This window comes from Helianthus annuus, chromosome 12 (genome assembly GCF_002127325.2).
Source record: "Helianthus annuus cultivar XRQ/B chromosome 12, HanXRQr2.0-SUNRISE, whole genome shotgun sequence".
Classification (NCBI taxonomy): Eukaryota; Viridiplantae; Streptophyta; class Magnoliopsida; order Asterales; family Asteraceae; genus Helianthus; species Helianthus annuus.
Genome location: NC_035444.2, coordinates 36,345,018 through 36,417,106, shown reverse-complemented (window position 1 = coordinate 36,417,106; position 72,089 = coordinate 36,345,018). Strand labels below are relative to the sequence as shown.

Sequence of the window (72,089 nt, the reverse complement as noted above, 5' to 3'; positions counted from 1 at the left end):
ACAACTCCTTCTCCGTGGTGGTGTAATTCTCCTGGGCATCATTCAGCGTTTTACTCGCGTAGTAAATCGGGTGAAAATGCTTCTCCCGTCGCTGCCCTAACACCGCACCAACTGCGTAGTCACTCGCATCGCACATCAGCTCGAATGGTAAGCTCCAATCAGGCGATACGAGGATCGGTGCACTCACTAACCTCTCCTTCAGAAACTCAAACGCTCGAAGGCACTCCTCGTCAAAGACGAAAGGAACGTCCTTCTCCAACAGTCGTGTCATGGGGCGAGTGATTTTGGAAAAATCCCTAATGAAGCGCCTATAAAATCCCGCATGACCGAGAAAACTACGAACCGACTTGACACTAGTCGGCGGAGGAAGCTGGCTAATCGTATCTATCTTCGCTCTATCAACCTCAATACCTGCTCGCGAAATCTTGTGCCCTAGCACAATCCCCTCGGTCACCATGAAGTGACACTTCTCCCAGTTCAGCATCAACTTCGTCTCTACACATCTCTTCAACATCCTCTCAAGATTCACTAGACACTGATCGAAAGAATTACCATACACTGAGAAATCATCCATAAACACCTCCATCGAACTCTCGACCATATCCTGAAAGATCGCGATCATACAACGCTGAAATGTAGCAGGAGCGTTACATAATCCAAACGGCATGCGTCGGTACGCATAGGTGCCATATGGACATGTAAAAGTGGTTTTCTCCTGATCCTCTGGTGCAATAGGAATCTGGAAATAACCCGAAAACCCGTCGAGAAAGCAATAGAACTGCTGACCCGCGAGACGCTCAAGCATCTGATCAATGAATGGGAGCGGAAAATGATCTTTACGAGTGGCGTCATTTAACTTTCGATAGTCAATGCATACACGCCAACCCGTAACAGTGCGAGACGGAATAAGCTCATTTTTCGAATTCAGAACAACCGTCATCCCCCCTTTCTTCGGGACAACCTGCGTAGGACTCACCCAAGCTGAGTCAGAAATGGGGTAGATCAACCCAGACGCTAACAACTTCATCACCTCCTTCTTCACTACCTCCTGCATATTCGGATTCAACCGACGCTGTGGCTGCACTACAGGCTTGAAGACGTCCTCCATCAGAATGCGATGCGTGCAAAAGGTAGGGCTGATGCCCTTGATGTCGGATAGCCTCCATGCAATCGCATCACTGTGCTCTCTAAGCACCTCAATCAGCCTCGACTTCTCCTCCTCTGTCAACTTCGACGAAATGATGACAGGCATATCCGGCTTCTCTCCTAAGAACGCGTACTCGAGATGGGATGGAAGAACCTTAAGTTCTAAGGGCGGTGGAATCTCTACCGGAGTACTCTCATCACTAATCGCATCTAGCCCTAATGGCTCAGCACTAACCTCATCGCTCTCATCTAAACACTCCTCCTCTACCTCGTCTACCTCATCCTTAGAATGCTCGTCAACACCTCCCTCACCTACCAGATCGGCTCCACTAATGTAGTCGAAGCACGTGTCGACACAAGACATGAATGAATTAAGAAAATAGACAGAATGACACGGCCCACTAACATCATCTCCACAACTAGGATGCTGCATCGCTCTATCGATCTCAAATGTGACAACCTCGTCACCCGCACGAAGAGAAATCTTACCGTCAAAGACGTCAATGATCGCCTTTGCGGTTCGAAGGAATGGACGGCCAAGAATAATAGGAACTCTCTCATCGGCCTCCATATCAAGCACAACGAAGTCTACTGGGAACACAAACCTATCGACCTTCACCAACAAATTCTCTACTACCCCCCGAGGATACTTGACTGATCGGTCAGCCAAGGACAATGACATGCGCGTGGGGGTAAGCTCTCCTAAACCAAGACGCTCATACAACGAGAATGGCATCAGATTGATGCTGGCTCCTAAATCGGCTAAGGCGTGAGAAGGGGTAGCGGCTCCCCCGAAGAAACATGGAATCGTGAATGTGCCTGGGTCGGTCAACTTCTCTGGTAGCTTATTCAAGACTACCGCGGAACAACCCCCTGTCAGTGGAATATTCGAAAGCTCACCGATTCTCTCCTTACGCTTCAAAAGATCCTTAAGAAATTTCGCGTATTTAGGCATAGACTGAAGCGCCTCGATGAACGGAAGATTTATCTTCAACTGAGTAAACATCTCAAGGAATTTCCCGTATTCCTGAGCATATTTCTGCTGCCTGGCACGGGCGGGAAATGGAAGGCGGGAATGATCAATCACGGGTGCCGGCCGACCTCTCGTCGGCTGTCTCTCCACTCTCTGCTCTACTGGCGACTCCTCGGCGTGTGCTGTACTTGCTGGGGCTAGCCTCGTGTGCACCTTGCCTGGAGCCTCCATCTCAATCTCCTCATCAACCTCTTCCTCTACCTCTTCGACCTCTCTCTCTCTAGCTACCTCTCCTACACTCCTCCCACTACGGGTCGTAATCGCCTTCGCTGACTGATTCGCTGGATTCGGGAAAGTGTTTCCCGAAAACTGACCCGGTGGGTGCTCCTGTAACTGCTGAGCAATTCCGCCTACTGTCCTCTGAAGGTCGAGGAGGGCGGCCTGCTGGTTTTTGAACTGAAGGTCATTATTCTTATTGATTTGCTCCTGATTTTTCATGAATGCATCGCTACGCGTCATCATCTGAGCAAACATCTCCTCTAACCTACTCGTGCTAACCTCAGGGGCTTTCGCACCACCCTGACTCTCCTGAGGCGGTCCCCTATTCGAAAACTGACCACTAGACCCCGACCCACTAAACTGCCCTGAACTAGACTGCGTGTAAATACCGGGCCCTCTACTCTGATACTGACCAGAAAACCCAGGAGGGTTTCCAGACGAACGATACCCACTCGAATTACCACTACCTCGCCAGTTGGAACTAGAATTATTGAACGGATTCGTGGGACCCCTAGGCTGACCAGCTATATACTCTACTTGCTCAAGAGTGAGCGTGGGGCAATCTATGGTGTCGTGACCTCCTCGACAAACTTCACACCTATCGACTTTCTTCTTTATCTCAATCAACTCCTGCCTCATCTCCTGCCTAATCTCCTCTTTCGCCCTCTCGACCGCAGCAGCTACCGATGAATCCAAGCTAACTTGGTTTACCCCTCGACCGGCCGAGGTGGTACGCACAGGAATGGAAGTCCTGCTGGTAGTGCTGTAGTCCATATCGGAGTGGGCAAAACTCTCAAACAAATCGTTGCACTCTGCAACTGTCTTCTTCCCCATAAGCTGACCTCCTGCTGAGGTGTCGAAACGAGCCCTAATCTCTGGAGTAAGTCCATTGTAGAACTTCTCCACTAACGCCCAATCAGATAGACCATGCTGAGAACAACGGGTGATCAGGGTCTGAAAACGCTCCCAAGCCAGATGATACGGCTCATCTGGCTCCATACGAAATGAGTGGATCTGGTCACGAAGGCGAGATGCCTTGGCTGGCGGGAAATACTTGGCTAAGAATGCATCGCGAAGGCCTGCCCAAGTACGGAAAGTGCCAGCAGGCTGGGAATCGAACCAGACGGCTGCGCGTCCAGCAAGTGAGAACGGAAAAACCTGAAGATACCTAGCATCAAGATTGACACCCTCAATGGAGAAGGTGCTGCAGAGACGAGTGATGCGATTGATGTGGGCAGGGGCATCCTCGTCGTCACGACCATGGAACTGGCAGGAATTTGTGATGGCGGTCATAATGTAGGAAGGTATCTGCCAAGACCGATCGTTCGGGATCTCAGGAAGGGTGATGGGGGAATTACCACCGGCGAAGCCGGTGGTAGCCTGGTCGTAAACTGTCCTACGGGCCATGTGAGCTACGGGTGGTGGACTAGGTGGGCGGGTGGGTGGTGGGGAATTGTGGGGTGAAGATTTTGGTGTAAGATCGAAAAATGGGGTGGACTGAGAAAATGAAGTAGAGCTAGAAGCACGTACCTCAGACGTAGATGACGAGAAGGAAGACCTGAGTGCAAGCGGCAACGGCGGCGGTCCCTGCGAGCGCGTATGGGGCATCCACTGCAAAAACCGAAAACAAACAAGTAAGAAGACTCTACTAAACGACTCGACTAACTATAAAAAGACACTAAAAATACTTAGACACCTACGACTCAAACAAAGAAACAAAATAGCACGTAATATGTCAAGTAAGTCCAAACAAAGTAATCAGCGCAATCGCCAAGAGTCCCCGACAACGGCGCCAAAAACTTGATGTGCTAAATGTGGGTTAATTAAAAACAACTAAAATTACCCTAATTCTAGACTCTCTAAGCTTTAAATTTATAAACTAAGACTCGACCTAAACCCTAAACACACAATCGGCAAGTGAACCGATCGAATGTAGTAAAGCTAAAGTAAGTCCGAGTATCGAACCCACAGGACTCTACTGACTACGCTAAGACTCTATCTAGACTCGGACTGACACGACATACTAAATTGTTTATTAATTTGGGGGGGTTTCTAAAAATCCTAAATAAAATAATAAAATACTACTAGCAAGCAAGACACGAACACAAGCAAAGGGTCTGATCAGTGAGAATGAAGACTACCTAGGCTAGACGCAGGCTAAACTCGGATTGGATTCCTAAATGATAATGATGTGGTGTGAAACCGGGATCTTGAAATTCTCACCCCTAGGGAGATCTAAGGACCCCTAATCCCTCTCAAGAGCACACTAAGATTCCCTAGAGGTTGTTAAACTACCGGTTTTCTAGATTTCTTGTCCGTCCTCTAGTTTCTTGAAAGTGCTTATGTAAGACGCTCTACTTTGCCGCGCGAACGTCTAAAGCAACTATGGGTTTAAACTTGGCTTGATAGACAATGGGCAATTAATTCCTTTTAACTACTCCTAGACCTACCAATATCCTCGAGCCTTTCCGCGACGAGTCTAGCAGCACACTTGATTTTAATTAATTACCGAATATTGTTCCTAAGGTTACTAGTGCACTTTTCACCCTAGAGAATTAATGACCTATTATGTGATATAGACACTCACCTAAGTCAAAAACCCTAATTCAACTCTATTACGTGATAAAGACCGTCACCAAGAATTGAATGGAACAAATAAACGATTAACTAAGAAATCACAAGCATACAAACGCACCAAGACAAACTACCATAGTGTTTACAATGCAAGAAAAATCACAACCACATCAATAATCATATAAAAATCCAATCTTCGTTATGCCATAATCATCGCCTAGGTAGTTTATGAGTTTTAGCCGGAAAACATAATCAAAAACAAAGTCAAAACCAAAGTATCAACTGAATTCATCGTTAACAAAGTATAAACAAACAAAGAATGCAAGAAATAGGTGTATAAAACCCGAATCTTCACTCCCGAATGCTCAAGAATGCTTTCCCGATGATTCCTAGCTTCCGGTATGCCTCCGACACGTTCACAGCCTTCAATCAGCAGCTAAAACAGCCCCAAAGATGCCCTAGTTCGTCAATAATCGGCTGCTGATGCGAACATATGTTTTTATAACCGAAAACCCTAACTTGCCATGCAATCCTCGCAACTTTGCCGACAGAACAGCTTTAGGCGGCCCGCGTGGAATATTAACTTGATCTTATGCGGGTCGCCTAAAGTTAAAACTCCTGAATTGTTTTACACGACACTCGCGGCCCGCCTCATATTTCTGTTCAAGTTTACGCGGGGCGCGAGAGAGTATGTTTCTTCTGTTCCTTCTTTAAGTCAAGGCGGCCCGCTTGGAAATGCTCGTTTAGTCAACGCGGGTCGCCTGGAAGCTCCAGAATTGCCAATTTTCTTCGTTTCAGCTCCCGACTTCCTCGGTTTCCGTGCCAGCCTTCCGCCATTCCAGATTCTGCTCGTTTTCACTCCTTTTGGCTGTAAAGACCTGGAAACACAACTTAGATCAATAGTATGTACATTCTAAACTAAAACGACACTAAAACTAACTAACTAACGACTAAAACCGACGCGAATACCGATGTATTTTGCAATACATCATTGTCATTAGTGCATAAATTTTACTTATGAAAATCCGTTTTGTTTGAGCATTCTTGAAAAAATTATGGGAACATATTTTGAGAATATCTTGATAAGTATCCTAAGAGATATCCCGGTCAGGATATTGTCATATAACTTAGAAAACTTAAGTCATTCGAAAAAAGAAGAGATCATACCAAAGACTCTTAGAGAGTCAATTCCAATCTTCCACCTTAGGAATGTCCCCAGTGCAAATTTTAAGTCATCCTTTGAATCGTATGTCCCCTGTGTTTATCATATGGTCATACTTTAGCTTTCTTGTGGATAAATCCTTAACATTTTGGGGATAAACCCTTAATATCCTCGGGATAAACCCTGATTTTCATGTGCTACAGGCGGGAGTGTATAAACTCCAAGACTTAGAAAGGTGAAAACCTTTAAACCTTAGAGAGTATGAAAATACTCTTTCGTGAGAGAGGGTGATCAATCCTCATATACCTTGAGGATCCAGGATATAGCCAACAATAACGAAATTGTCAGCCACTTTTACATGGACTGGTCCCGCTATCTTGAACTATCCCTGGATAACTTGCTCCAGGCGATGTGTTTAAACCCAATTCGAGAGAAATGTGAATACCTTTAAACCTGTGAAGGGATCAGGATCCCTTAAACGTGAGAGAGGGGGCCAATCCTCTAATCTTCCAGATTATCCTGAGTGTATATCCTGGAGGTATATCCTGGAGCATATTCTGCAAAACAGCTTTAAACTAAGGTGGGTGTTAGCCTGGCTAACACCCCTCCGATGCTTAAGTCAGTATTGGATTCAAAAGAATAGAGTCAAACATATTTAAAAGAGATAGAATTCATACCATCCTGAGTTAGAAATTAAATTCTAAACTCACTTGAAATAGAGCTTTAGGTGTATAGCATTCCAGGATCTTGGTAGCATATCCCCTTCCATATTCTTGAGTCGATATGCTCCTTTTCCTGCTTCTGATTCAATCTCATAGGGTCCTTCCCATTTTGGAGCTAATTTTCCATCGACAGGATTAGTAGTATTCTGAAAAGCTTTTCTTAACACCCAATCCCCAACTTGAAACCTCCTATTCCTTATATTCTTGTTGTATGCTCTGGATATCCTCTGCTGATATGCTGCCATTCTTAGCTTTGTTGCATCTCTTGTCTCATCCACAGTGTCTAGTTCTTGGCACATAGCTTCCGGATTCTGCTCAGGATCCCGGAGACTGGATCTTGCCGTAGGTATCACCATTTCTGTTGGGATCACCGCTTCTGCCCCAAATACTAAAGAGAACGGAGTTTGGCCAGTTGCATTCTTTATTGTTGTTCTATCAGCCCATAAAACAAAGGGTAGTTCTTCTGCACATCTTCCTTTCTTAGCTCCTAACCTCTTCTTCAAGTTGTTGACAATTATATTATTCGAGGATTCAGCCTGTCCATTTGCTTGAGGATGTACTGGAGTAGACGTGATCATTTTGATTCCCCAACTTTTGCAAAAGTCAGTAGTCCTCTTACTTATGAACTGAGAACCATTGTCACAGATTATCTCGGCAGGTACTCCAAACCTGGTCAGGATATTTCTCTTTATGAAGGATACTACTTCTTGGTCTCTAACTTGGACAAATGCTTCAGCTTCAACCCATTTAGAAAAATAGTCAGTCATTGCTAGCATAAAGACTTTTCCTCCTGGAGCTTTTGGCAATTTTCCTACTATGTCCATCCCCCACTTCATGAATGGCCAAGGGGAAGCTATAGGATATAATGGTTCAGCTGGTTGATGCAATATGTTACTATGCCTTTGACATGCATCACATCTTCGAGCGTATTCTGCAACATCTTTCTTCATTGTCGGACAATAGTATCCTGTCCTCAATATTTTTGAAAATAACGACCTGCCCCCAGTGTGGTTACCACAATCCCCTTCATGTATATCCTGAAGTACTTCTTTGGCTTCAGGATCTTCCAAGCATCTCAAATATGGTCCTGCGAGAGATTTCTTATACAAAACATTATTTATAATAGTGAATCGTGATACCTTCATTCTAAAGGCCTTAGGATTCTCATTGTTCGGGATGTGTCCTTCCTTGAGATATCTTATGATTGGAGCCGTCTAGGATTTAGGATCCTCTTCAGGATATTCAGCTCTAGGATCCTGAATACTTACTACTTCCTTATCCTAAGAATTTATCGCAGGATACAAGATATGCAATATTGGTATTTGGGTCCCTTCTGGTATCCTGACCGATGATCCCAGATTTGCCAAGGCATCTGCTTCAGCATTATCTTCTCTTGGTACCTGTTCAAGTGTAAAAACATCGAAATATCTTGCTAATATTTTGAGAATATCGAGATATTCAATTAACTTCTCACCTTTAACTGCATAGGATCCATTAAAATGATTAGTAATTAACAAGGAATCAACATATACTTGCAGACTTTTAATATTCATGTCTTTAGCCAATTCTAATCCTGCAATCAAAGCCTCATATCCTGCTTCATTATTAGTGGCAGGAAATTCACATCTAATAGCCTGGGGTATTATGTCCCCCTGTGGCGATTTTAGTAGTATACCCAATCCTACTCCTCTAACATTTGATGCACCATCAATGTCTAGGATTATGAGGTTTCTCCTAGTTGTTGAACTTCTAGGTCTACTTCATTTTGAATATCACTACTGAAATCAGCCACAAAGTCAGCTAAAGCCTGAGACTTTATGGCATTTCTAGGTTCATATACTAGATCATAGGCACTTAACTTTACCGACCACTTAGCCATTCTTCCTGACATCTCAGGTTTTCTAAGCACATTTTTAACATGATAGTTGGTTTTAACATGAATCCTATGTGTTTCAAAGTAATGTCTAAGCTTTGTTGATGCCATAACTAGGGCTAAAATTAGTTTTTCTAGATGAGGATATCTAGTTTCAGCATCTAACAAACTTTTGCTAACATAATAGACAGGATACTGCTGACCTTCATGATCCTTTACCAGGACAGCACTTACTGCATTACCTGATACTGCAAGATATAGGGATAATGGTGCACCATCCTCAGGCTTCATTAGTAGAGGTGCGGTTGAGAGATACTGCTTCAAATCCTGCAAGGCTGCTTCATGCTTCTCCCTCCATTCAAACTTCTTATTTTTCTTCAGGATATCATAAAACTCCTTGCATTTTTTCAAGGATCTTGAGATAAACCTGTTTAATGCTGCTACTCGTCCTGTCAGTCTTTAAACATCCTTCACGTTAGAAGGTGATTTGATATCCAGGATGGCTCTGATCTGTTCTGGGCTTGCTTCTATCCCTCTTTTAGTCACCATATATCCTAGAAACTTTCCTGCCCCCACTCCAAAATGGCACTTAGCAGGATTCAACTTCATGTTATACTGATCTAGGATATCAAATGCTGCTTTAATATCCTAGAGGTGATCCTCAGCCTTCTTAGATTTTACTACCATGTGATCGATGTACACTTCCATAGTGTCCCCCAGTTTGTCTTTGAACATCATGTTTACCAATCTTTGATATGTTGCACCTGCATTTTTCAAACCAAAAGGCATAGCAGTGTAACAATAAATACCTGTTGGTGTCATGAAGGCAGTATCCCCCTGGTCTGAAGGTTCCATCTGGATCTGCTGAAATCCTGAGGATGCATCCATGAAGGTTAACATTTCATGGCCGGCAATAGCATCCACCATTGAGTCAATATGAGGAAGAGGGAATGGGTCTTTTGGACAAGCTTTGTTTAGATCTGTGTAGTCTACACAAACTCTCCATTTCCCATTTTTCTTCTGTACCACAACTACATTTGCTAGCCACCTCGGAAACTTAACTTCTCTGATCATTTTGGACTTCAACAATCTGTCTACTTCTTCCTAAATGATTATATTTCGTTCTGGAGCGAATTTCCTTCTTTTTATGTTGGACAGGCTTGAATGACCTGTCAATACCAAGCTTGTGTGTTATAATATCCTTGGAAATACCTGCCATATCCTCGTGCTTCCATGCGAATGTTGATATCCTGTATTTCAAAAAATTAGTTAATTGGTCCTCAATATCATGAGGGATATTGGTTCCCACGAGCACCGAGATATCCGGATTATCCTGATCCAGGATAATTTTCTTTACATCCTGCTCGGAAGCCTACGCAATATCCTGGGCTCGTATCTTGAATTGCTATGCTGCATTCGGCTTAGTTGAGGATTTCATGGAGGATGAGTAACATTCCTTTGCTTCCTGCTGGTCACTGTCCACTTTGACAACTCCCCAAGGCATGGGGATCTTGATGCACTGGTGATAGGTTGATGGTAAAGCTTTCATATCATGGATCCATGGCCTGCCCAATATGATATTGTAGCAGGATAGGGAGTCCATCACACAGAAGCGCTGTATCGAATTGACCCCTTCAACACATACTGGCAATTTTATCTCTCCCACTGTGTTCCTAGCTTCTCCACTGAGGCCAACGAGTACAGTGGATTTCGAAGTGATATCCATTGGAGATAACATTCATCCTTTTCAATGTCTCTAATTGGATTATGTTGACGGAGCTGCCATTATCCACCAATATCATGTGTACAAAATGGTTAGCCACATATAATGTTATTACCAGAGCATCATGGTGAGGATCCTGGACAGTATCCGTGTCATCACTGTCAAAAGTGATCACTTTGTCAGTTGTGAGGGTTGTCATCCTGGTTGGTCTTTCCCCTCTTTCGGCTTTAGCCTCCTTTGCATGTCTCTTGGCCGCAAAATATGAAGTCCCGCAAATGTTAGATCCTCCTGAAATAAAGTTAATTATCTTGGCATCCGCAGGAGGTGATGCTGCTCGTTCAGGATCCTTCTCAGTATCCTGACCCTTGTTTTTCTTTCTTCCCAGGAGATCTTTTAGATATCCCTTGCTCAAGAGATAACTTATTTCTTTCCTCAGAGCAATGCAATCCTCAGTAACATGTTTGAAATCCTCATGAAAGGCACACCACTTGGACTTATCCTTCCAATCAGCTTTTTGTTGATTCTTCCGAGGCCACCTGGCTTTGTCTCCTAAACCCTGCATAGCATACATCAGTTCAGGTATATTAACAGAAAAACAGTATTCAGATAACTCAGGATACTCCTCAGGATCCTAGTCTTCAACAACATTCACTCTCTTGTTATCATTTCTACCATACGGCTTGGAGCGATATGGTTTATACGAGGATTCTGATTTCTTGTTAGTTGGCTCATAGGTTGTGGATGAGTTCATCCTTTCTTGCATCTTTTTATCATCTTCCAGCCGAATATATCTTAAAGCCCTGTTTCGAGCTTCATCTAGGTTCCTGCATGGGTTCATTACAAGATCTTGGTAAAATTGAGAATCTTTTTGCAAACCCATCTTGAAGGCCTGCACAGCTGTTGCAACATCAAGATGTGGAATGTCTAAGGATTCCCGGCTAAACTTGTTCACATAATCTCTTAAAGATTCCTGAGGTCCTTGAGTTATCCTGTAGAGATCGCTTGTTAGTTTTTCAAAACTTCGACTGCAAGAAAATTGACTATTAAATAAATTAACTAAATGAGCAAAAGAGGTAATTGAGTGAGGAGGAACGTTTAACAACCATTTTAAGGTTGATCCTGTTAAGGTAGAACCGAAACCCTTGCACAAACATGCTTCTTTGAGGTCTGGAGGGATAGGGTTGATCTCCATCCCTTCCCTATACTGGGCAATATGCTCCTCAGGATCCGTGGTTCCATCATAAAGCTTCATGTTGGGGGTTTGAAATCTTTTTGGGATTTCAGCATCACAAATAGGATGCACAAACCGTAATATCCTGTGGCTATCCTGGGATACTTCAGGAATCGGCTGAACTACCCCAGGTACACTGGATATCATGTCTTTCAGCTTCTGAAGCTCCCTAGATAATGCTGATGTTATACCTGCATCTTGCAAAGATCCAACACTGTTAGTAACAAGAGTATCATTGTTAGATACATTACCGGTCTGAGGATTCTGGCCATATCCTGAAGCATATCCTGAGCTTCTCACAGTTGATACTCTAACCGAAGAGGGTATCTCAGGAGTATGATTCTGGGAATGGCTAGGCACAATATTTCCCTGGTTATCCTCGGTAAAAACTGTAGAACTGAAGTTCAAAGTCCTGGGTTGCAAGGGAGTGACAGTATCCTCAGCGGGCCTGCTTAAGCTGGATTTCAAGAGTTGTATTTCTCTTAAAATCATTCGGTTGGTCTCCTGCTGCTGCCTCATCTATTCCTGTACACTACCAAATAAGGTTAGAATTTCATCTTTAGAGGCCAGAACAGGGGCTGATTCCTGAACACTCTGAGTAGGTATAATATCCTGAGGGTGCGAGGAGGCTTGCATCCTTGGAGGGGGTGGAGGAAGCACCGAACCAATCGTTGCAGAGGTTGTAGCGGACATGGTGGAGGAACTCATGTTTGATCTCGAGGCCATTGCAAACAATGCAGTAAAAAGTTTTGAAAACAGAAAACCGAGTAACGATTTTGCAAAAGTTTTTAGCAAAAATAGCACCACTTGCCCCACGGTGGGCGCCAAATTGTTTTGGTCAAAAATTACCTAAGCAATTTAGTGATCAAATTAGTTAAGTGAGGTAGTGTGCTAAGAAAGTGTATCGGAAATATGTTTGTTAACTTGTTTGTAAAAACAGTTTCAGGATATAGCTCAGGATATCGAGCTATATCTATGATCAAACAATGAGCAAAAAAGTAAAAGGAGTGACACGAGATATACGAGGAAAGCCCTTGATCAATCTAGATCGTCGGCGCAAAACCTCGGGAGCTGACAATCGCAGCTGCCTAGTTCTTCTTATTACTTCAAACGTCAGGATACAGTGCAGGATATTGATCAGATCGCTAAGTGTTACAATGCTTGTTGTGAAAGTGAAAGTTGCGAGAAAGTTAAAGTGTTAGAGAGCAGTGAGTGTTGTTGTGTCCTATTTGATCTGATTTATCCATCTATTTATAGCTCAGCAATACAAACAAAAATTCCTATAAACGGGGGATGCTTCCGAATATTCCATAGTTAACGTTATGGACCAAGTAAACGGCTTCAACGCCTTCTTTTGAACGACTTAGACCGAGTCTTCTGGAGAAAAGGTCCTCATGAACGTTGCAAGCTTGGGCACGAGCTCCTGCACATAATCCGTTAGTAATCCTCAGGATACCATCCAGGATGTTACCAATATCCTGAATGAGCATCCCGGGCATGAGCATATATCATACAACCAAGATATGACTTAAGATATTACCCAGGATATGGGCTCAGAATTTCAACCATAACACCAGTACCATAACGAACCGAACATATACCAATCGAATTCCCATCGCGAAGCGCGGTGGAAATCACTAGTAATCTAATCTAAATATTAATAAAAGACTCCATTTAATGCCACGTGGCATTCTCTCCTTCAACCTCACATATTTAATTTTTTTTCTTTATACAAACAATTTATCTTTTTTTTAAATTGTAACTCCTATAAAATCTCAACAAATCTAAAAAGATAAATACAAATCTAAAACAAAATTGATGTAAATAAAAATAGATAGAGCTTATATTAGCTATATAATTGTTTTACTCTTTCAATATCAATATCATGGAGCGGGTTTGATTTTTTTCCTTTTTCAGTAAAAAAATTATAATCATAATAAGAACTATGTAATAATATAAATACAAAAAATAATTACAACTAAACCTGAAAATGCTTTCTTATTTTTAGTTACTTTATATATATATTTCCCAAATTGTTTGTTACATTATTTTATTAATCGTTTTATAACTAATAATATTAAAATAATAATTTCTTTATAATAATATTTTTATTGTTCATGCTTTAAAATAATATTAAATAATAATATTTTTTATACATATTATTAAAATAGTAAAAGAAAGAAGAATAACCAGAGTAAAAAAATATCAACAATTTGATTCAAGCATACCAACTTAATAACATAGAATATATTATTTGGATAAAATAAATATATAACAACTAATAAATTATCATATAACATGTACAAAAACTTATAGTTTTATTGATAGTATAACTTAAGATACTAAAATTACTAGCACATTATATAAATAAAGTATCAAATTATATTTGTAATATTATTTAATACTCACATTGGTGTAATAACCATGTGTATTCAACTCGAACAATATATGGGTTTGCTAAAATCATAACATTTTTTTGTTATTAAGTACTGAACATTACATTTACTTAAGCTGTGTAGTGTAATACACGAGATACTAACATTGAGTGTTTATATACATATAATTCATTCAAATTAAAAAAAATATATATCAACAATTTGATTCAAGCATACCAACTTAATAACATAGAATATATTATTTTGATAAGAACAATATATAACAACTAATAAATTATCATATAACATGTACAAAAACTTATAGTTTTATTGATAGTATAACTTAAGATAATAAAATTACTAGCAGATTATATAAATAAAGTATCAAATTATATTTGTAATATTATTTAATACTCACATTGGTGTAATAACCATGTGTATTCAACTCGAACAATATACGGGTTTGCTAAAATCATAACATTTTTTTGTTATTAAGTACTGAACATTACATTTACTTAAACTGTGTAGTGTAAAACACGAGATACTAACATTGTGTGTATATACATATAATTCATTCAAATTAAAAAAAATACAAACAATGGTTGTTGACGGCTAAAACTTATGAGAAAGTTGATGAGGAAGTTTCTTTAATCAATGAATTAAATACTTTCATATTTATAAACTTGATACACATTACACATATTGATGACACACATCACGTATTGATCATACACGATACAAAATTTATTTTGGCATTTGAAAAACGTCTAAAATTATCGTCTTATAATTTAAATATTCATTACTAACTTTTTGATTCTTTTATTCAACCGTGTAAAACATGGTGTTATAATCTAGTTATATTAATAATATAATAACACATAATAATTATAATAATATGATGATGATAAAAAAAATAATAGTAAAAGTAATTTTTATTTCGTTATTATAAAATAATAATAACAAGAAAATAATACTAACACCGTTTTTCCTTTTTAACTCCACTAGGGGCATTCGACCGGTCGCGTGTTGCGCGACATTCGATGTTGGTCTCACTTTGGCGAGAATTTGTTATGCTAAGTGAGAACCATTAAGTTGTCATGGTGTTTTAACATACGTAACCATCAAGAAATGGTATGTCTAAGCATACATATTAGTGTCATTAACATTCAACCATTAATTACATGTTTTACATGGCTGATGTGTTGCGCTGCTTGTAATTAGTAGGCGGTCAGCATCATTTGAACAAAAAGAATAAGTTGATTGTTCCTTGCTCTTGACTGCCATACCACCCGTGTTTGTTGTTTTGGGTGGAAAAAACGAACGACTTCTATTAACCAACTTTCGTCTATAAGGGTGCCTTTTTCCAGGCCTCTTAGATGGTTGATCTGAGTCTCGCAAATCAAAAACAACCACCAACATGTTAAATGTGCATTTTTTAGACTTAATTAGCAAATAAGCTTACATAACAAAAAGAATTAGCTGATTTTTTGAGCTGGCGTGGTTAGAATTCAACCTTCTTGCAGGCGTAACGTCTTAAAATATTGATTGACATCAGACAAACAATCACATTTCAAGAAAAGTAATATAATCTAACATATTAGAGCGAAGAAGCTAATGAAAAGAAAACCCAAGAAATCAACCAAGATTGGTGATGTTTCAATTTGAAATCAAAGATATAACCGCTAAAATAATCAACAAAAAAATGTTTACATTTACGGAAGCTCTTTCTTACAAGTCAAGTACTACATTGTATCTTATCCTATAGCCCGGTGCGGCAGGTGTAACACCCTAACATATTTTAACCAAAAGAGACGCAGCGGAAAATACCGACTCAAAAATTCTTTCTTTCTTATCGATATTACATACTTGGAGGTTCATTTCTAAAATGTCAAACACTTTCTTGAAAAGATTTACAACCTTCATTCTTAATTAACGCATCAAATGTACTATATAAATACAAGTCATGTGACTGCTCTTCCCGTACAATCCTTGCTCTTTGACTCGGTCTTCAACCTCTTAGACTCCATAATGATGTTAATTTCGTGCAACCTGCAATCACCACATACATGCGCATCATTAATATTTGGTGATGTCATTTATAATCTAAACATACATAAATTAAATGACCATGCCACATTTTTCTTTTCTATTCATGCTAATCCTTTCGATTATCATTCCAAGTACAATCTTGCATCCCAATCATTAAATCTTCATAAGGACAACAATAGTATACCTGCATTTTCATTTCATTCTCAAAGCACTTGATTAGTAACGTTAATACTCAAACGTATTGTAGCCATGAATACATGTATACAAGCTATATTCCTTCATGTACAATCAATCCTACTTCGTGCATACATATATACGTATATTTATACACACACACATACATACATACAAGCTCTTACATACCACTTTATAATTTTACTAACATATCCTAGTCACAAAATCCATATAAATAAGTCTCATACGTACAAACTTACGTGCATGTTCATTTCTATTCATGCTTACCTATGGATTCAGTCACTAACATGTAGGTAGATCTATACACATACATATCTCCAAACTTATTTCTTTCCCACACATACTTTGAGTGAACGTTCTTGCTCATGAGTGAACATTTCAACTGTTGAGTGAACATTCTTACTGATGAGTGAACGTTCCAACTGTTGAATGAACATTCTTGCTGACGAGTGAACGTTCCAACTGTTGAGTAAACATTCTTGCTGATGAGTGAACGTTCCAACTGTTGAGTGAACATTCTTGTTGACGAGTGAACCGTTCCAACTGTTGAGTGAACATTCTTACTGACGAGCGAACGTTCCAACTGTTGAGTGAACATTCTTGTTCAGTGAACATTTCAACTCTTGAGTGAACATTAGCTGTAGATTACTGCAGCTTGTTGTTGTTTCCCCTTGTCTGCTTGTCCGTAAGCTACGGCTGACCTGCCGTAGCTTACGATGGGTTCTTTTACTCTAACCCTTCTTCCTTTTTAATTTTCACAAGACAACCGTTAGATATATGAACTTCCTTCTTCCACATTTTTCATGCTTCCAAGACGTAACATGACCATAATTCAAGCCCCCATATCCTTTTGCTACTTAACCCTAAGATCAAACCATCTAACGCATCACGCTATGTTTCTTTCTACATTTTGACCCGTTCACTTCTACCGCGTAATTCCAAACATTGATGACCACCAACGACTTACCACCTTAACTTCATTTATATGTAAGAAGTGATTCAGGAAATCACTTACTTTAAGCATCCTTGTCCGTGCTTGCTTCCTCGCCTCCTTTTGACCCGTTAGCCTTCCATGCTTGAGTCTAGGGCTGTAAACGAACCGAACGTTCAGCGAACAGTTCGTGAACCGTTCGGTGGGAAGTTCATTTATGTTCGTTCGCTTAATAAACGAACGAACATGGACAAGAAATTTTGTTTGATTAGTTAAATGAACGAACATGAACAGAGGTCTCGTTCGTTCGATTGTGTTCGTGAACGTTCGGTAAGGTGTTCGTGAACGTGTTCGTGAACATTCATTGATTTCCATTCGTTTATGTTCGTATGTTTGTGTTTTGATTAAAGATCTTTGTACTTTCTTATATTTTATTTGTCCTTTTGTATATTATTAAACTTTTATTTATTTTATTACCCTAACAATTAAACTAGAAAACCCACTTTCACCTTATTTATGCATCATTTCCCTTTCATTTCTAATTATTTACATCGGCGAATACGATCGACCTCCGTTCCACAATAAGGGATTCAAGTTCGAGTGCTACTCTCTGGGCCATCTATATTTATCCTTCGTCGCGTTCGCCAAATTTATTTGTATTCGTGAATCATTCGCGAACACACTCATTTCCTTAATGAACGAACACAAACATAAAATCTCGTTCGGTAAGTGTTCATGAACCATTCATGAACACATTTATTTCCTTAACGAACGAACACGAACAAGGCCTTGTTCGTGTTCGTTCGGTTCGTTTACAGCCCTACTTGAGTCTGTGCCAATGTGCTTCCTATCCTTTCATGTCACCACATCTATATTCTTCGTTAACATACAAACCCATACTTATCGTCAATCATCTCCAATTCATACTTTACATTAGACTTTCATTAATCATTTTTTAACAACATAAGGTATAGATCAACAATCACATCTTTTCAAGCTCGTATAATTCTACATGCATCATACACAGCACATAATGATATAACATGTACCGTATGAGTTCTCGAGTCTTACATTTATGTTAGGAAGCCTACCATACTATTCTCACCTTCGTTGACTCTCCAGAAAGTCAACTATCAAACATACAAGTTTTCATCCTTATAACCATATGTTTACGTTGATAAAGTTAACCATACTAATAACACTACATGCATTTCACACTCATGTTCTAGGACACACATACAGGCATATAATTTTTTACACGCACACATATATGTAATACATCTCATTCATACTATCATTTTCATGTGTCTGCAACTAACACTATAACACATATTAGCTAAACCAATATCATTCCAATATTACTCCTTTCTACAAATCTCATATGCTTCACATTTATTGTACATTTAATACATAATTTCAATTAAGAAATCAGTCAAACATATGGTGAACATTATACCACTCTAACATAGAGTACAACCTTCTAATGCACACTTTTTACCAAATCATATAATCAACCTAAAATCATACATGTATTCCATCTAAAATACATTTCTCATGTTCCATTACCACTAAATACATGACATTCTCATGTTATACATTTTCATCCTTTACTTGCATTCGATCTCTTCTAGCAATTTCACCTATACATTTCATCGAACACTTGGTGTGCATACCACTATTCAAGCATAATGTACAAGTCTATCATGCTTCACTTCCTACTTCATGATTTCATTCATCAACACCACTAAACATCAAGTAAACTCATATCATGTTCAATTTATCTAACAAGAATTCATCATACACCACATTATACATCAAAATTACACAAGAATTGAACATAGATAATTCATTCGTATCACCATCCTTACCACTACAAGTGGGTTTTATAACAAAACATCAAATTACTTAAATTCTTGCATAACCCATGCCCTATATGGTCATTCTAACATATATTCATGCTTAATTTCATACAAATTCATGGATTGATCATAACCCACTTCATGCAAAACCACCAAATTGAATTCTACAACTTACCACATGTCTATTAAAGCTAGATGGTGAAGGATCTTCATTCATGCATTGATTTTAGCTTCAAATCCTTCTTCAATTGCCTTGATTTAGAGAGTTGTGGGGAAAACTTCTTTTTCTTCTTTCTGTGCATATGTATATGTCGACATATACATATTCCCCACTTAAAACCTGAATTTTTATAAAGTTTGTCCCAAATGCCACTTTTAGTCCCTCTAACGAGGTTTTTGGTTATTTGAACCCAATACTCCCATTTCCAACCATCCAACCTTTATGTTAATAACTAAGTTACATAACTTAGTTATTTTATCTCGTAACGTAAAGTAAGAAAAATTTTTATTAATTTCAATTTCGGTTTTTGGGGCGTTACAAGTCTACCCCCCTTAAAGGAGGTTTCGTCCCCGAAACCTTTTTCACCCTTTTTAATCAAATTATAACTACCTTTACTTATCGAATGCTCATTCCTTCATTTCATCCACTATGTATACTATGGCACGAATTCACTCGTGTCTTATTCGAATAAGCTTTATTTATGAATCAACGTTATCATATGTTTTGTCTCTATCTCTTTCATTAAGAAAAATGCTTTCATACATTTATTAATCATGATTAACCGATCGCTCCTACTTTTACTCATAAATCATTCTTGATATGTTATCCTTAACATGTCTTATAATTACTTTCACAATCATACAAAAATTAGAATATGGTCATGTCTTTATCATAAATATTAAGTTATAGTATCGCTATCACAACGAGACGACTAATTCATACTCACTTATTCATACTTAACTCGAGTGTTGAGTATCATTCCATGTTTGCTGCCGTTACTTTTGTTGTGCACGCCTTCCGATTAAACCTTGAATCACTTCATTCATGCCACTTTATTATTTGTTCTCTTTTCATGCACTACTTATATTATTTAAGTAAATATGTTGCAAAAGTTTCATCATACGAGTATTCAGCTAATACTCCAAAACTTTCACTCAAGGTCCTAATGGCAAAATTTTAAGATGAAATTTCTTCTTACGTTGACTAGAAAAAGTCAAACATTCCATTCTATACCATACTTATCCTACCATTCGTTAGTTTGTAGGTCGTATTCAATCTACCAACTCATACTTATCAATCATGAGTTAAAAATTTTACTAACCTCGATTTTATTGCATAATCAATGATCCGCGACCCGGATCGGACCACTCCTTCATGAATCCATTCTATAATTGGGTTGACCTTTTTCTTCATGTGATGAGCTTCTGCTCATGAACACCCTTCCGCCAACTCTACCAGTTTCATCACTTCAAGCTTTTTACCATCTCATTTATAAAACTAAATGGTTAGCGCAAGTCGTTCAAGCATTCATTCTATTCGTTGTTTATTCAACTGTAATACTTTCACAAATTTCTCACCTACATGTTATACTTCATTACACATCTCGTTTCTTACGTACTTTTCTTTTAATTCTTTAATTATTTGCCAGCTTTTGCACTTTGACTTTTCAAAGTCAAACTGCAACTTATTATTTATTTTGTATCCATATTGAAGCACGCGTTCATACTTGCCTTCAGTTTGACATACTCATAAAACATCAGTCCATAGTTTTAGCATTTGTTGCAAAAATTTTCCTTTCCATTAATGCTTAAGCCATTCGCTCGGGTCTTAACCCGTCATTCGCCCCACTTCTCATGAGTCAAGTTACAATGTGTCTATCACGTAACTTCATTCAATACTCTTCTCAACTAATATATTACCATTACTTGCTTTCTAGTTAACAACCTGATCTTCGTTTGGCTTTTCAGAAATCCAAACTATTAATGCATTCTTATTTACATTTTATCAATCAGCTATAACTTATCCTTCACATGTTCATTCATGCATTTACACATACATATGCATTCCGTTAGTCAAGCGATATGATTAACCCGGCAGTTCTATTATCACCGCTTACTCACTATGTTTATGCTTACCTTAGTTGGGGAGAGAGGTGCAATTCCTCCTTTATCCTTACTCGACTCTTAGTCGTTGATGAATCTGATCCTTCATTCTCACGTGTCTTGTACATACCTACTTAAGGATTTCAGTCTTTTCATTCTTACATATTACTCTTATGTATTAGATATGTATTTGCCTACAGATATTACCTTTCATTCATACTTTGCATTCTTTTATGTTTGAATCCGTCAATAGATTCAAACCTTTCATTCTTTATGTTTGAATCCGTCAATAGATTCAAACCTTTCATTCTTTATGTTTGAATCTATCAGTGGATTCAAACCTTTCATTCTTTATGTTTGAATCCGTCAGTGGATTCAAACCTTTCATTCTTACTATGTTGGTCCATACTTGCTTATGGATTCAAACATTTTCATTCTTACCATTCATTCTTACTTATTTAATCCGTATTTACTTACAAATTCAAACATATTCATTCTTAGAATTTACCCTCATTATCTTGAGAGTCTTACAATTTCTTACACCTACACATCCACCTGCTACCCAATTCTACCGGACATACCTGCGATGATTATCATGGTCTCACGAATGTCACATGTTTCTTGCGTACTGGCCAGGCGCGCAATCCACATACTAGTTTCGTGCCTTCATGAAATCATCACCTTATGTCCAAAGAAGTGGGTTTCAGATCGTGCAACATCTTTAAAACCTTACCAAGACAATATCATTATCCTTCGTTTAATATTTACCCTCCCCAAGGATATTTTCTTTTTTTTCTAACACCGGTACCCATATATATTAATATTGTGTACCTGGGGTCCATTTTTCTAGTTACATGCTTTCGTATTCATCCTTGTGACAACACGCAATTCGAACCTATTTTATGTAACGATACATGCTTATGTGAATTATTATAATTATTGATTGTTATGATTTTGTGTTGTGTGTAATGAAATGTATGTATGTGTATAATGGCCCAACCGCACAACATGAACCAACCGCACAACACACACACTCGAACACACAAGGCCATTGGGCCGTATTGCTTGCACTCGGATCAAAAGGGCAGCCCAAGTGTGGGTTCGGCCCATCCCCCTAAACCGATTAACACATGAGATGTTGTAACCATCTCACATTTTACCAAAACACACAAGTCACACAAACCCTAGCTCTCCCTCTTTCTCTCCCTCTCACGAACCGAAGGCAGCCAAACACCCTCCTCATCGAAGTCCATAGGATTCGGATCATTCCCTGAAATGGTTAGTGTCCTATGTTTTGTTACTTGGTATTATGATTCATGTTTTGATATTATGGTTAGTGTGTTGACATGATTATCGATGAGGAACCGTATGTGATGTTCTTGTTGATCGGCTCACATATAGATTGAATGATAGTGATCATGAAATCGGCTTGTTATGAATGTTAGAAAGTGGTAGACATTAATCGGATTTGCATGATATTAACCAAGAACCGAACACTCAGAAATCGGCCGTGATGTATTATAAACCGGATGATTATTGTTCATGTTGGTAGATCTTTAGGGTTCATAAGAATCTGGATAATATGTTTAAGAATATTGTTCATGTTGAATCGGATTAGGGTTCTTATGGGTTAGTCTATAATTGCCTCGTTTGATCGATAATTGATTGGTTTTGAAACTGTTAGATGTTAATTGATAGTATGTTAAATTGGAAACTGATAAATTGTTGTAACCGAATTGCTTGATTTTTGGAATGATTGAACTGGTCGCACAAGACCTCTTGATCGTACAAGAGGTCCACTCGCACAAGGCATCTCGGTAGCACAAGATGCCTACTCGCACAACTAGATCAGTCGCACAAGCTGATCTGATCGCACAAGGGGCCCTGATCGCACAAGGGGTCTCCAGTCGCACAAGGATGTTTGTTTGATTATTGTTTGGGCCGTATGATAATTGTTGGGCCAGGTACGACCGCACAACCCAATAGGATCGCACAAGGCCTAAGGTTATTTACTGGGCCGTAGACTTGGGCTGGGTAATAAAGCTGATCGCACAAGTTGTTGTTCGGTTTAATTGTTGGGCTTACTTAATGTTTGGACCGGGCTGTTACGGATCGCACAACATGTTGCGGATCGCACAACATGTTGGGCCGATTACTTTTGGGCCTAGTTTACTCGCACTAGTTGAATGCATTGTTTAACTGTTACGTGTTTACCATGATCTTCACATGTCCGTACTGTGTTAACTTATGTGAAACCAACGTGCATTACTTAAGTCAAAACCTGACTTGTATGGTAACCCTGTTAGGACGTGATTGATCACTCTTAATTCAAGAACCTTTTGTGTACCTTACCGAGCAAACCAAGGTGAGTTCACTGCATTTCTCAAGCATGCGTCCCGGTGGTTTGGGACAACTAGTAAACATTGGAAGGGAACATTGGGTAAACATTTAAATTGGGCTTTGATTATTGAATCTTGGGGTCTGGACACTTCCAGGTTGTTAAGGGGCACACTCCCCGGATACATATGGGCACACTCCCTAGGGTATCTAGCATGATATGAGCAACATCGTATTGCAAAGTTGAATCGCATTAACATACATCTGGTAACAAAACACGTTAACAAAACTTTGAACTCACCAGCGTCGTCTGACACACTTGTCTGCATGCTTGTAGGTCATTAACATTTGGAACATGGACTTGCTATCTGGGAGTGCTGGAGTGGTCATGGATCGAGGCTCTTGGATTAACTTACATTTGATACATTGATTTTAAGTATTATTATGAAACAATTGCTAAACGATTTATTACATGCTTCCGCTACACAACATCTTGAGAATTGATATCATGTTTGACATTTTCTATTGTTAATTAATGGCATGTTTTATTAAGTATTTACCATTGGTTCAATGTGATTGGTGGCTCGTACTCTGATGCGTAACACGCCTCGCGGGGTTTCCGCAGGTGGAATTTTGGGGGTGTTACAGTTTGGTATCAGAGCCACTGGTTATAGTGAACTAGGTTTTAAAACGTTTTGTAAAACCAGACTATAACCGAACACCTTCGAAAATCGATCATGACACTCAACTCCAGATTGCAAGGTTCGTCTCTCTCACTTTATACATTACTTGCCTAGCAGTCACACACTCACAACATATATGAAATGAAACATTAAACACCATAGTGACTTGATAGTGTGACACTACTCTTCGACTCATGTGAATCATAGACCTGTGATACCATCTGTTATGTTGTTTGAACGGGGGAAACTTCGAGCGCAAGCTAAGAGGCACTGAGATAAGCATGCAAATTGCCTTATTATTATGGGTGCACACTTAATAATAACGTGGGGTGCATGCAAATCCCAGTGAGGCTTATCAAGCGTGAGAAGGGTTCTGCCTTGTTGTGTGTGAACTTGGTAGTATGTAGATCTCAACGTGATACATGATTTCCATCTCGTTTCGATTTCCTGAATCGGTTCATTTCCAACTTTAGAATCATGAGTGGACGGGAACACGGACGTGGCAACATCAACATGACTCAGGCTGAGTTGACTGACCTAATCAACACCCGTGTGGCTGAGGCTTTAGCAGCCTATCAAGCTGGTACGGAATGTACCAAGTACTTTTCCTCTTATACCGCGTACACGTCTTTTCACTGCTATAATGTGTTCCCTTTCGTCCATTAGGTCAGCAAGTGCAACCTCAACCTAACCAGCCTGCGTGTATGTTCAAAATGTTTATGGACTGTAAGCCACAGACCTTCACCGGGACTGAAGGGGCTGTGGGACTTCTGAGATGGTTTGAGAAAGCAGAGTCCGTGTGTCACACCCCCAAAATCCCACACGCGGAGTACCACCGCTTGGAGGCGTGACGTGACCAGGATCAAGCCATCAATCATATCAAACATAGCATTTAATAACGAAAGTAGATAAAGTAATTCATCACGACATGATTGATGTTTCAAAAACCAAACTTTGTTTAAGTAGCGGAAGCATAATAATGAAAACCCAAATAAGTTATAAGTTCAAATATCGTTCACGATCCGTATCCCACAACGACCTGCTCCTCCCTGTGCAAGCTCCATAATGTACCTAAGGTCCTGCAAGGCATGCAGCAGATAATCAACAACTAGTTGAGCGAGTTCACAGTTAACAGTTCAGTAATAGTATAGTGTGAGTAGCGTTTTGTTCGTTCGTTAAGTCGTATATCGTTTAGTTCGTATCGCGGCCTCCTAGGCAGGTGTGCGAAGATATTAGGGGATGTTCCTCCCGAGTATTCTAGACTAGGTTTGTTTGTATCGCGGCCTACCAGGCAGGTGTGCGAAGATTAGCAGATTATAGTTCGCGGCCTTCCAAAGGCAGGTGTGCGAAGTCAGTCATAATATCGCGGCCAACTCTTGGCAGGTGTGCGAAGATCGTTCAATGAGTGTTACTAGTCTAGCAGTAGGTTCTATCATCTATGTACGAACAGTAAATCATCAAATCCCCATTCCCACCCTGGGAACCCCATGCCTTGGCTTGTGTGAACTCACCTTGGGTTGCTCGGCAGATACACAGAAAGTACAGGTAAGCTAGTAAGTGGTCAACCACGTCCTATCATGGTTATTATACAAGTTAGGTGTGGTTCAAGTAATCATAGCAAACACGTATAGCATGCAAACAATCAAAGTATAGCAATTCACCACATGTGCGATTCGGATGTCTAAGCCCAAACTATACCCGGCCCAGCTAGCATAGACAGTCCAATTAGCAGTCAAGTACGTAAGTCCAATTACTTGGCCCAATCGATTGGGCCCGTGATAGGGTAGGGTCCAAAACAGTGTGTGCGAAATAACTGGTCTCGAGTCGCAACCAGCGATCTCGAGTCGCAACAGGAGTGTCTCGAGTCGCAAGAGGGCTGGTCTCGGCTCGTCATGGTCCGGTTTCGAGTCGCAACGGGACTCGCAACCTCGGTCTCGGCTTGTCATGGTCCGGTTTCGAGTCGCAACGGGACTCGCAACCTCGGTCTCGACTGGTGCGGTTTGTGCCGGAAGTGTGTGGTCTCGAGTCGCAACCGTGTGGCTATCAAATTGTAACAGATTTCCATGTTTCATGCAATCAGTTTCGTGGTTTCCAAACTTGCACAAAATCAATCAACAACTAACAGTTTCACAATATGTAATTTCTCGATCAAACAAGGCAACTTATTCTTAAATCCATATGAACCCTAGTATCATACATATGAACAAGCTTGAACAATAATTTACCACAACACATATAATCAGATTTAAACTCTATAACCTAACCATAATATCCGAGTTCAACAATATCCCAGCCGGTTGATTCGAGCATCATATGTTTAACAAATCTATAATGCAATACATGAGAGCCGATTTCATGACAAGTAACCACATATCATTCAACAAGATCAATCATGCTAAACACAATTCCTATATCATCATGCATGACTATTATAAACACACATCAATCGATATGAAATCATAAAGCAAGGCACTAACCAAAAGGTAGAGGATGATCCGATTACAAGGCTTTGAGAATTGAGGGGTGTTGCCGTCGGGTTCCAAGAGAAACGAGAGAGAGAGGAAAAGAGCTTCTAGGGTTTGTGTGTGTTAATGTGTTTTTGCAAAACAATGAAAATCAAACCCCTACATTTGGTTTTGTGTTTGCGAGTGGGGAGTGGGCTGAGCCCAACTCGGCTGCCCTATGGTGTCCGATTACAAGGAGTGGCCCGAATGGGCTTGTGTGACCGGTTAGCCTTGTGCGATCGGGTTATAGTGTGTGGTTTGGGCTCGTGTAACATTCACATAACATACATACACACATAATGCACATAATAACATAACATTCATTGGATCAAAGTATCACATAGGCACGTAACGTTACACAAGATAAGTCTAAAGTACAGGTTGTCACATTATCCCCAACTAAAAAGAAATTTCGTCCCGAAATTTGGTACGCACTCACTGAGGAAGCTAGGTAGATTATAACGTTCACTGGTTTTCCTAGGGTGTCACATCCTCCCCCCGTTGATCTGGAATTTCGTCCCAAAATTCCGAAGAAGTAGCTTCAGCCTCAGTAGTGGTTGTATTGGTTCCGAATAACTGGGGGTACTTTTCTGTCATCCTGTCTTCGCGTTCCCAGGTGTACTCTGGGCCACGTTTGGAGTTCCAACGTACTCGAACAAGAGGGATTCTCTTGTGTTTGAGGACCTTCACATCCCGATCCGTGATTTCTACTGGTTCCTCGACGAACTGCAACCGCTCGTCGATAGTGAGTTCTTTGAAAGGAATGATAAGGGTCTCATCTGATAGGCACTTCTTTAGATTCGACACGTGAAATACATTGTGAACTGCCCCGAGTTCAACTGGTAGGTTTAGCTTGTAGGCTACTTTGCCGATTTTCTCAATGATCTCGAACGGTCTGACATACCGCGGATTGAGTTTGCCCCGTTTGCCAAAATGAACCACACCCTTCCAGGGTGAGACTTTTAGTAAAACCCGGTCCCCGACCTGAAATTCCAATGGCTTTCTACGCTTATCCGCGTAGGCTTTCTGACGGTCGCGTGCTGCCGCCATGCGTTGTCGTATTTGTGCAATCTTTTCTGTGGCGTCCACTACAATCTCTGGACCCGTAATCTGACTATCCCCCACCTCTGCCCAACAGAGAGGTGACCGGCATTTACGTCCGTACAATGCCTCGAATGGAGCGGCTTGTATGCTGGTGTGATAACTATTATTGTATGAGAACTCCACCAAAGGGAGGTGCTTTTCCCAGCCGTTGCCGAAATCGATAACACATGCCCTAAGCATGTCTTCAAGAGTTTGAATCGTTCGCTCAGACTGCCCATCCGTCTGAGGGTGATAAGCTGTGCTCATGTCTAACCGTGAGCCGAAAGATTTGTGCATCGCTTGCCATAGTTCTGACGTGAATCGTGCATCGCGATCCGAAATGATGGAGGTGGGCACCCCGTGCCTCGAAACAACTTCCTTAAGGTAGATGTCTGCAAGAGTGGAGAACTTATCCGTCTCCTTTATAGCTAGGAAGTGTGCAGACTTGGTGAGTCGATCCACGATCACCCATATGGTATCATTTCCCCGCTGGGATCTGGGTAAGCCTGTAACAAAATCCATGGAAATTTCTTCCCATTTCCATTGCGGTATCGTGGGTTGTTGAAGTAGACCCGCTGGTTTCTGGTATTCCACCTTGACCCTTGCACAGGTCAAGCACTTGCCGACATAGGTAGCGATGTGGGCTTTCATACTAGGCCACCAATAAGTAGTTCTAATGTCGTGGTACATTTTATCCGAACCTGGGTGTACCGAGTAGCGAGACTTGTGTGCTTCATCCATCACAAGTTCGCGTAGACCGCCATAAAGTGGGACCCAAATACGTCCCGTTACATAGTAGGCGCCGTCTGCCTTCTGTTCCATTCGTTGTCGTGAGCCGCGTAAGGCTTCAGCTTTGACATTTTCGGGTTTCAATGCTTCTACCTGAGCATCTCGTATCTGTGCAGGAAGGCTAGACTGAATCGTAAGCTGTAGCGCTCGCACGCGCCGTGGTAGAGTGTCTTTCCGACTGAGGGCATCAGCCACAACATTGGCTTTGCCTGGGTGATACTTAATAGCGCATTCGTAATCGTTCAGTAGTTCAACCCATCGTCGTTGACGCATGTTCAAATCCTTTTGCTTAAGGATATGCTCGAGACTCCTGTGATCGGTGTAAATCGTGCACCTGGTACCGTACAGGTAGTGTCGCCATATCTTAAGCGTGAAAACAACAGCTCCCAGCTCTAAATCGTGCGTCGTATAGTTCCGTTCATGTACCTTAAGTTGGCGCGAAGCATAAGCAATAACCTTATCGCGCTGCATTAACACACATCCAAGACCCTGGATGGATGCATCACAATATACTACGAAATCGTCCGTGCCCTCTGGCAATGAGAGGATAGGTGCACTGCAAAGTCTATCCTTTAAGTGCTGGAAAGCAGTCTCCTGAGGCTCTCCCCAGCGATAGGTGACACCCTTCTGTGTCAGTAGCGTAAGCGGCTGAGCAATCTTTGAAAAGTTTTTAATAAACCGTCTGTAGTAACCCGCCAAACCCAAGAATTGGCGTATTTCCGTTGGCGTAAGTGGTGCAGGCCAGTTTCTGATCGAGTCTACCTTGGATGGATCGACATGAATCCCATCCTTGTTCACTACGTGGCCTAGAAATTGGACTTCACGAAGCCAGAAGTCGCATTTCGAAAACTTAGCGTACAGCTGTTCCTTCCGTAGGAGTTCCAGAATAAGGCGTAGGTGCTGCTCGTGCTCCTCTTGACTCTTGGAGTAGATCAGGATGTCGTCGATGAATACTATGACGAACTTGTCAAGATAGGGTTTGCACACCCTGTTCATAAGGTCCATGAATACGGCAGGTGCGTTCGTTAACCCGAACGGCATGACAAGAAACTCGTAGTGGCCATAACGAGTTCTGAATGCGGTTTTGGAGACGTCCTCATCCCGGACTCTCAGCTGATGATAGCCAGACCTCAAGTCTATCTTGGAATAGTAACACGACCCTTGCAACTGGACGAATCAATCATCTATGCGCGGAAGAGGGTAACGGTTCTTCACCGTCACCTTGTTGAGTTCTCTGTAGTCTATACACATCCTGAAGGTACCGTTCTTCTTTTTCACAAATAGTACTGGAGCTCCCCAAGGCGAAGAGCTTGGACGAATGAAGCCCTTTTCCAAGAGCTCTTGTAGCTGCTTTGATAGTTCTTCCAGTTCTGATGGAGCTAGACGATATGGTGCGCGAGCTATGGGTGCTGCTCCTGGAGCGAGCTCGATTTGAAATTCGACCTGACGATGAGGCGGTAAGCCAGGTAAGTCTTCAGGAAACACCTGAGGGTAGTCGCGAACAATTGGAATATCTTCCAATTTCTTTTCCTTCACTGATGCATCTGAAACGAGCGCCAAGATTGCGGTGTGACCCTTGCGCAGACATTTCTGAGCCTTCAAGAAAGAGATGATGCCAACCACAGCACCACTCTTGTCGCCTTGAACTTCAAGAGGTTCCTGACCAGAACGGGGAATGCGAATAATCTTCTCGCTGCATAAGATCTCTGCCTGATGTTGGGATAACCAATCCATCCCAATAACGATATCAAAACTTCCCAAGACTATGGGAATAAGGTCGATGGAGAATGACCGGCTAAGACAATACTACAACCCTTGACTATCTGCGTGGCTTCTAAACTCTTACCGTTAGCTAGTTCTACGATGTGTTTGGTGCTTAGGGGTGTTGATGTACATTTTAGCAATTTACTGGCTTTCACAGAAATATAACTTGTATCCGCACCCGAATCGAATAAAACAGTAACATAAATATCATCAAGGAGAAACTTACCCATAACCACGTTGGGATCGTTCACTGCGTCACCTCGACCTAGCACAAAAGCGCGTCCCCTAGCTTCGTTGCCATTATTGTTGTTGTTTCCCCCGTTGTTGTTGTTGTTCCCATTGCCCTGATTGTTGTTGCGATTCTGGTTCTGGTTCAGTTGAGGGCAATCGCGTTTGAAATGACCTTCAGCCCCACACTGGAAACATCCCCGGTTCCCACGCTGTGGCGGCTGCTGCTGGTCTTGTGGAGCTGGTGGTGGGAGTTGTTGGTTCTGGTTTGCTGGCCGTGAGCTTCTACAATCCTTTGCCTCATGACCCGGCTTGAGGCATCTTTGACATCGTTCCCTGCGACACCTTCCACTATGGTGTTTGTTGCACCTACCACACCATGGGTGAGTTCCCCTATAACCATTCTGCCCCTGACTGCCCGATGATTGCTGATTCGGACTCTGATAATCGTTGGTGCGACGCTGCTGTGTTTGGGACTGAACAGATACTGATCCCTTGCTGGAGTCCCCATCCCATTTCCGTTTGTTGTCACTGGGAGTAGCAGAAGTAGTGACAGCAGTAGTGGTAGCACTGATGCGTTTTGGCAGCTTGTTCTGTTCCACCGCCTGATCCGTGAGGCGATGAGCAAGACGCTGGATGTCTTGGATGTTATCGAGGTTTGCCGATGTAACATGGCTCTGAATCTCTGAGGCTAGACCCTTGAGGTACAATTCGATACGCTTGATGGGAGGGTCTACCATGGTAGGACACAAAATAGCCAGTTCGTTCGATCGCTTCGTATAAGCTTCTATCTCTGACCCCGTCATCTTCAAGTGATAAAACTCATTCTCCAACTTGTGAATATCATCCCTTGTGCAGTACTCACGCTTGATAAGTTCCTTGAATTCGTTCCAGGGTGTGGCGTTAGCAGCTGCCAACCCTAAGATCTGAACTTGGGCGTTCCACCAAGTTAGTGCTATTCCTTCTAGCGTGCCAGTGGCGTATTTCACCCTGCGAGCCTCAGGGCATTCACACATCTCGAATACTGACTCTAGCTTCTCAAACCTGTGGAGGAGTCCCACTGCCCCCTCTGTGCCGCTGAAAGTACTTGGACGACAGTCCATGAAGTTCTTAAAGGTGAAAACTTGCTGCTGCGCTGGTTGACCTATTGTGTACGAATAGGGCAAAGTTTAAATACAAGGGCTAGTTTAGGAGTGTAGGATCTAAAGATCCTAGCGTAAGTTATGACTACAGGATATACTACCTGCTTGAGCAGCTGCAAGTGCCGCAGCAACTTGAGCTTGAACGAGAGCCTCTAGCTGGGCTTGTGTCATGTTAATTCGTCCAGACATGATCTTCATAGTAAAAGTAACGCAAGTGAGAGTGGTTCGCGAGTAGGGCGATGACAGAAAAGTGTAAGCACGTAGGTGTTCTCATGTAATAAAGTCATGTGTATCTAAACGTAATGCGAGCAAAGTTCTATATAGTTCTAGCATACATGCAATAAACATAAACCTTATTACCTAGGATGTCGAGTCTTGCACGTGGAGCGAAGCGTCGTTGTGGATCGTTGCGAGCACTGTTCTGGTTATAGTCTGGTTTTAATAAAAACGTTTTCCCATATTAAAACCTAGTTCTCTATAACCAATGGCTCTGATACCAATCTGTCACACCCCCAAAATCCCACACGCGGAGTACCACCGCTTGGAGGCGTGACGTGACCAGGATCAAGCCATCAATCATATCAAACATAGCATTTAATAATGAAAGTAGATAAAGTAATTCATCACGACATGATTGATGTTTCAAAAACCAAACTTTGTTTAAGTAGCGGAAGCATAATAATGAAAACCCAAATAAGTTATAAGTTCAAATATCGTTCACGATCCGTATCCCACAACGACCTGCTCCTCCCTGTGCAAGCTCCATAATGTACCTAAGGTCCTGCAAGGCATGCAGCAGATAATCAACAACTAGTTGAGCGAGTTCACAGTTAACAGTTCAGTAATAGTATAGTGTGAGTAGCATTTTGTTCGTTCGTTAAGTCGTACATCGTTTAGTTCGTATCGCGGCCTCCCAGGCAGGTGTGCGAAGATATTAGGGGATGTTCCTCCCGAGTATTCTAGACTAGGTTTGTTTGTATCGCGGCCTACCAGGCAGGTGTGCGAAGATTTGCAGATTATAGTTCGCGGCCTTCCAAAGGCAGGTGTGCGAAGTCAGTCATAATATCGCGGCCAACTCTTGGCATGTGTGCGAAGATCGTTCAATGAGTGTTACTAGTCTAGCAGTAGGTTCTATCATCTATGTACGAACAGTAAATCATCAAATCCCCATTCCCACCCTGGGAACCCCATGCCTTGGCTTGTGTGAACTCACCTTGGGTTGCTCGGCAGATACACAGAAAGTACAGGTAAGCTAGTAAGTGGTCAACCACGTCCTATCATGGTTATTATACAAGTCAGGTGTGGTTCAAGTAATCATAGCAAACACGTATAGCATGCAAACAATCAAAGTATAGCAAATTCACCACATGTGCGATTCGGATGTCTAAGCCCAAACTATACCCGGCCCAGCTAGCATAGACAGTCCAATTAGCAGTCAAGTACGTAAGTCCAATTACTTGGCCCAATCGATTGGGCCCGTGATAGGGTAGGGTCCAAAACAGTGTGTGCGAAATAACTGGTCTCGAGTCGCAACCAGCAATCTCGAGTCGCAACAGGAGTGTCTCGAGTCGCAAGAGGGCTGGTCTCGGCTCGTCATGGTCCGGTTTCGAGTCGCAACGGGACTCGCAACCTCGGTCTCGGCTTGTCATGGTCCGGTTTCGAGTCGCAACGGGACTCGCAACCTCGGTCTCGACTGGTGCGGTTTGTGCCGGAAGTGTGTGGTCTCGAGTCGCAACCGTGTGGCTATCAAATTGTAACAGATTTCCATGTTTCATGCAATCAGTTTCGTGGTTTCCAAACTTGCATAAAATCAATCAACAACTAACAGTTTCACAATATGTAATTTCTCGATCAAACAAGGCAACTTATTCTTAAATCCATATGAACCCTAGTATCATACATATGAACAAGCTTGAACAATAATTTACCACAACACATATAATCAGATTTAAACTCTATAACCTAACCATAATATCCGAGTTCAACAATATCCCAGCCGGTTGATTCGAGCATCATATGTTTAACAAATCTATAATGCAATACATGAGAGCCGATTTCATGACAAGTAACCACATATCATTCAACAAGATCAATCATGCTAAACACAATTCCTATATCATCATGCATGACTATTATAAACACACATCAATCGATACGAAATCATAAAGCAAGGCACTAACCAAAAGGTAGAGGATGATCCGATTACAAGGCTTCGAGAATTGAGGGGTGTTGCCGTCGGGTTCCAAGAGAAACGAGAGAGAGAGGAAAAGAGCTTCTAGGGTTTGTGTGTGTTAATGTGTTTTTGCAAAACAATGAAAATCAAACCCCTACATTTGGTTTTGTGTTTGCGAGTGGGGAGTGGGCTGAGCCCAACTCGGCTGCCCTATGGTGTCCGATTACAAGGAGTGGCCCGAATGGGCTTGTGTGACCGGTTAGCCTTGTGCGATCGGGTTATAGTGTGTGGTTTGGGCTCGTGTAACATTCATATAACATACATACACACATAATGCACATAATAACATAACATTCATTGGATCAAAGTATCGCATAGGCATGTAACGTTACACAAGATAAGTCTAAAGTACAGGTTGTCACACCGTGTTCGCTATTTGTAACTGTCCCGCTGGGGACAGGGTGAAATATGCTGCGGGTACCTTGGCGGATGGTGCCCTAACGTGGTGGAATGCTCAAGTCCAACTGTTGGGCATCGAGGTAGCGAATGCTACAACTTGGGATGACTTTAAAGAACTGATTCGGGAAGAGTATTGCCCTCGGGACGAGGTCCAGAAGTTGGAAAACGAGTACTACGACTTGAAGATGGTTGGATCCGAAGTCGAAGCGTATGTGAAGCGATCGTATGAATTGGCTGACATGTGTCCGAACTTGTCACGGCCCATGTCTCGGAGGATTGAGTTATTTATCAAGGGGCTGCCTCCGCGTGTGAAAAGCCTGGTTACTGTAGCACATCTTAATGATTTGACACAGATTGTCCGTTTAACCCACAAGATTGTGGATCAAGAAGTAGAGAGCAACTCGTTACCACCGCGTGTTTCAACCACTACTACTGCTGCACCCACTGCCACTGCGTCCGCTAATGATAACAAGCGGAAGTGGAATGATTACGACAAAGCATCTAGTGCGGGTCAGACTCAGAAAAGGCCAGACAACTATAGCAATCGCGGCACCAGCCAGTCGTCTTCTATCAATCAAGGCCAAGGGGGTAGCCAAAGTCAGGGTCAGTATGCGGGGAGGAAGCCACGGTGTAACAAGTGTGGCTATCATCATTTCGGGTCGTGTGGTCGGACATGTAACAGGTGTGGTAAGGCGGGCCATGAGGCCAGGGATTGTAGAGCTCCACAGCCCAAACACCAGCAGCAACAGAACCAGCAAAATCAGAGACAGCAGGGACAACCACCCCAGCAGAATCAGGGCTTCAGAAAGGGGTGCTATCAGTGTGGGGACGAGGGTCACTTTAAGCGGGATTGCCCTCAGCTAAACCAGAACGCTAACGACAACAACCGCCCGAATAATAACAATACTGGGAACAACAACAACAACAACAACGGCAACAATGGGGGAAATGGTGCTCGAGGCAGAATGTTCCAGCTTGGAGCAGGGGATGCCAGGAATGACGGCAACGTTGTAACTGGTACGTTTCCTGTTAACAATCGTATTGCTTCTGTATTATTTGATTCGGGTGCCGATTGGAGTTATGTGTCCCTAGAGTTTAGTCAACGATTAGGGATAACCCCAACACCTTTAGAAGTTAAACAAGTAGTAGAGCTAGCAGATGGTAAGACGATAGAAGCCTCGAATGTCCTTTTCGGGTGCAAACTAGATCTCGTGGGTCAGGTGTTTGATATTGACCTCCTTCCTGTTACACTCGGTAGTTTTGACATAGTGGTAGGCATGGATTGGTTGTCTAAACACCAAGCAGAAATTTTGTGTAAGGAGAAGATTGTGCGTATTCCTCTCCCTGATGGGGAGTCATTATTAGTTCAAGGGCATCGTAGTGGGACGATGGTTGGTATTATCACGGCCATGCGTGCACAGCAGTACCTACAAAAGGGGTATCCTGCAATGTTAGCGTTAGTTACCAACGCTCAGCCTGAAGAAAGAAAGATCGAGGATCTACCAGTAGTGCGAGAATTCGCTGATGTGTTCCCAGAGGAGTTACCAGGGTTACCTCCTCACCGACAAGTAGAATTCCAGATTGATCTTGCGCCAGGAGCGGCTCCAATTGCTCGAGCTCCCTACCGGCTAGCACCTGGGGAGTTACAGGAATTATCTAATCAGCTACAAGAATTGTTGGATAGGGGTTTTATTCGACCCAGTTCTTCGCCTTGGGGAGCCCCAGTTCTGTTTGTGAAGAAGAAAGACGGGTCATTCCGTAGGTGTATCGATTATCGAGAGCTCAACAAGGTAACCATTAAGAACCGCTATCCGTTACCACGCATCGACGACTTGTTTGACCAGTTGCAAGGGTCAAGTTTCTATTCAAAGATCGACTTAAGGTCGGGTTATCATCAGGTGCGGGTTAGGGAGGATGATGTTCCCAAGACTGCTTTTCGAACGTGCTACGGACACTATGAGTTTTTGGTCATGCCGTTTGGATTGACGAATGCACCCGCGGTTTTCATGGATCTCATGAACCGCGTATGTAAGCCATACCTCGACGAGTTTGTTATAGTGTTTATTGACGACATTTTAGTCTATTCCAAGAACAAGGAAGATCACGAGCGTCACCTACGCCTCATCTTGGAACTTTTGAGAAGGGAACAGCTGTATGCAAAATTTTCTAAGTGTGACTTTTGGATTCGAGAAGTGCATTTCCTTGGCCACGTTGTTAATGAGAAAGGGATACATGTGGATCCTGCAAAGGTGGATGCAGTTAAGAATTATGCGGCACCAAAGACTCCCTCCGAGGTGCGACAATTCCTTGGACTCGCAGGATATTATCGAAGGTTCATTAAAGATTTCTCGAAGATCGCGCAACCCCTCACCTCGCTGACATAGAAGAACACGACGTACTCTTGGGGAACGAAGCAGGAAGAGGCTTTCCAAGTTCTGAAACAGAAACTTTACAGTGCACCAATCTTGTCTTTACCAGAGGGCACCGAAGATTTTGTGGTATATTGTGATGCGTCGATTCAGGGTCTCGGTTGTGTGTTAATGCAGCGCGAGAAGGTGATAGCCTATGCCTCGCGGCAGTTGAAGATTCATGAGAAAAATTACACGACACACGACTTGGAGTTAGGAGCGGTGGTATTTGCGTTGAAGATCTGGAGGCACTATCTGTACGGTACCAAATGCACCATCTACACCGACCATAGGAGTCTTCAGCATATCCTCGACCAGAAAGAATTGAATATGCGACAACGACGATGGGTGGAATTATTGAACGATTATGAATGTGCCATCAAGTATCATCCGGGCAAGGCAAACGTTGTAGCTGACGCCCTCAGCAGAAAGGATAATGCACCTAGGCGTGTACGAGCATTGCAACTCAGGATCCAGTCCAATCTTCCTTCCCAGATACGAGACGCTCAGTTAGAAGCGTTGAAACCAGAGAACGTCCAAGCTGAAGCTTTACGCGGCTCAAGACAACGACTAGAGCAAAAGGGAGACGGTGCTTACTACGTAACCGGACGCATTTGGGTCCCATTCTTTGGCAACTTACGAGAACTTGTAATGGAAGAGGCACATAAGTCACGTTACTCCGTACATCCTGGATCAGATAAGATGTACCATGACTTAAAAACTACGTACTGGTGGCCTAGCATGAAAGCTCATATAGCAACCTACGTCAGCAAATGTTTGACTTGTGCTAAAGTCAAAGCGGAGCATCAAAAGCCCTCAGGCCTACTGCAGCAACCAGAGATACCCACATGGAAGTGGGAACAGATCGCTATGGATTTTGTGACAGGATTACCCAGAACTCAGGCTGGGAACGATACCATTTGGGTGATTGTTGATCTCCTCACAAAGTCACCACACTTCTTAGCAATCAAGGAAACAGACAAGTTTTCTCAATTGGCAGCAATCTACCTTAAGGAAGTGGTTTCTAGGCATGGGGTGCCAACTTCTATCATTTCAGACCGAGATCCGCGTTTCACTTCAGAGTTATGGCAGTCAATGCATAAATCGTTCGGTGCCCAACTCGACATGAGTACCGCTTATCACCCGCAGACGGATGGTCAAAGCGAGCGCATCATCCAGACACTTGAAGACATGTTGCGGGCGTGTGTGATTGATTTTGGGAAGGGGTGGGAGAAACACTTGCCATTGATAGAGTTCTCCTACAACAACAGCTACCATACAAGTATTAAGGCAGCTCCGTTCGAAGCACTGTACGGACAGAAATGTCGTTCACCTCTCTGTTGGCTTGAGGTGGGTGATAGTCAGATCACAGGCCCTGAGTTTGTGCTTGAGGCGTCAGAAAGCATTGTGCAGATCCGAAACCGTATGGCCGCAGCTCGCGACCGCCAGAAAAGCTACGCTGACAAGCCTAGTAAACCGTTGGAATTTGAAGTTAATGATCGCGTTATGTTAAAGGTTTCACCCTGGAAGGGTGTGGTGCGTTTTGGGAAACGCAGCAAACTAAACCCTCGTTATGTAGGACCATTCAAAATTTTAGAACGGATTGGAAAGGTGGCCTACAGGTTGGAATTACCCGCTGAGTTGGGTAATGTCCATGATGTGTTTCACGTATCGCAGTTAAAGAAGTGTTTGGCTAATGAAACACTAGTTGTACCATTTCAAGAGCTGAAGATAGATGACAAATTGCAGTTTGTCGAAGAACCAATTGAGATTATGGATCGGGAAGTTAAAGTTCGTAAACACAGCCGCATACCGATTGTGAGAGTTTGTTGGAACTCAAGACGTGGTCCAGAGTTCACGTGGGAACGCGAGGACCAGATGAAACTTAAGTATCCACATTTGTTCCCCAAAGATCAGGCAAAACCTAGCAAACTTAATGTTGATGCAACTAGTGAATTTCGGGACGAAATTCCCATTCAAGTGGGGGATGATGTGACACCCCAGGAAAACTAGTGAACAATATAGCTTACGTTAGTGAGTGCATACCAAATTTCGGGACGAAATTTTTTTTTAGTTGGGGATACTGTGACAACACGCAATTCGAACCTATTTTATGTAACGATACATGCTTATGTGAATTATTATAATTATTGATTGTTATGATTTTGTGTTGTGTGTAATGAAATGTATGTATGTGTATAATGGCCCAACCGCACAACATGAACCAACCGCACAACACACACACTCGAACACACAAGGCCATTGGGCCGTATTGCTTGCACTCGGATCAAAAGGGCAGCCCAAGTGTGGGTTCGGCCCATCCCCCTAAACCGATTAACACATGAGATGTTGTAACCATCTCACATTTTACCAAAACACACAAGTCACACAAACCCTAGCTCTCCCTCTCTCTCTCCCTCTCACGAACCGAAGGCAGCCAAACACCCTCCTCATCGAAGTCCATAGGATTCGGATCATTCCCTGAAACGGTTAGTGTCCTATGTTTTGTTACTTGGTATTATGATTCATGTTTTGATATTATGGTTAGTGTGTTGACATGATTATCGATGAGGAACCGTATGTGATGTTCTTGTTGATCGGCTCACATATAGATTGAATGATAGTGATCATGAAATCGGCTTGTTATGAATGTTAGAAAGTGGTAGACATTAATCGGATTTGCATGATATTAACCAAGAACCGAACACTCAGAAATCGGCCCTGATGTATTATAAACCGGATGATTATTGTTCATGTTGGTAGATCTTTAGGGTTCATAAGAATCTGGATAATATGTTTAAGAATATTGTTCATGTTGAATCGGATTAGGGTTCTTATGGGTTAGTCTATAATTGCCTCGTTTGATCGATAATTGATTGGTTTTGAAACTATTAGATGTTAATTGATAGTATGTTAAATTGGAAACTGATAAATTGTTGTAACCGAATTGCTTGATTTTTGGAATGATTGAACTGGTCGCACAAGACCTCTTGATCGTACAAGAGGTCCACTCGCACAAGGCATCTCGGTAGCACAAGATGCCTACTCGCACAAGGCATCTCGGTAGCACAAGATGCCTACTCGCACAACTAGATCAGTCGCACAAGCTGATCTGATCGCACAAGGGGCCCTGATCGCACAAGGGGTCTCCAGTCGCACAAGGATGTTTGTTTGATTATTGTTTGGGCCGTATGATAATTGTTGGGCCAGGTACGACCGCACAACCCAATAGGATCGCACAAGGCCTAAGGTTATTTACTGGGCCGTAGACTTGGGCTGGGTAATAAAGCTGATCGCACAAGTTGTTGTTCGGTTTAATTGTTGGGCTTACTTAATGTTTGGACCGGGCTGTTACGGATCGCACAACATGTTGCGGATCGCACAACATGTTGGGCCGATTACTTTTGGGCCTAGTTTACTCGCACTAGTTGAATGCATTGTTTAACTGTTACGTGTTTACCATGATCTTCGCATGTCCGTACTGTGTTAACTTATGTGAAACCAACGTGCATTACTTAAGTCAAAACCTGACTTGTATGGTAACCCTGTTAGGACGTGATTGATCACTCTTAATTCAAGAACCTTTTGTGTACCTTACCGAGCAAACCAAGGTGAGTTCACTGCATTTCTCAAGCATGCGTCTCGGTGGTTTGGGACAACTAGTAAACATTGGAAGGGAACATTGGGTAAACATTTAAATTGGGCTTTGATTATTGAATCTTGGGGTCTGGACACTTCCAGGTTGTTAAGGGGCACACTCCCCGGATACATATGGGCACACTCCCTAGGGTATCTAGCATGATATGAGCAACATCGTATTGCAACGTTGAATCGCATTAACATACATCTGGTAACAAAACACGTTAACAAAACTTTGAACTCACCAGCGTCGTCTGACACACTTGTCTGCATGCTTGTAGGTCATTAACATTTGGAACATGGACTTGCTATCTGGGAGTGCTGGAGTGGTCATGGATCGAGGCTCTTAGATTAACTTACATTTGATACATTGATTTTAAGTATTATTATGAAACAATTGCTAAACGATTTATTACATGCTTCCGCTACACAACATCTTGAGAATTGATATCATGTTTGACATTTTCTATTGTTAATTAATGGCATGTTTTATTAAGTATTTACCATTGGTTCAATGTGATTGGTGGCTCGTACTCTGATGCGTAACACGCCTCGCGGGGTTTCCGCAGGTGGAATTTTGGGGGTGTTACAATCCTAGTCCACATCCCCGGATCATCCTCCTCAAACACTTAAGCTTACCTTGCATATACAATACAGTTAGCTTCTTTATATGAATACATAAGTACATGCTTACATTCAATTCTACCTTTGGATCTTGATCGAGTCCTGGATTGTACGGTTTTCTTGTCACAAGAGCACACAGATTTGAGTTCAAGTACTTACTTCCTCGTACTTGATTCTCTCAAACCAGGACTCTGATACCAACTTGTAACACCCTAACATGTTTTAACCAAAAGAGACGCAGCGGAAAATACCGACTCAAAAATTCTTTCTTTCTTATCGATATTACATACTTGGGGGTTCATTTCTAAAATGTCAAACACTTTCTTGAAAATATTTACAACCTTCATTCTTAATTAACGCATCAAATGTAATATATAAATACAAGTCATGTGACTACTCTTCCCATACAATCCTTGCTCTTTGACTCGATCTTCAACCTCTTAGACTCCATAATGATGTTAATTCCGTGCAACCTGCAATCACCACATACATGCGCATCATTAATATTTGGTGACGTCATTTATAATCTAAACATACATAAACTAAATGACCATGCCACATTTTTCTTTTCTACTCATGCTTATCCTTTCGATTATCATTCCAAGTACAATCTTGCATCCCAATCATTAAATCTTCATAAGGACAACAATAGTATACCTGCATTTTCATTTCATTCTCAAAGCACTTGATTAGTAACGTTAATACTCAAACGTATTGTAGCCATGCATACATGTATACAAGCTCTATTCTTTCGTGTACAATCAATCCCACTTTGTGCATACACATTTATGTATATTTATACACACACACACACACATACATACATACAAGCTCTTACATACCACTTACATTCCCATATAATTTTACTAACATATCCTAGTCACAAAATTCATATAAATAAGTCTCATACGTACAAACTTACGTGCATGTTCATTTCTATTCATGCTTACCTATGGATTCAGTCACTAACATGTAGGTAGATCTATACACATACATATCTCCAAACTTATTTCTTTCCCACACATACTTTGAGTGAACGTTCTTGCTCATGAGTGAACATTTCAACTGTTGAGTGAACATTCTTACTGATGAGTGAACGTTCCAACTGTTGAGTGAACATTCTTGCTGACGAGTGAACGTTCCAACTGTTGAGTGAACATTCTTGCCGACGAGTGAACGTTCCAACTGTTGAGTGAACATTCTTGCTGACGAGTGAACGTTCCAACTGTTGAGTGAACATTCTTGCTGACGAGCGAACGTTCCAACTGTTGAGTGAACATTCTTGTTCAGTGAACATTTCAACTCTTGAGTGAACATTAGCTGTAGATTACTACAGCTTGCTGTTGTTTCCCCTTGTCTGCTTGTCCGTAAGCTACGGCTGACCTGCCGTAGCTTACGACAGGTTCTTTTACTCTAACCCTTCTTCCTTTTTAATTTTCACAAGACAACCGTTAGATATATGAACTTCCTTCTTCCATATTTTTCATGCTTCCAAGACGTAACATGACCATAATTCTGGCCCCCATATCCTTTTGCTACTTAACCCTAAGATCAAACCATCTAACGCATCACGCTACGTTTCTTTCTACATTTTGACCCGTTCACTTCTACCGCGTAAGTCCAAACATAGATGACCACCAACGACTTACCAACTTAACTTCATTTATATGTAAGAAGTGATTCAGGAAATCACTTACTTTAAGCATCCTTGTCTGTGCTTGCTTCCTCGCCTCCTTTTGACCTGTTAGCCTTCCATGCTTGAGTCCGTGCCAATGTGCTTCCTATCCTTTCATGTCACCACATCTATATTCTTCATTAGCATACAAACCCATACTTATAGTCAATCATCTCCAATTCATACTTTACATTAGACTTTCATTAATCATTTTTAACAACATAAGGTATAGATCAACAATCACATCTTTTCAAGCTCGTATAATTCTACATGCATCATACACAACACATAATGATATAACATGTACCGTATGAGTTCTCGAGTCTTACATTTATGTTTGGAAGCCTACCACACTATTCTCACCTTCGTTGACTCTCCAGAAAGTCAACTATCAAACATACAAGTTTTCATCCTTATAACCATACGTTTACGTTGATAAAGTTAACCATACTAATAACACTACATGCATTTCATACTCATGTTCTAGGACACACATACGGGCATATAATTTCTTACACGCACACATATATGTAATACATATCATTCATACTATCATTTTCATGTGTCTGCAACTAACACTATAACACATATTAGCTAAACCAATATCATTCCAATATTACTCCTTTCTACAAATCTCATATGCTTCACATTTATTGTACGTTTAATCCATAATTTCAATTAAGAAATCAGTCAAACATATGGTGAACATTATACCACTCTAACATAGAGTACAACCTTCTAATGCATACTTTTTACCAAATCATATAATCAACCTAAAATCATACATGTATTCCATCTAAAATACATTTCTCATGTTCCATTACCACTAAATACATGACATTCTCATGTTATACATTTTCATCCTTTACTTGCATTCGATCTCTTCTAGCAATTTCACCTATACATTTCATCGAACACTTGGTGTGCATACCACTATTCAAGCATAATGTACAAGTCTATCATGCTTCACTTCCTACTTCATGATTTCATTCATCAACACCACTAAACATCAAGTAAACTCATATCATGTTCAATTTATCTAACAAGAATTCATCATATACCACATTATACATCAAAATTACACAAGAATTGAACATAGATAATTCATTCATATCACCATCCTTACCACTACAAGTGGGTTTTATAACAAAACATCAAATTACTTAAATTCTTGCATAACCCATGCCCTATATGGTCATTCTAACATATATTCATGCTTAATTTCATACAAATTCATGGATTGATCATAACCCACTTCATGCAAAACCACCAAATTGAATTCTACAACTTACCACATGTCTATTAAAGCTAGATGGTGAAGGATCTTCATTCATGCATTGATTTTAGCTTCAAATCCTTCTTCAATTGCCTTGATTTAGAGAGTTGTGGGGAAAACTTCTTTTTCTTCTTTCTGTGCATATGTATATGTCGACATATACATATTCCCCACTTAAAACCTGAATTTTTATAAAGTTTGTCCCAAATGCCACTTTTAGTCCCTCTAACTAGGTTTTTGGTTATTTGAACCCAATACTCCAATTTTCAACCATCCAACCTTTATGTTAATAACTAAGTTACATAACTTAGTTATTTTATCTCGTATAGTAAAGTAAGAAAATTTTTTTTATTAATTTCAATTTCGGTTTGTGGGTCGTTACAGCAGGTCGCCTTTTTATTTCAGTAGATAGAAGTCTCAAAACCCCTAAAATTCCCACCTGGAGCAACAAAAGCCTAACGATAGAACCAGCCAAAAACCCATAAATATTTACATGATAAAGTTATACTATTAGCAATGAACTGGCCAAAATAGCAAAACTCCAAAAAAGGTAAGAAAAACACATGAAGTTTAGGAGTATGAACATACCTGCAAGTCGCCACTTTTAGATCTTTGATTCCTTTCTTCTACATTCACAGTAACTCAAACAATCTTGTTGTACCTTTGCGCCGTTGAGCAAAAAAGCACACACAACTGTTCCAATTTCATACCTGCCACCTTCGATCCAATAACACTTTGAGATTGTCTTCCCTCAATTCTCAATTTCTCATTCATAATATCACCAATACCATACTCAACTTCCATCCACCTGGGCCATGGCTGACTCACTTTCTTTTCATCTCCATGGCGTCTCTGAAATAGCCGGCGACCACCGCTCTCCGCTCTAAAAACATGTCAACCCCAAACCCGTTACAAAATTGGTAGCGTGCATCGAGCCTACTGGAAATCCAAATGAAGTCAACACACACATTTAGCTAGTTTATTTATTTAAATTGCCTATCAAATTAATCACAACTATAAATTATAATAAAGTGCCATAGTCAGACAATTACTTGCAATATGATGATCCAATCATAAGCTTATATGTAATAGCACTCATGTCATCAATATGCTTCAAAAATCTAAATAAAGATATACTTTAATAAACCAAATACAATTCTTCCTTTAATAATTGAATATGAAGTAGTTTTTTTTTTTTTCACTAACCTGTGAATATATGCATTGAACTTGCTGGTAAAATTTGGGGTCATAAGGATGGGTTTGTTTGACTCGCTTGTTGCTGATGGTAGTTAGTGCCAGATATGTTTCATATACATACTCATATGGTGTACACCTTAGAACCCAACGTGGCACAGCTACTTGTTTAATAAATAAATGCTCTAAGTTGCAAAAACAACTGACCAACAACACTTCCAGTAGGGTTGATGCACATTACTTGAAAAATACCACATGTTCAATTTTACTAATAGACTGATAACAGATTACCTGTATGAATTGAACTTTAACAGATGTCTACTCCATTCGACTCATCACATGTTATACTTTACTCGCCGGAACCCTAATCGCCGCCTTCAGAAAACCTCCACATTTCGTCGGAACCCTAATCCTCTGAATTGTTACCGTCACCACCGTGTGCACATCAACATCGCTTCCAAGGGTTTCAGTCCTACTTGTAATCACCACCAGAACCACACCATCGCACCTGAACCTCCAAACTGTCACCATGTCTTGGAAATCGGACTTCTGATCTGTGTGGCGCAGGGGCGGATCTATTTAGTTACGAGGTGTAGCCCGGGATACCCCTCAACTTTCTTGGCGAAGTGTAATATTTTTGTTACAATCTTCATTTTATATTCAGGGATACCCCTAAGCAAATGTTAGGATACCCCTGAATTAGATGAAGATAAGAAATGGAAATTTATGGTTGACGGAAACAAAATTTCCCGGTGGAAACTTGCAGCGGTAGACACAACTTCTTAAAGAAGAAGATGAAAGTTCTTAAAGAAGAAGATGAAAATTATATTTATTATATAATATATAAAATAAGCATTGGGATAATGAATGGGGTTATTAATGAAAAGAAATCTGTCAAAAGTCAAGTAAAGTCAGAAAATTACAATTATTCAAATTTCAATTAAGATTCTTTTTAAAGGTAAATTTCACTAAATATTTAATAGTTATTCAAACTTCAATTAATATTTAACGATTTAGTTTTTTTAACTTATTGTACACATTACTTGTTTGTTTTATTTTTTTTACTTTGCTTATATATATTTTTTTACATGTACTAAAGGTTCCTTAAAAATGATACGTGCCTACAAGGTTCACAACTGAAAAGATTAAAAAAGAAAATGATATAGGAAGAAAAGGTTAAAATGAAAATAATACATGAAGAAATATTGAAATATTTCTTTCTAAATATATATGATTTAATAAAAGGACTAAATGTAAAGAAATACTATATAAACATTCACACTAAACGTATCTAAAATACAGAATTTCAGTTATATTTGTTTATTCAACTCGTGTCCCATGTGATACAAGTGTTTGTAACCTAATAATTCTATATATATATATAAGGGAAGGCTAGACAGAAAACCCTTAAGTTTTTAGAAAACTCTGGAAACTCAAATCTCCCCCCATTTTTACCCAACCTCCCGACATTTTTTTTTTAAAAAAATAACACATGTAATATACATGTTTTAATGTGTTTTGGGCCAAAAAAAAAAAAAACAAAAAAGCGCCGAAGGGATGTTTTTAAAAAAAATAAACAAATTTCAGCAATGTCCGGTTGCCTAACATGTGTTAGGCACAAAAGACAGAAACTTGCTGATTTTTTTTTAAAATCATTCCTTCGGCGCTTTTTTGATTTTTGTGGCCCAAAACTCTTAAAAACATGTGTATTACATGTGTTATTTTTTTCAAAAAAAAAATATCGGGAGGTTGGGTTTTCTAGGGTTTTCTATATATATAGGATTTTCTATATAGCCCTCCCCTATATATATATATATATATATATATATATATATATATATATATATATATATATATATATATATATATATATATATATATATATATATATATATATATATATATATATATAGGGTAGGGTTCAAGAGTGAACAATGATTTATTTGTGAACAAAATGAACTTATCCTGACCATTGATTTTGTAGATCTAGATTTTTTCTTTAATGGCAAGATTGTAATTATCTTTTGTAACTTACATGTAATTTAATAGACACAAGGGTATAATTGTATATTTCTATCTTCATTTAATTAATTAATTTTTTCTCTCTCCTGATTTCTCTTTCCAATTAAAAGAATATTTAATTAAATTTTCTATATTTTTTTCCTCTCACATATTACCTAACTTATTATTTCGTAATTTAAAAAAATACAAACATTATCAAATATTGTTCCATCTAGAACATAATTAAAAATATTTAATTACATTCTCTATACATATATGTATTAGATCAATGTTTGATGAAAAGATGTATAGTGAAAACAATATATAGTAATACACAAGTGTATAAGTCTGGTATATATCGACATGTATACACTATGTACTTGAATAATACACCGGTGTATACGTCTGGTATATACCGACTCGTATACACATATGTACTTAATACACAAGTGTATAAATCTGGTTTATACCGACCCGTGGAAACAAGATGTAATAACACACAAGTGTATAAGTCTTGTATATACTAACCTCTATACACATATGTTAAAAATCATAATTTAATTAGGTTTAATATTTAATTTTAAAAGGAACATAACAGTTTATTTAAAAAAGCATTAGCCCTTCAATCTCTTATGATTAAAATAATAGAGAAATAATTAAAAATGAGAGAGAGAGAGAGAGAGTTAAGAGAGGAGAAAATTAAGGGATTTTAATTAAAAGTATTTGGCTAATGTCAATCTTACCCTTTTAATCTAAAAAAATGATCAAGGGCCAAGATTAGTTCACTTAGTTCACTCTTAAGAAGTTGTTCACTCATGATCCTAATCCTATATATATATATATATATATATATATATATATATATATATATATATATATATATATATATATATATATATATATATATACTAGCCGCACAGGGCCCATAAGGGCTCTCAAATTCTCAGGGATGACCATATGTAAAAGAAGGGCCCATTTTTACTAGCTACACAGGGAAGGGGGGCTCGATTTCTTAGGAACGGGTCTATGTAAAAAAAATTTGGGATACCCCTGAATTTTTCTTCTAGTTCCGCCACTGGTGTGGCGTGATGGTGCACGCACCGTTGGAGGAACGACTGGCCGACCGGACACTCCCCTGATCCTTCTATCTCTAGGTTTTGGGTGGGTTTTTGGAAGAACGTGGCCACCGTCTTGACCCTTTCCTTCTCTGTTTCGACTTCGAGCCACCACCTCATCACCGCTCTCACCCTAGCCGGACACCGGCTGTTCTCCGGAGAGCTGCCGTTTCGTGAACAGTCGCTCTTTCTTCCACATCTCCCTCTCTTTTTCTCTGGTTTCTCACTTTCTCTCTCTCTTAGTCTCTATTTCAGGCTCCCTCTCTATCTGTCGTTTTGATTTTATCTCCTCTCACTCTATTAAAGATGACACATGACTGCTTTAACTATTCATTAGGTTTGTCACGTGGCTCAGAGTACTATTCACAACTTTGTGTTTTTAATATATAGGAGAATTGATGGGCCACGTCATACTTCAACTCCAGCCCGACAAAACCCATGATCTAACTGAAGCCCACGTAGCATTTAAATAATCCACATTGGTTTAGTTTAGTTTCATGGCCCATTTTTTCGTTATTTGTATTTAAACTAGTATTAAGCCCCCTGCGTTACAGTGGGGACGTAAAACCGTGAAAAATAGGATCAATGCGACAACACCGTCAACGACCACGAACACTGAAGTTTCGACATGTTAATGCAGAAAAATTAGACCGAAATGTAAAACATAGAAAATGATAACCAAGTCGATTTAGGACCCGCGCGTTGCGATGAACTTATCAAACGGGAAAAAATGACGACATAAAAACGTTTAATCATACACACACGTTGTGTCATGTTAACTCGCAAAATTAAGAACGAAGCGTAAAACAAAACGTAAAAACATTGAACCACACACGAACGTTGTATTGTGTTAACTCGCAAACTTTAGAACAAAACGTAAAACGAAAATTTTGCAAAATATGAAAAGTATTAGGTACTAAAGTTGAAACTAAAAAAGTTTTGATGTTCAATTAGCAAATATAGAAACCTTTTGGGTTGAAAGTGTAATATCAATTATTTTATTTTTTTGAAAACCACCCTAAACATAGAATACAACTTCTTTATGCACCAAAATGTTGCTAATTTATAATAGGTAGTAAATAATAATAATAATAATAATAATAATAATAATAATAATAATAATAATAATAATAATAATAATAATAATAATAATAATAATAATAATAATAATAATAATCACGCACATGGGAGGATTATCATCATTCAAACTCAAATCTTATTCCACTGATACTCCATCTTGATTTTGTTGTCCTAACATTATGTCATTTTCAGTAGGATTTTGTCTACAAATTAACTGTGTTCTTGAAAGGAACCCCATACCTCACAAAGACATGACATAATCATAATAGAATGCATAATTCACATTCTAACTTAGATCGAAGGTTTCGGTTAATTTGTTCCATTTGGTGTCATAACCATTACCATCTTGTAAACTTTAATTCAAATATATCTAACAATTAGAGAGCAATTCAATTTTTATACAAGATACAAACATTTTTTAACAATAAAATAACCTATTCCTATACATTGCAGTATTTAAACCCTCCACCTCTAGAATAGAAGGGACTAGAAAGACACATTACCACTACATGATGTCTCTTGAGGACCATACAAAATACAAACTGATTTTCAAAAATGCATCCCTTTGCGGTTGCCTTGGTGTTCAAATACTAACATACCTACTGATTTCCCGAAACAACGTTTTTCCTTAACTTTCAATTCATCAACACTATTAGCCCTAAACATAACAAAGGTTGGATTGTGAAATTATGAGGTCTTGTAAACAAGGTGTTGAAATGCTATTTGAAGTTAAGAGGACTACAAGTACATATATTCCAATATTAATACGTCAAACCCATATGATTGGTGCATACAACATTAAATAACACATATCAACTTTGAGGTAAGGGGTTCCTTTCCAAGGGCACCCCTAAAATCCCATAGAAAATGATGTCAACTTGTATACCATGCATTTACATTGCATATATAAACAATCTATAATTTTATATACTATAACAATATTACTTTCTATAGTAAGTGGGTGGTAGGATTGTTCTTTAGGTTGGTGGATGATGCTCTTGTATGTATTGTATCCTCTCCAATTCAGGATACTAAATTCAGCCCAATCATGTAAATTTGGATTATATTTTGTTGCTAAGATATTAAATTGTTATATTAAAGAATAAAACGAAATAAAGGGTCTAGCAGTTTAAAAGTCAATGAATCATATTACCTCTTTACCAATTGTTTTATAAAAAAAAGTTGCATTATTGTTTATTTAGTAATGATTTCTTTTAAATCTTATAACTCTCTCTAAACTTTCTTGTTTCCATAGGAAGTACCAATGCATTAAAGATTCAATGTTTGTACGATACAATGTAGGCAATCGTGTTTATTATTCAGTTCCATAATGTATAACAAAAGGCTAAATATTGCATACATTGCTAGCTAGTGTGTGCCTAATAGACCGATAAGATATTCTTTGATGTACGGGCGTGTGTCATTTAGCATATCCTGGAAACAAACGACTTAAGTTCAGTAGCTAGGCAATCGTGTTTATTATTCAGTTCCATAATGTATAACAAAAGGCTAAATATTGCATACATTGCTAGCTAGTGTGTGCCTAATAGACCGATAAGATATTCTTTGATGTACGGGCGTGTGTCATTTAGCATATCCTGGAAACAAACGACTTAAGTTCAGTAGCTAGAACATTTCATATGTCACTCAATATTATCCTATATATACACAATCCTTGTTAGTAGCGGATCCAGTGGGTTCCTGGGTTCCCAGGAACCCCCTTGGTTTGGAAAAAAAATGGAAAAAGTTAGCGGAAACCTTGAATGATTTTGAAAAAATCAGTGAGAATATACCAAAAACAACCCCTTGGAAAATATTCCTAGATCCGTCACTGATCCTTGTGAACCTCCCATCCTGATGAGATATACTATGTAGACATATTCGTGTTCTTCATGAATCCTCTTGTTCTTAATTAATATGCATACATCTCAACTAAAGGGTTTCTTCCATCACTTGGTTAATAGATTAATTTTCGACTTCAGTGTTTATCATCCCCTTCTAAGGGTTATCCATAGTGTGTAGTGTACTAACATATATTGTGTAACATCTAGATAATTGTAATAGTCCACTGGGCAAAACCTAACTAATCATACATATAATACTCTTGATCAAAGAGATTATATAATCAAAATGCGTATATTTAGTTTACAAGTTAATAAACTTCTTAACAATACGTAAGTTACATGAATCGTCTATGGATTACCGATTATCCCAAACAACGCTACTATCTCTATATTATAGAAGACTCGAGAATTCGGGTCCTGCAACTAAATCTCGTGTCATTTTTATTTTCTTCGTTGCATTATTTTTTATTCGTCTTAATATCCACATAGCACTTGAAATGAAAATAGTTTTTGAAAACCCGAATTGGGCATTATCATAGGGCCCATCAAATTGAAAAAGCCTGGTAATCAACCTTGTGATCCAAGGCTTTGTGATATGAATATCAAGTCACATAGGTGGGGCTTAGATAGATGGGCCAGCAGATGTAAACTTAATCCTACTATTCAAGTGCAAATGGAAAAACAACCCATTAGAAATTTAGATATAGTTTGGTAGTGTTATTAAGGGTCCAGAGGAAGGAACTTATAGACTGGATCCGGTACAATAGGCCCAAGAAATCCAAAACCAAGACGATGAATAAGATGATAAGCCCATTTATAAACTCGCGTCATCATTTAACATATATTTTAGTCTTCTGATTGCGAAAATATGTGTTTTTATGCATTTGATGGTTATATTAGATTTTCTTCAAAATATCCGGGGTGCTTTACACGATGTTGTTGGTGTTTATTTGCAAGAGGGAGGGAGGAGATCGTACCGATAGAAGAAGGAAGGGATAAGCATTTGCTACAGAGTACCGGTATCACATTGATAAATTTGGTACCTACTTTTTCAGAAATTTGGTGTTGTTATTTTTGATACCAGTATTGGTTAGGTACCTATACCATATAGAGATGAGCATTTTATAACGAGTACCGGTATCGTACAGATAGATTCAGTACAGTAATAAGTACCCACTTTTCCATAAATTGGGTATCGGCATTTTCGGTACCGGGACAGCACCAATCTCGATCTTATCTCTAGAAGAAGGTGGTAGACAGGCTAACGCTATAGGCGAGACGATGGTTGATGGTTGCACTTTGTAACCCTGAGGCCTGAACCGGCATTAAAACCAATTAGGAACCGGACCGAACCACTCGTTGGATATCGGAGAACCCCTCCATTGAAACTGGTTTTGACTTCCGTTGACCAAAACTAAACTAGTTTGAGCACCTCTAGTGGCGAGAGAGAGTAAATGAACAAGCCCATTAAATATGGTAAGTGAACAAAACATAAACATTCTTGCCAAATAAGTAAGTGCTACAAGTTACCTACACAAATCAATCAGCATGCAGCATCAAGATGATGTCCACACATGAGCATTTCAAACTTCTTCACCCGGTCCCACAACCCATACCCCTTCTCACCATCACTGCCACGTGGATATTGTTTCTTCTTTTTCTTCCCACCCTTGATCACCTGACTTAAACTTGTACATGTGCTGCTTGTACTACTCACAGAACAACCTGTTTCATCTTCACAACTCCACCCAACACTACTACTACCACTGCTCTCCCCACCACCACCACCGTCACTGCAGCTGCCGTTTTTGACCATCAACTTTTTTATGTTTATATCTATATTATTCTTCTTTCCTTCATTCTTGTTTACTTCCATTTGGTGTTTCATCAACTTGTCATAATATTCTTTGTTCTGTTTCTTTAACGTGTGTATCTGCCCTTGAAGTTCGTCGATTTTACGACTCAGGGCGAACACGCGCTCGTCTTCTGTTCGTTCAAGTAACACGCATCTTGCGAGCTCGCCCGCCTTACGTTTCATGAACAATGACTCTGAAGCTAGCCTACTGTTTTCGTTACTTAGAACCACACGCTCTGATTCTAACACCTCTAGTAGACTTTTCTGTATCTCTATCTTCTTCTTCGACTCTTCCTACAAACACAAAACTGGTTATATAAAACATATATAGTTTTTGGATTCTAGATTCATCGGTTTAATAAATTCAAATAACATTTTTATTATTTAAACTATGCATAATAATTCATAATTTCAATGCGAAAGTTAAAATTGTCACTAATCAGTGCTGGTGGATCTAGAAAATCCATATAGGGGTAACATTTCTATAAAAGGGGAAACGAAATCGAAAAAACGTCAATTTTTCCAAAATTTACACTACTGTCGGAGCGTCAACGGAGCATCAAGGGGAAACGGAGGTTACCCCTTCTATCACTCTAGGTCCACCACTGTCACTAGTGGATTGTTGTTGGTCAGTGGCGAAGCTTGACCCGAATGACGGGGGTCGAAAACGTATATACCCAAAAATTTCTATAGAACCGGGGGTCAAAAACGTATATGCCCAAAAAAATTTATACGAAAACTACATATATAACACTACTGAGCGAAAAGTGTGATTAAAATTGGTTATATGTTAAATGTACCTCTGTATATACGGTCTTATTTAGTAGAGTTAAAACAATATGTACATGTCTTTATACGCTTCTGGCGGTTAACCGATTAAATTAAATATATATATTAAACGTGCCTCTGTATATATGTGAGTATGTGGATGTATATGATTACCTGTATCATATCCAAACTTTGTAGCTCATCCACCACGATATGGTAGTCAACAAACTTCATAACAAGCTCTGATATCACAAACACCGCGGTATCAGGTTCTAGCGGATGGAGTGGTGATTGGCAAGAAAGTGGAGTTTCGGTATGATCTAAGGAGTTCATGTAACATATTTGTTCTTGTCCGTGTACATTTTGTTGAGTTTGTTGCTGTTTAGAGAGTGTACGAGTGTAACGATCTGCTAAATAAAGGTAACGGTTGTAAAGGTCTTGAAGTAAGGCCACAAGTTGAGGGCGTTTTCTATAGTAGAAGTCTGCACGTTCCCCAAATGTGTCCGGCTTGTATTCCCCGTTAAGCGCTTGTATTTTATCTTCCATGTCTGTTTTCGTAACACATAAAAATGTATAAATCCATTGATGTGATATCGGTCTCATTAGACAACGTACCAAGCGTTAATTATAAATTGTAATAAAATTAATAATCAGTTTCGAAATGCAAATCTAAACACATGACTTTTGTTTGTTGATGGTACATAACATATGCACAGCACATTCAAATTTTGAAAACAAACTTTTAGAATTCACAAGATAATAATAAAAGGATTGGATAATTGATAGCTCCATTTGTTTTAGTTCTTGTAGTTGTTTTTATTTTGGAGTTGCAAACAAATAAATAAAAAGATGAAAGTGACCGTACATAAAAACAATCTTGGATAAAATCCAATAAACCAATCCCTCCCAAATCTATTTTAAAATCAAAACCTAAAACCATACCCAAAAGATTCCCCCTGCAGCTAAAAGAACAGTTGCTTTTTCAAACGTTTCATACGTCATTAGGTGAATCTCAATTTTTGATATTTTTTAATAATGTGTTTAGAGTTTATCCGTTATTATAAACTTGCCAAGGTTGGGAAAAAACTAATTAAATGAATCCAAACCGAGTTAACTAACAAAACTGCATTGAAACAACCAACTCAAACTAGAAACTAATAAACAACGGTTCAGCTTTGTTTTATTTAACGCAAATTGGATTTTAACCGGCTCTTTTTGGCCGATAGTAATCTCAACTCAGTTAATTACCCACAATAATCCAAACTCTTCCATTTTGTTTGTAAAATAGTCCGCCATTAAAAAAACATAACGGAGTTAAGTTTTTCTTCCAAATTACAAACTGATGTTTTCGGGCTTTTGATCAGAACAAGGATACGAGTCGATTGATGTAAAACTTAACTTGAAACGGTGCTCTAAAGCAATGTAACTTTTATAAACTCCATAACAAACTTTCAAATTCGCTAATAAGTGGTTAACAAAAGTTACAGGCCAAGGTGCATTTCTTTGTGCCACTTTGTTCTAAGCCTAAGCACTTCAAGCATAAATTTAAACCGAAACCAAATAGAAATGAAGCGAACCCAAAAGCAATGTAACTTTTATAAACTCCATAACAAACTTTCATAAACGCAATAAACATGGTCACAAAACTCATACGAACATGCATGACAAGTCATGAAAAGATGTTTCCATGTCAATATTTATGAATTTTACTTGTGGGAAATCTTAGCCGTTCAATGTCACGTGATTTGTTGGGTTATATTTAAGAAAGTAACGATTCATTTATTTTCTTACAAGCTAATGGACCCATCTACGTTTTAGGGGACACTTTAAATTATTTGCAAAAGCATTTGATGCTTGTTAAAAGGAGCAGATGGCCCACGTTTGAAACAATAAAATCTACATATCGATCATGATGACCAAAAAAAGTTGTTGGGATAATAATATTTAGAAGAGGAAACTATTGAATATGGGTTTCTTTTTTCCTGAGTAAATTGTCAAAATCGTCCTTGAGGTTTGAGTATGTTTGTCAGTTTCGTTCAAAATAATTTTTTGTACCATATTGCACTTCACTTTTGGGATTTTTTGACATTTTTATCCAAACGTCTAATTTTAGTTATTTTTTCTGGAAAACATTTAGATGAAAATGGCAAAAACTCCCAAACGTCAGGAACGACTTTGGCAAAAAAGTTAGACGATTGGATGAAAATGACAAATTAGCCCAAAAGTGAAGGGGCAATATAGTAAAAAAAATTGTTTTGGATGAAACTGATAAACGGGCCCAAACCTCAGGGACGATTTTGGCAATTTACTATTTTTTTTAATTATTTGCTGTATTTATTTGTATTTAAAGATGTGGAACTTATATCATCTGATATTATTTATTTAATATCAAAAAATTTAATACCTATTCGACCCAAGTCTCTTTACACTTGTCTAAACACACGAAGATATATAAAAATAGTAAATATGTTATTTGTTACTTATAAAGCGGATCAAAATTGATAAAGTGACATTTTAAATGTCTAAACAATGCTAACACTGGTATATATATATATATATTATCAAACTAGGTTATAACCCCGTGTATTACACGGGGTTGAATAAATAAATTTTATATACTAATAATAAAATAAGATATCTTTAAAAACTCATTTCTTTAAAACCACGTGTATTACACGGGTTGAATAAATGTAATATTGTATACCAAATAATAAAATGATACATCGTTAAAAAACCTCATTTATTACACGGGTTGAATAAATGTAATTTTATATACCAAATAATAAAAAAATTACATCTTTAAAAATATGTGCATTACACGGTTTGAATAAATGTAATTTTCTATACTGAATAATAAAAAAATATATATCCTTAAAAAACCCCATGTATTGTACGAATTGAATAAATCTAATTTTATATATCAAATAATAAAAAGTTATATGTTAAAAAACCTCATGTATTACATGGGTCGAGTAAATGTAATTTTGTATAGTGAAAATAAAAATAGTTAATATATTAATACAAAGTTTGGTTTTCATGATAAAAATAGATTATTCTGTTTTTGCAAAATTTGTTGACGAAGTCTCAATAAATTTGACTCTTTATTTAAAACTACGTAAATGTATAAATGATAAATAATATTAGTTAATTTTATTTTAAGTTTCGTAAAATCTATTTGATACCAAACTAAACAAAACGTTCAAATATAATTAATTCAAATAAATAATATTATAAAGGGTAAATTACGATTTTGGCCCCTGTGGTTATATCACTTTTACTCTTTTGGCCCAAAAAAGAATCTTTTAACATCTGAGCCCCCAACGTTTTTTTTCTAACCCTTTTTAAAAAATTAAATGGGAAGGAGATTAAACTAAATAATAATAATTATCCATAAGATATTAAACTAATAATATTTAGTAGGAGGGTTATCTATAATATAAGATATTAAATTAAATAATATTTAGTAGGAGGGTTATCTATAATTAATTAGAAGAGATTAAATTAAAATAATAATTATCTATATGAGATGGTCTAATATGATGACAAGTGTCCCGAAAATAATTTCTTTTATTATATAGTATAGATATAGATAACATAGTAAAAAATGTGTAAGCAATCAAAAAAATAATGAGATGGTGTTTCACGTTAAAAAAAGCGTAGATATAATATCCACATAAGAAAACAAAACCATCGTTAAAGCATCTACAAGTGTAATGAATATGTGTGAACCATACGTGTATTATTGATCTCACAAATTCGTATATTTTGAGCAGAGTTAGTAACTATAATATATCAACTGGATTTAAAGTTTTTAAGTATTTTAAGATATTGAGAAAACTTTTGGAGATGGTAAGAGAACGTAGTTGGTCATACATTTATTACTTTTTAACACGAGTTTATTTTATTTATTTATTTATTTATTTATTTTTAATGTCTAACGTTACTCTCCCACTACTATATTTACAAATAAACATCAGCTAACATTACACTTGTAATGTAGGGCAAACATCATATCATTAGACCACATGTCATAGCTTACACATTTATTACATAACCTAATTTTTTTACACCATCTCCAACAGCAAATCCTTGGACGCCCATGACCGACATAGAGGGATTCCAAGACAGGCAAGGGTTGGAGCAGTTCACTCGTAAAAAGAAAGCCCATGAGGAAGTATGTATAGCAGAACAAGGTGTGTGCAGGAATAAAAGAAAGAATCCGAGAGGACCTGAATCCATCCATATCCGTAAAATTTACTGTGTAAGGGTCGGAGTTTTTAAACAATAAATTTTTACATCAATCCATTTTCAACAGAGCTCAAACCATTAACCGAAAACAAAAGTAACACATTAACTTCAATCACTTTACTATTTGAATCAACCCCACCCTAGTTTGAGATGATCTAATTATTTGAACCTACTTTAGCCATATAATTTGTGGCTTTTCTACTTTATAAAAACACAAATCCAATTTCCAATAAAATAATGAAAAGAAAAAGCAGAAAATCACAATTATTTCAAACGAGTAAGACAAAATATGATGAGAGAAAAAGGTTCGCACCAGAAATCGAAAGCAGGAGCCACGAAGGCTTACTAGTGAACCTGCTTTTGCTCCGTCGTGATTTCTCCTCCTCGTCAACGACGTCGTTGCAATCTGTGTACATTACAGGCAACATCACATCAACTTGCTCTATAACCTGCAAAACATTACAACCAGATATAATAAAGCCACTGTACGATATTGAATCAGATGTAAAATAATTTAGCAGAATTGAAAACTTTAAATAACTGTTTATTTGTGTCTGTTAAATACTGAACAAAACGTACAACGTTTAATGCACACCAACCTAGGGTTTAAAGTTTCAACAACAATCAAATATACACACGTTTAATGCACAGTGAGAAGAATTATGGCAGATGAAGAAGAATTGGAATACAGACTCACTAATAAATCGTATCGTATCATAATTTGAGGCAGATCTAAAGGTGTTAACCGGATTAAAGTGCTAAACTACGATTAATCGTAAACAAAAACATATATCTTCCACAATATAATCGCTATAACAAAATCGTAAACATTCATCGTGCTTGAATCGGCAGTAGAACAAAATTTTCCAAAGAGTTGGTGCGATTAGCGTAAAACATGCTTATTACGAAGAAATACGAGAAATTTTCAGTTAAAAATTCGGAAATAGAAGTGGAAAATACCTTTGCTGGAGTGCAGTTGGTGTGGAGATGTGTGTGATGAAATGTGAAAGGTGTGTGAAGTGGTAGGGGTTTTGTGTGCAAAGATCCCGCAAATGCTTGTTTGATTTTCGAATATGGAAGTCTTCTGTGTGTTTGAATAAAAAGATGAAAAAAGTGGCAACAACAATAGGATAGATGAAAAAGTGCGACTCAAATACACATAGGATAATCTAGTGGTGGACACGGATATTTAACTATTTAAGTTTCACCTATAATGGGTTCGGGTGAGTTTTTCCCTTCAGGTCTCAAGTTCGAGTCTGGGTGATAGAGGTTTCTTATTGAGGGGTTTTAAATTGGGGATCTATTGTGTGAGGTGGCTCTCTAGCGCGGACCCGGTTAAAACAACGTATGCTAGACTTCCCGACATTCACGAATAATTCACACCTTTCAAAAAAAAAAAAAATAGACAGAGCAAGAGCTCAATGAGCCACCTCTTTTGAATTCGGTTTGTTTCCGGCTCAAATTCTAAAGCTTAAGAGTTAAGCTTGACTCGTGAGTATTTTTTTAAGCTTAAGTTCAATTCGGATGTTATTTATTTGCTAATTTATTAATTTATTTATACACATTTATAGTTGTTTAATGTGTGTGTATATATATAATTGTGTACTTATTGTCGTAACATAATATAAATTATTTGGTTAAGTTTATCGTAATTTTATATATAATAATTAACATGTAAATTTATATTTTAATATATTAATAAACAAGTGATATAATAAAAATGTTGGGATCGCAAGCCTACTTCAGCTTGATAAGTGAAGTTCGAGCTCACTTAAGGTCAGCTTAATTCGAGCTTTAAACGAGTGGATATCAGATTGATTCTGAACGTTGTTAGTCATGAAGACCTTTTGGTCTTTAGGATCATTACGAATATTATGCTTCATAATCAAGCTCTAACGTAAAAATAGGTATGTGTCTCTGGAGCCAAAAATAGGACCCCATACCTTTTTCCTTAAACCACTCGCAGTGGTCTCGTGGTTGGGAGGACCATGAGCCACCACGAGGTAAACACCACCCCCTGACTTGAGAAGTGTTGATTTTGGCCTCTGTTTGTGGTTGGGGTCATGCAATGAGAAGTGTGGAAAGAAAAAAAACTAGCCAATGGCTTGTGAATGTTAGGCATTATTATTATTATTATTATTATTATTATTATTATTATTATTATTATTATTATTATTATTATTATTATTATTATTATTATTATTATTATTATTATTATTATTATTATTATTATTATTATTATTATTATTATTATTTTCAATTTCAAACCATATATATAACTCACTAATTTCACATGCTTTACCACTACGCCATTTCACGTGCTCTTTACTACTCATGGTCTTATGTGAGTATTAAAAGGAGGAACAGAGTTTTGGCCCATGCACCTACTTCGGCCCATGCACCTACTTAACAGATGTTAATGCTATAGCACTTATGTGATGAACTATATGGACCATCCGATGTTGGGTGAAATAGAGTATGGGTTGTTGGGTAATGCCGAGGACCGATACTTTGGGTGTACAAACATGCTACCACTTTGGAGTGGATCCAGTTGGAGTGAAAAAAGCAAGGGATTTAGAGTTTCATTTTTCAAGGGTGTTTATATTCGTAAACTAAGGTGTTTGAAGATAATTAGATAAAAGAATGAGATTTTTAATTTTCAGAAAGTTACAAATATAATTACGAACTTATTGTAAAGTGTTATAAGTTTTGAGTGTTTTTAACTTTTTATTTTTTAAAAAAATACAAAAAAAAAACAAAAAAACGAAGTTGAAAACGATGCTATTTTGATCATTTAAAACCTTGGCAATATACTTAATTTGACATCCAAGCCCATTCTCACAGGGTCCAAACCTACAGACCGCAGTGGCCCAAATCCCTGCTATAGTAACTAGTGGCCCAGTTCCCATTCTTGAATTCTCCTTCGTGACTTTATCTCCTTCTCTAAGCAATTGATCTATTTTTTATCGTGTGTATGTTGGAATTGAATATTTCATCTAAAAGTGTCTGAAATTCTCATTCTCATTCTCATTCTCAATTCTCAATATATATATTTATCATCATGTTTAGAGCATCCTCAATACAAGGTTTCTTCTAGAATCTATGGTGTTTTTGGAGGATGCCCATTGGAGCCGTTTTCGGTCACGCGCTTTTCGCATGGGCGTCTATGCTCTCGGACAAGCTTGGATGAACAGGGGCGGAGGCGATGGTTGGGTTATGTATTTTTTATAATTATATTTCAAATAAATGTGTGTTTTTATATATATAATAATGATTAAGATCAAATACAAAGTCTCTTAAAAATAAGAAGTCGTAAAAAAATGTATCAAACAAACTCCAATTGACCCTATTCAAGCGGCATTGGAACCGTCTCATCGAACTCTACGATATGATATTTTTAAGTTTTTGTTTTAAGATGTTTAGCTTGTAGATTTTAGACTTCTTGTTTACATCATTGTGTTCTTTTATTTATCATTGTGTCTTTTTTATATTTGCGTCATTGTGTCTTTTACGTGATTCATTGTGTTTTTTTTCTTCGACATTTTGTTATATTTTTGGGCATTGTGTTATATTTTGTTGGACATTGTGTTATATTTTGCAATCCATTGTGCATTTGTATACTTCTTATTTTTAAGAGTCTTTGTAGAATAAATTTACCCTGTATAATAATGTAAAAGTATTTTTAAATATTAATTATTTCTTTTATTATTTTATATCATATGAAACTAAAAATAGTTTAGTATAAAATACTAGTTTAGTTATGAAAATTAATGTGAAAATAAGGGATGCCACAGAATGTAAGCATGTTTTGAGAAAAAAAAAATTTTTACGATAACTTTCTTTTAATCTCTGTCGTTTGTGATACTTGAACCTAATACCTCCCCGTTTAAATTTACCTTTGTCAATGTATCACCACCCTTAGTTGATATATTTGTGTAAGAAATGCTCTTTTAATTTTGTTTCTGAAGTATATCTTACTTTTTTACCACCTAGTCACATGCACACCTAGGGATGACAATCGAATTCTAACTTGATTGATAAACCCAAAACATTAACCTTTTTTTTTTGAACAACCATCTATATATAGATATAGAAGCCAGCAAGGGGCTGGAAAAAAAATACACCAGTTCAAAGAACAAATTCAATTACAATATAGCAGAAATGTCAAAAGTGACCCACTCGTTCCAGCCCGTTGAGATACCCTTTGCTCTATTCTTCATCCACAAGAATGATTCTTCTTTTGTCAACTCCACAATAGTCTGGACGGGGACAATGTTGTCGTTGAACTCCTTTACGTTTCGTGCTAACCATAGTCTCCACATACACGCCATAGCCACCATTTGCACTATTTGCTTCCACTTTTTTGATCCAACTTGAACCGAGATGTGCTCAAATATTTGCGAAACCGAAACCCACTCGCAGTCCACAGAGATTTTTAGCCACCTTTGAATGTTCCACCAAACCGCTTTAGCCCATAAGCAAGATACGAAGAGATGGTCGCTTGATTCCTCGTTTATTCCGCACCTGCTACAAAGATTGTTTGTGATATTAATCCCTCTTTTCACCAAGTTTAGTTTATCCGCAATTCTCCTAAGCTCGGCCCGCCAAACTAAGTAGTTAACCTTGAGAGGAGCCCAAGCATTCCATTTGAAGCATCCACAGTCGCTAGGAACCGTCCCTTTCAGCTCTAACTCTTGGCGAATACTTTTAGTGGAGAACCTCTCCCCTCGATCATTATCCCAACGCCGCATATCTTCTTTTGTTTTGATCCGCCTGTGGATCCTTTACATTCCGTTTGTAATACATATGTTACTTTCATTTGGTTTGTAATATATTTTACTTTAGACTTTCGCTGTGCATTGAATTGTGATAAATTGACTATGATGATATCAACTACGTCACGATACTCCCCACCGGGCCCACCGGTAATACGTGGAAATATCGGGGTGTGACATGAACTTACCTTGATCACACTTTTATCCAAATCAAGTATTGACTTTCACCAATCCTAGTTAAAGATTTCCCACATTTACATAACCGGATTGAATCGAGCACTCCATCGCGTGTCGATAGGTGCGAACATATAGGTTATGCAAAGATAATCAAATTTTGGTTTGGAACACGAGAACTTGAGACCAATCCAATAATTGATAAATTAATCTTGAAAAAGTTTGGGTAAGAATTGGCCAGGTTATAAACTTGGAGGGTTGTTTTTTAAGATAGTTTTTTTATCATCCTAAATCAAATAGGTTTTTTGTTTATTAAGGTTTGTAAGGATTATATATAGAAGGAAGACATGTAACCCTTTTTATCGAATCAATCGCAAATAACGAGTTTAGTTTTCTTTTTTGTGTTATTCTGACTTTGATACCAATTGTCAGAGGTTGGTTGATTCCTATTAAGGATACATGAGTTCGGCAAAAACAAGAAGCGGCTCGTTTCTTGCGACAGGTTCAGAAGGAATATTTTGTTCCAACAACTTCATAGAACAATACATAAAATTTACAGGTTAGTTTGATGGTTCAGATCGGGTAAGGTTCATCATATAATAAAAAATATAATATAATAATAGAAAAACATTGTCATTAGAAATTAAAAAAAAACGCATAATATAAATACAATGGGCTTTACCAATTTAAAAACTACCTATAGTTGTTTTGTACGAGATTTCTTCTTTCGAAAACGTTGCATTACATATTCGACCGAAACTTGTTTCAACAATTTAAGATTACTAATTGTCTAATTCAAGTTTAGATAATCATTCCGTTAGCAAATTATCAATATTCATATTCACAATTTCAAACTAACTGGGAAATAAGAAATTGGAAATGTACCTAATGATTCCATTAGCAAATTAGGAGATTGGAAACTAATATACAATTTCAAACTAATTAAAAGTTCCATTAGCATTTAGCATATTAATAAAAATAGTAGTTTACGTCTTTGAAACTCGAATTTGGGCTCCAATGAGTGAGATCCAATGAGTGAAATCAGATTACGACGAGGCGTGTGAGGGACGAAAGGTTGAAGCAAAATGGACGACTTGTTTTTAAGTTGTGTGCCTGCACTTATGTTTGTGAGTATGCTGACCAAAACCCTAAAATCTAAATTGGGTTTAAATCAATTTTAGTTTTTTTTTTTTTTTAACAAAAAGTACATGAATATGACTCAAACCCAAGACCCTTTGAATGGAAACAAGACAATTAGCCGGAGGAACACTGATTGATTGTGAGATGTGAATTCACCTATAATTATTTATGTGGGTGCACTCCAGATTTTGTTATATATAATGTCTATTAGAATTACAATTTTGAAACTTAGTGGGTTCCCGTGAACCCATGACCTAGTACATAGGGCCGCCCTTGTATAATGTGACCATTCATTTTTCTTTGATTGTTCGTTTAAAATATAATGTTATTTTTTAACTTAAATAGTTTTGATATATAATATTATAAAAACCTGAGTACATCGTTGTGACGAAATCTAAGATGTATCATTTAGAATATATAATTTTGAATATGGCTTCCTTAATGTCGTTATAACTTTTAGTTTATTCTATTTAGAATCAAAGTGTGGTGCAAAATCATGGGTTTATTCAAGAATTCGATAAAAGAAGTATTGCAGGTTTCCTCATTCGCAATTGTAAACACAAATTACAAAAAGTTGATACCAACTATAGTGCTTTTTTACTCATTTGTTTTTTAGGGCGCGAAATGATAATATATTCAACAATGTTGAATTAAAACCTGAAAAAGTATTCGAAGACATTAAGGTGTACTCTTTCCTTGGATCAAGTGTAGAAAAACTTTTCATTTATTAGAATGAAATGCATGGTGTAATTTTGATATGTTTGCTAAACTATTGTAATACTATACTATGCTCTCTAGCTTCTAACTAGACCGTGGCGCTAATTATTAACACGACACGAAAAAACAAGTTTTAATTCTAGTAGTATATTCTCTGAGTACTTCCATTTGTTTACCTCAAGCTAAATCTATAAACAGCCGTATTAGTTTTGAATGATCTCGAGCTAAATCTATAAACATAAGTATTAATTTTGAATGAGATAAATACACAAAAACAATTAAAATAATACAAATTAGGTATTAGTCATGAACACAAAAAAGTCAACCTAAAACACAACACAAATTTAAGCAGACTTGATCCGATCCGACCTGACCCGACACGACACGACGTGGCATCACACCACACGAATAAAGGACCAAATGTAGAATTGATGGTTAGTTGAGGGATGACATATATACAATTGAATCTATCTGTCACCCTCGATCTCAATTACTTACTTTTTTAGTTTTTATTATTTCATTCATCTCTCTCTCTCTCTTCTCTCATGACCTAGCCTCCGTCAATCGCCACCGTCATCGTCCTCCAACCACCGTCATCAACCGATCCCTAATCCACATCATCGGACGATACTCTCCGTCATCCTCTTAGATTCACCACCATTACATTACAACTTACCTTCGTCAACACGTTACTCAATCTAGGGTTTTAGACGAAGCAAAAGTAACTAAAGTTAGGGTTTTCTATCCCTCCGAATTCGTTGTGTGTGTGTGTGTAATCCATCACATAATCCACATCAATTTTCCAGAAATTGATATCGAAATCGAAATCGAAATTGTTGTATTTGTTTTGTAAACATGCGAGGGTTGCAGAAATCAAAGAGAGTTTCTTGGGCCTCAGATTTAAATCTGTGTCAGGTATATATAATATAACCGTTAAAAATGTGATTTGAGTTAGTTTTAGTTGTTGATTATGTACATAAAGTGAGAAGTTGGGGGATTTGTTGGACTGTTAGTTGATTCTGCAATTGATTATTGAGCTGCATTACGACTGCTAAAACTTAAATATTGATATAAGTAATAAAAAAGTTTTCTGATGAAATGATAATACTGTCAACTGTGTTCAAAACATATAATACTGAAATGATAATGTTATTAATGGGATTTGAGGATGAAATGTGGTTCTTTTAATGATATGTTATTATTTGTGTTGAATTTGCGTCAAACTTTGTATGGATTCACAGGAAAATATGAATGTGGCTGTTTTTAATGAGATTTGAGGATGAAATGGTTTGTGAATTGAAATACTTGCATAGATGAATTTGTTTACTGCTGAATGTGTATCCTGTGTTAAAAGGTTATGATGCTGAAATGATGATGTTGGTGTTGAATTTGCATCAGAATTTGTATGGGTTGATACTGATTTGAATGTGGTTCTTTTGTTGGGATTTGAGGATGTAATGGTTCTTTTGATGATGATGCTTTGTGGCTTTATATTTGTTGGATAATAAGTTTACTTTGTAGATTGTATGTTCAAAGTGCCAAACGAGGTGAAGGTACGTATAATGTAAGTGGTAAAAATGGTTCAGTTATGCATGCGGTTGTGATTTTGGTCGATCTCTATCATCGGTAGTTGTTGGTTTTTTGCCTAAGTGAGAAGATCCTGCAATCTATTATAGAGCTGCATTTTTACTCTTTAACATAAATTAGTGATTAAAAGTTTAAAAGTTTTTTTTTGATGAAATAACTGTCACTTGTGTTAAAAAAAGTTATAATGCTAAAATGATAATGTTGGTGTCTGATATGGGCTGACACTAAAATATGAATGTGGCTGTTTTAATGAGATTTGAGGATGAAATGGTTTCTGAATTGGAATACTTGCATCATATGTGGATGAATTTGTTTACTGCTGAAATGTGCATGCTGTTCTTTGTGGTATTGAAGATGCTTTGTGAATTGTGGCTTAACATTTTGTTGGATGATGATTAATCACTTTGTAAGTTGTATTTTCATAGTGATATTAGAGGTGAAGGAGGGTGCTCTTCCTTGAAATCTATATATCATGCCTGTTTTACATGACCTTTGTTGAGTTAATGAAGGCGGTTTTACATGTTTACTCATTATAACTTGGTGAATTGATGGTATTTCTTGAAATATATGTGAGATAACTATGTTAATAATGGTTTCTTATGAATTTAGTTTGTATTAAGTAAAGGTGGATCATTGGTTTTGTATTGATTGGAGATGCCATAAGAAACCTAGGAAATACTATGTTAGCCTTTTTGTATGTGTAGAAGAAAACATAAATGATTCTTTTTTAATTTAAACCTGATATTTGAGGAAGTAGTTAAAATTTCATCTTTAGACGTTTGTAAGAAGTAACTTAACAGTAACTTTTGATTCTGTATTGCTTGGAGATTTCATAAGAAACCTAGAAAACTATGTTCTCAAAGGCAAGATGTGCACTCAAGGCGGTTAGGCCTCGCCCGGAGCTGAGGCGAAAGGTGCAAAAAAAACACTACTCTGAATAAAAAAGCGTACATAGAGGAACAAAGACTATAAGATATTTTATGTATTGAATATTATACTATACTACAAATATATAATAAAGAAAGCGTTATAATTATTAATTAAAATCATTGTTAGGATCAAAAGTACTTAAGAGTAAAACACAATACCAAAAGTTCAAAAGTAGAAGTAGAAACTTGAATGTTGCTGTGATTTTGAAGAAAGAAACAGTGAATAGAAGAACACAGAAAGATAGTGTGCGGTTGAGAAGAAACAAATAAAAAAACTAACCTTGAATCACATGGCTCATGAGTCTAAGTATGAAGAAGAAAGGAATCGTGCATCACTATATAGAGATCGTGGAGCTAATGTCCATCTGTTATTCATAAGATTAAAAAAAATCAAATAAAATAAAATACAAAGATAAGATGGCGCTTTATTAGATAAAGCCCATCTATTTGAACCGTCTGCACCCGAAACAAAGTGATCGCCTGGGTAGTAGAATGCATAATTTATACCTGATGTTGCTGAATATTTGAGGAAGCAGTTCAAATTTCATCTTTAGAGAAGTTTGTGAGAAGTAACTAATGGTTATGCCAGTTTTTGCGCCATATTGGAGTTGGAAAAATCTTTAGATAAAAGTGTGGAATCAGATGCTAACATGAACATAGAGTTGACATTTGCTAACATGAACTTAGATATTTGCCACCAATCATTTAACATTCTTTTTAAGAGCCGGAACTGCTGCTTCAAGTTTGCCTCTTTCCCGATTCCTGTTAAATAAGCGGAATCAGTAACCCTATAATAAAAATGGGTCGTATAGGATAGTGTTTAGCTGTGCTTTTGTTGTTTGAAGATCTAATAATCAGATAATGTTTGAGTATTTGGAAAGTCTGATTATTTAAGGAACTAACTGATAAATTAACCACCAAGAACCTTTTTTCGGTGAAAAAGGATGATGGATTGTAAAATGGAGATAAAACTAAAAAAGGTTCCTTTATTTCACATTTTGACAGTTAGTTTTGTTGCAGCTAGTAGTATGAAACTCATTTTATTCGACCCCAGAACCCTAGATAATTACTAATTAGTGACTCAAAGTTACAATATAAGACAATCAGTCTGAAAACACAAATGTCGAGGGCGAAGGATTTAAATCTGAATGTTGCTTAAGTTTAGCAAGATCTTTTGAAACTCGATGTGATTAGCGTATGTGTAAAGGTTTAGAATTTTGGGTGGTGTGCAATGACTGAATTTCTTTTATATGTGTTCTTTTTGTCAGAATAGGCGATGAGGGCAAAACCTTTAATTGGCTAACACTAATGTTTAATAATAGGTAAAGCTGTTCTTATCCGATGAATCTCCTTCTCAAGTAGGGTTGGGCGGTCAAGATCATCTCCAAGCAAAGGACTCGTGGTCATGGCATTCGGGTGGAGCAAGTTCTGATGACAATTTGCCACCTGGCTTTGAAGGCATTCAGCCTGCAAACTTATTGCAGAACAAATTGTCTCAAATACCTGTCATCCAGTGGAAATGTCCTTCTAGAGTAAGTTATTTTGTTCATGCTTATAAATTCTTAATATTATGATTGTCGATGTTCTATGACTCACAACCTATGTAGTCAAAACTCGAAACAATAAGAAAATTTAAAAAAAGTGATTTATTAGGTTATAATGTTATATCGTAATGCAAGTAATTTAGATATAAGCTTAAGTTTTGTGTTGGTTGCGACCATTTATTTTTTAATCCAAAACGATTTTGTCTGAAGTGTTCATATTGGTAGGCAAACGAACCGAATGAACACAAACATATCACATTTTTTGGTTCGTGTTCGTTCGTTAAGAAAATGAGCATGTTCGTGTTCGTTTATGTTTCTTCGTTCAAAGCCTAAGCGAACATAAACAAACAAACTTATATGAACATAATTTTAATAAACATAACGAACACAGATGAACATAATTAACTGAATACAAACAAACATAAAAGTAGTTTTTTTATGTCAGTTAGTGATTAATTACAATAAGTTCATTTCAAAAGCTCATTTTTTATCCCTAGGAAGCCCAAGTACTTTTATATAACTAGTTAGAAATCCAGTGTAATGTTTATATGTATATATATATGAATGAACGAACGTAAATAAACGGACGTTTACGAACATAGATGAACGAACATAATGTGTGTTCATGTTCATTCGTTTAATCAAATGAACAAAAAAATTGTTCATGTTCGTTCGTTTATTTAAATAGACGAACGAACATAAACGACCTTCCCTCCGGAGTCCGGACAATTCAAGAACGTTTGGTTCGTTTACAGACCTACATATTTGAGATGACTTTCTTTACGAGTGCATTCGAAAGTTGTGAAAGTTTGCAATAACTTATGCAGTTATATTTTGCATTTTCACCTGTCATATTGTATGTAATTGTTCTGCCACTAAATCTTTTGAGGTTTTCTGGCAATAAGGTAGTAAAAGATACTGATCAAGAAGCTCTGTTTTTTCTAACAGAACTTATATTTAACTTCTGCATTTATGTCTTTTGAGAAAACCATACGATGTAGTAGTGATTAGTACTTGTTATTAATGAAACCAAATGTTTAGTACTTGTTTAACTCACTGTATGACATGGTGTCGATAAAGTATGATTGTTTATTAAACAATCTGAATGATAGAATAATAATCTAACCAAAACAATGTTAAATGCAAAAGAATGTCTTAAGTTGATTAATTACATCAAAAAACCACTTATATCATAATATGTACACATATAAGCATGTGGCACTCCGATGCGTTTTGATCCTAAAAGCCGATGTATGAGGCGAGCGTATTACCTACCTATGCGTCGTGTTTGTTATTAAAAAAAAATACTAAAAGTGTATTTATAGATAAGAATAGAGTAAAATGCCATTTCGTCCCTAAGGTTTGGCAAGTTTTGTGATTTTCATCCTTTGTTTTTTCGCATCCAGATCCAAAAGGTTTGAAATCTTGCCATTTTCATCCGGCTTGTGAACTTCATCCATTTTTCTCCGTTAAGACAGGGGTATTTTTGTCTTTTTTGTTAACTTAAAAGGCAATTAGGTCTTTTTCACTTTATGTACAAGCATTTAGCATAATGTACAAGTATTAAAAAAAGACGAAAATACCCGTTTTAATGGAAAAAATGAATGGAGTTAACGAGCTAGATGAAAATGGCAAGATTTCAAATATTTTGGAAAAAAGAAAACCTTTGGATGAAAGTTGCAAAACTGGCAAAACATCAGGGATGGAAATGGCATTTTACTCTCGATAATATTTTAAATTGTGAACTTTTAAAACTAAATAAGATATTTTCATCATCAATGGTCAGATTTGTTCGGTCGATGGTTTAATATGTTTGAAATACCCAAACCCATTGCTTAACTAATGGTCATATTTGTTTGACCGGTGGCCAGATTTGAGAAACTCAGCCATTGCAATCGATGTTCCAATTGGTCAAATACTAGTCAATCCACATAACGCATCAGATTGCTTCAGACTGCATAACATGCACATCATGGAACCGCATTGCTGATGCGATCTCATCACTGCGTCATGCGCATCGCGCTTTCGATGAGCGCCATTTAAGGCCCAAACCAAGCTTATACATCACTATCTACTGAAATTCAACATAATAGTTTGTGTACAATTTTTAATTTGTATTAAATTTCACAGTTCATTTTGGATCCCACGTGGCAAGTGGCGGCCGGAGAAGAAAGCAAAGAAGTACAGGTCGAAAGTCAACGGGAGATGAGAATGCTGGAAGCAATATATCCACGACCATCGGCTGTTCCACCGAAGTTGGTTTTTTATATTTATATAAATTTATTAAACTTTTTTCCATTCTGTATATATTGATATAAAGTTAACTATTGTTTTTGCAGCCCTGCACCAGCAATGGGGGCAGATGAATTGTATTACAGTGATCAGCATACTCCCGTGATCCCCGTCACTCCCATTGAAGATGAAGACACGGCACCTGACACGTCATCATCATCTGCAACACCTCTTTCAACAACCAATGGGATGCCGCCACCTGGGATGGTCCCTGGTGTCGAACCGGATGTAATAACCGCCGCCTATTCCGCTCTAAACGCAGCAATGTCGAACACCACTCAAGGAAACCTAATCGACCCAAACCTGCTCATTAAAATTCTCAGCGACCCGGGGTTAATCGAGAAACTAGTCTCGACTCATGGCCCGTCCACATCTAGTCAACAAATTTCTCAACCGCCACCAGTGCCCACCACATTGCCGCCAGCCGTATCTTTACCTGACCCACCGATACCCGTCCACACCCGACCAACCCATCTCCCGTTTTCGACACCGTCTTCTAGCGGCACCCATTATGCACCACCAAACAGGGTGGGACCTGTTCCTGTTCATGTACCGGCTCCTGTTTCTGTTCCGAATCTGCAAACGCCTCTACCACCACTGCCAGAGGTAAATCCAAATCCGCCAGCTAAGAAGGATATAAACTATTACAAGAGTCTGATTCAGCAGCATGGGGGAGATAAACCAGAAGCGGTGAATAATAACAATAATAATAGTAGTAACCAGAAAACACGCGATATGAAACCGAAGAGCAATAAGCCGTGTATTTATTTTAATAGCTCAAGGGGATGTCGACACGGTGCAAACTGTGTCTTTCAGCATGATTCTTCTTCTTCTTCATCACAACGAA

The 72,089-nt window shown here is 38.3% G+C and overlaps 3 protein-coding genes and 2 long non-coding RNA genes across 6 annotated transcripts in view; 1 reads left to right on the top strand and 4 right to left on the bottom strand.

Moving 5' to 3' along the window:
• Positions 1 to 15,882: 15,882 nt before the first annotated feature.
• LOC110896634 lies at positions 15,883 to 19,458 on the bottom strand. Its single transcript, XR_002568042.2, has 2 exons — positions 19,268 to 19,458; positions 15,883 to 16,107 (listed from the first exon to the last, which is right to left on the bottom strand). It is a non-coding gene; the product is annotated as an uncharacterized LOC110896634 (long non-coding RNA).
• A 21,830-nt stretch (positions 19,459 to 41,288) lies between these two features.
• Positions 41,289 to 44,288, bottom strand: LOC110896633. The gene is made up of 3 exons (XR_002568041.2): positions 43,996 to 44,288; positions 42,726 to 42,814; positions 41,289 to 41,501 (listed from the first exon to the last, which is right to left on the bottom strand). It is a non-coding gene; the product is annotated as an uncharacterized LOC110896633 (long non-coding RNA).
• An 8,029-nt stretch (positions 44,289 to 52,317) lies between these two features.
• Positions 52,318 to 59,234, bottom strand: LOC110894756 (kinase-interacting family protein). 2 transcript variants are annotated; one of them, XM_035980922.1, is made up of 5 exons: positions 59,045 to 59,234; positions 58,398 to 58,533; positions 54,011 to 54,384; positions 52,744 to 53,362; positions 52,318 to 52,647 (listed from the first exon to the last, which is right to left on the bottom strand). In XM_035980922.1, the coding sequence occupies exons 2-4, from the start codon at positions 58,510 to 58,512 to the stop codon at positions 52,757 to 52,759; spliced, it is 1,095 nt and encodes a 364-aa protein (XP_035836815.1). In that variant the 5' UTR covers positions 58,513 to 58,533; positions 59,045 to 59,234; the 3' UTR covers positions 52,318 to 52,647; positions 52,744 to 52,756. The 2 variants fall into 2 exon arrangements, with proteins under 2 accessions (XP_035836815.1, XP_021997683.1); XM_022141991.2 differs by lacking the exon at positions 52,318 to 52,647 and having other exon boundaries at positions 52,665 to 53,362.
• A 2,995-nt stretch (positions 59,235 to 62,229) lies between these two features.
• On the bottom strand, positions 62,230 to 62,835 carry LOC110892768. The gene has a single exon (XM_022139917.1). The coding sequence runs from the start codon at positions 62,833 to 62,835 to the stop codon at positions 62,230 to 62,232; it is 606 nt and encodes a 201-aa protein (XP_021995609.1).
• A 2,542-nt stretch (positions 62,836 to 65,377) lies between these two features.
• Positions 65,378 to 72,089, top strand: part of LOC110894755 (zinc finger CCCH domain-containing protein 6) — a 7,065-nt gene continuing 353 nt past the window's right edge. Inside the window, exons 1-4 of the mRNA XM_022141990.2 lie at positions 65,378 to 65,805; positions 68,729 to 68,938; positions 71,081 to 71,205; positions 71,290 to 72,089. The exon at positions 71,290 to 72,089 is cut by the window's right edge and continues 353 nt beyond it. Of these exons, the coding sequence (XP_021997682.1) occupies positions 65,746 to 65,805; positions 68,729 to 68,938; positions 71,081 to 71,205; positions 71,290 to 72,089 (1,195 nt within the window). The 5' untranslated portion in view covers positions 65,378 to 65,745. The remainder of the gene's footprint in view (positions 65,806 to 68,728; positions 68,939 to 71,080; positions 71,206 to 71,289) is intronic.

Coding starts and splice junctions, on each gene's coding strand:
- LOC110894756 (XM_035980922.1), bottom strand. CDS start 58,512: ATGTTGCCTGTAATGTACACAGATTGCAACGACGTCGTTGACGAGGAG. Junction 54,385..58,397: donor GCTCCTGCTTTCGATTTCTG/GTGCGAACCTTT, acceptor TTACGAAAACAG/ACATGGAAGATAAAATACAA. Junction 53,363..54,010: donor AAAGTTTGGATATGATACAG/GTAATCATATAC, acceptor TTGTGTTTGTAG/GAAGAGTCGAAGAAGAAGAT.
- LOC110892768 (XM_022139917.1), bottom strand. CDS start 62,835: ATGCGGCGTTGGGATAATGATCGAGGGGAGAGGTTCTCCACTAAAAGT.